Consider the following 72089-nt stretch of genomic DNA (forward strand, 5'->3'; position numbering starts at 1 on the left):
GTTGTTGTTCCCTGAGCCTGCGTGGTTTTGCAATTTTGCACACAGATGAGAACCCACAGACAGTGACCTGTCCTCTATTGGGCACTGTCCTTTTGATGATACTGCACCCCCATAGCCCCTCTACACCCACCTTTCGATCGCACTCTCTCCTTTGTCTTGGTTTACCACCCTCTGCCTTCTGGTGACTACGAACTGGTCCTCTAGCCTAAAAGTTTATTCTGTTTTACAGAGCTCACTGTTGTCTTTTATATGCCACATATGAGTGAAATCATGCGGGGTTTGTCTTTCTTGGTCTGACTCACTTCCCTGAGCGTCATCCCTGGCAGGCCATCCGTGTTGCTGCAAATGGCGGGATTTCATCCTTCTGTGGAGCTGATGGTGTTTTATTGTGTCAGTCCCGGCCTTTTTTTATTATTAATTAATTAATTAATTAATTTTATTTATACAAGCACTGGGTACAGTCAGAAGCTTGGGAGGGTGAGAGAATCCACCAGAGCCAGAGCGGGGAGCAGAGCAGGCAGAAGGACCGAAGTACACTGCTGAGGGGAGCAGCGGGCAGCAGGAGAGGTCTGCGCTCCATGTGGGACCCTCCTCAGGTGGCCGGGGAGCAGCCGGGGATCGAACTGGCGCTGCAGAGGCTGCGGGGAGCTTCGCAACCCAGCACTCAATCGCTGCGCCACCAGGGAGACCCACCGGCCTTTTAGATTGTTTTCTGTTCCTGGCGATTGTAAATACTGCTGCAATAGCTTGGGGGTACACAGACCCCTTCAAATTATTCTGTTTTAGGTAAATGCACAGGTGGGATAACTGGACCATACTGAATTTCTGTCTTAACTTTTGGAGGTATTTTCATGCTGCTTTCCGGAATGGCTCCCCCTTTCATGTTCCCACCAACAGTGTACAGGTTCCCTTCTGTCCACAGCCCTTGTCCTCTGCACTGACTGCTGCTTCTCTTTTGCAGAATGGCTATTCTCACAGGTGGGAGGTAATTGCATATAGTTTTGATTTGCATATGTCTAGTAATAAGAGATAATGACTATCTTTTCATGTACCTCTTGGCCATCTGTATATTTTCTGTGGGATGAATCTATTCAGATCTTTTTTTTTTCCATTTTTGAATTGAGTGGGTTTTTTTTTGTTGTTGAGTTTTATGAATTCTTTGTATATTTGGATAAGAACCTCTTTTCAAATATATGTTGTGTAAATATCTTCTCCCATTCAGCAGATGTCTTTCATTTTGATGGAAGTTTCTTTCACTGTGCAGAAGTTTTTAGTTTGATATAGGCCCATTTGTTTGTTTCCCTTGCTGTTGGAGTTGAATCTCCAAAACGATCTCTAAGATTGATGTCCAGGGGGGCGTGTTACTTATGCTTTCTTGTAAGTATTTTATAGTTTCGGATCTTACATCCAAGTCTTTAATCCATATTGAGTTGATTTTTGTGTGTGGTGTGAGATGATGAACTAGTTCACTCTCTGTATGTGGCTGTCCAGTTTTCCCAGCACCAGTTATCAAAGAGACTTTCCTTGCGCCACTGTAAGCTTTGGCTCCTTGGCTCAGATGTAGTTTTAAATTCCCTGATACCCACCCATGTTGATAGGTGATGTTAATTTTAATGATACATTAGATTTAATGCAATTTGTAAAAATATCAGCTCAACATGTAATCAATATAAAAACTATTAAGATATATTTCAGACATTTTCCAGGTCTTGGAAATTCAGTATATTTGTACTCACAGCGTATCTCCGATGTCCATATTGGATAGAACAGCTACCAGGCAAGAAATGGCATTCTCTGAATTCTCAAATGAGTTCCTGGGTCACTTAAGTGGGAATGAGAATTCTGATTTGACAGAAGTGGGTGGGAGCAGTACATATGCTCACCTCTTCCCCCGTAAATTTTTGTTTCCACCAAAAAAAGTCTCCTTACTTTGAGACAATGTGGCATCTCTGTTTACCTGGCAGACACTGCTCTCTGACCGGTGTCAGACAGTGTCATTTCAACCGCATGCCCATCAGCTCTAGGACCAGGTCTGAGCAGGCCAGCCCTACAGAAGAGAGACAGGGGTCCATTCTGGGACTGGTAGCTGACCAACACCCCAAAGGGCACATCATGGACAAAGCTATAAACTCAGGGGCTTGTTTTCCGAGCCCACCCCGGGAGACCACTGCTTGGACACACGGGCTATTTTTACGGGGTGGCTGAATTCTGTGTTCCCCTGCGCCAGCCGTCACCTTCCCCATTCCTGGGGACATGGTTTTAGCTCCCTCCGCAGGATTCTCCCCACGGGTGCTGGGGCCGCTGTCTCTTTTGGGTGATGTGACGACACAGTAGCCCCAGCGACAGGCACCCAGATGGATGTTCCTGAGGTGCAGAGCCCGGGGCATGGAAGGATAAGCCGGGTGAAGCTATTTAGCACATCAAGGGCCATTAGTCACCAAGGATCATTTGACATTTTGAAATGAACTCATGGTCTCTCATAAATAAGCTGAACACTCAGTCAGGCCTGCAGCAGGATGGCTGAGGTTGAGGGTGGGAGGGGGATCCTTACACTTGTGCCTCGGGCCTGGGGGTCCCCTGGTATGATGTCCAGCCGTGTGTCTAAATGTGCAGGAGGCACGGGGCTGGGTTCCTCGCAGCCCCCCCCCCCCCCCTTCGGAGCCTCAGCTCCTCCTCAGGCCCAGATCCAGCTCCTGTGGGTGGGGGCGTCAGTGACTGTGGCCCTCGGTGACCAGCCTTGCCTGGATCCTCTGCATGAACTTAGCCCTGAAGCCCGAGGCTGGGCCCTGCTTATCCCTTTTCAGGGCCCAGAGGTGCTCAGGGGAGAAAAGCCATCGCTCCCGCTGAGTCCGTTTCTGGTGCACACGTTCACCGCGAGGCCTCCCTGAGCCACTCCGCCTCCTTGAGAAAAAGCCTTTCATTTAGTTTGACTTTGTTTTTTTTCTGGAGTGTAATAGCTGAGACTTTCCTAAGACGTCCTGTGAGCTCGGCATTGTTTGCTGTCCTGTGGGAATGAGTTAATCCTCACCGCAGCCTGCGAGGAGGCGATTATCCTTTCCCTGCTGTACAGATTAGCTGCGGGAGGCATGTGGAGGTGACTGCCAAGTGACTTGGCCAAGGACACACAGCGAGGGAGCTGTGCTCACGCGGGCCAGGCGGCGGTGCCGTCCCTCCTCCTGAGACATCTGGAAACAGGGCTCCTTGCAGATGTAAGTGAGAGGACCCTGGCAAGGCCGGGGGGCGGTGGGGGGGGGGGTTCCCAGCAGAGGTTCTGGAAAAGCCCAGCAGCAGAGCTTTGCTTAAACAGCACATTTCAGTACATGCGTGGAGCAGCGTCCTGGCCAAACAGGGTTCTTGGTGACTTGGGTGAAGAAATGACTAACTTGTGCTAAAGCTTCTCTCCACCCTGGTGGTTGAGCCCTCATTTGTCTAGCAAATCCTTTCTTTGGTGGTCCTGTGGGATTACTGGAAGATGTGCACTAGTAAGGCCTAATGCTTTTGTGTTTACAAAGCACTTTCCTTGCAGGATTTTGCTTCTCTCTGTAACAGCAGTGGGTGTGGTAGACACTTCTGAATAGGAAGCAGCAGCCCACAGCCACCGAATCCTTGCTTGACAGCTCAGCCAGGACTAAATCACAAATTCCAAATTGGATTTTCCAATGAAAAAAACCAGGAGGGCTTCCTGGTGGTGGAGGGGTTAAGTTTTAGCACTATCATCCCTGCGGCCTGAGTTCATTCCCGGCGAGGGAGCTAACCCACATAGGGCACAGCAGACCTCTCCTGTCTCCCTGCTGCTCCCGTCAGCAGCATATTTCAGTAGATATGCCTGTTCTGCTCCCCACTCTGTCTCTGGTGAATCCTCTTATCCCCTGCACCTCTGGCCTGTACCCCAGTTCTTCTACACAATAAATAAATAAATAAATAAAAGTGGAAAAGGGAAAAAGAAATGCCAGGCTGGTGGGATTTTAGTACAGCACCTGTGTGTCTGAAGGATGTGAGCAGCTGGTTCTGGAGTAGGTTTTTGTCAAACCCAGTTCCTCTGTCCTGTCTGGTCAGGCACCTATTTCTTCCTGACCCGCCTCTTACTGATAAGGACACAAGATCCTTTCTAGTCAAGCACTTTGGGCACGGGTGGCCCTAGAGCTCGGCTTGGCAGCCTGGCAAGCCTAGGTCTGGACGAGTAGACTCAGGGTCCTGAGCTCATTCAAGGTAGACCCTGCCAGGCTGGATGATGATTTAGGACCAATTAAACTCGAATTTTCGTTGGAGGCTTTCACTCTATCACGGGCATTAAATTATAAAATACCTCTAATCAATAAACATTCATCACAGCAACAACATCAAGGAAACCCCGCCCCTCATGCTTCTGTCTAACCCACTTTGTCCTGATATTAATATAACTGCTCCAACTTTCTTTCAGTTTTTGATTGTTCAATCCTTTTCCATACTTCAGCGTCTTACCCTCTGGGTCTATTCCCGGCGGGCGCCCTGGAAGCAGCTGTAATTGGCTTTTGTTGTCACGGTCAGGTCATCTTCCCTTGGGGCACTTCGTCATTTTACACTGAACGTGACTCACTTGAGCGTCTATAGTATCACTTGCTCTCTCTCTCCCAATTCATTTGCTTCCTTTCTTGCCTTTATTTTTAAAAAATCATGTTTTCCTTTCCTAGCTTGACAGTTACACTTTCTCAAAAATATGTGCAGTGGTCGAACTCAGAGGGGGCCTTTTTGAGTTATCACATTCAAAAGGACCTGAGTACTTTGCCCTCTTCTTAGGAAAACCATAGTTCCCCAGAATTCCTTAGAAAGACCGTGGTCCCCCTCTTCGGACGTCTGTGCCCGGGGCCCAGCGGCCTGCGGCGCTCCCGGCTGCGATGCTCCTTCTCCCCCCGGCTCTCTGTGGAGCTCGCTGGGGCTCCCGAGCTTGGCGCGGGGCCTTCCCGACCTGAGCTCCTTCCTTCATGAGACCCTGGCGCAGTTCTGTTTCACTGTCATCTTAGCGCTCTGGTGCCTTCGTTTTTATATTCAGTCCAGCTTCTCTCGTTGTCCTTGGTGAAACACTTGGTCTGACTTACTCGTCTGTCATGGACGGCCCCGGAGGCCGGTACCACAGCCGGATGCTCCTCGGTGGAGACCCACTGAGCAGGGAGGGAGGCAGGTGCTGCTGCTTGTGGAGTGCTGCTCCCTTAGCTCCTCTGGCTCTGTGGTGTCTGGGCAGGGTGACTCACAGGCCCAGCATGTGATGTTGTCGAGGGCGGGTGTGTGTCAGCCAGCCTGGGGAGCTGCACGTATTGCTTAACTGTCTGAGGAAACATGATCCAAGAGGGCACCTGAGGTGGCCTGTGCTGTCCTGAGCAGATTTTGGACTGGTGCCCAGGGCCATTGGGCCTACCTAGCCTCACAGGTCACTATGAAAACAATCCCTTTGTTCTACCTTCACAACAATGGATACAAGCCTCGGGGCTGGTTCATCAGCCTGTGGTTCACAGGCAGGAGTCTGGACCCAGGGTTAGAATTGGTCCATCTTTGCCAGTGGCTGCAGAGAGGTGAGAGACAGGCCACTCCTGCAGCTCCTGCCTAAGCTATTCATGCGTCTGAAAAGTGTTGCCGTTGTCATCAGGCTCTGCAGAACCCTAACTAGCACCAACACGCAGGGCTAGAACTTCCACACCCCACAGAAAGCCATCTTCTTGGTGCTAAGGACTGAATTGTGCCCTACTGAATTTTTTTTAAAGATTTATTTATGCATAGAAGAACTGGGGTACAGGCCAGAGATGTGGGGTGTGAGAGGATTCACCAGAGACAGAGTGGGGAGTAGTACAGGCAGACTGACTGAAATACACTGCTGAGGGGAACAGTGGGCGAGACAGGAGAGGTCTGTTGCGCCATGGGGGTAGCTCCCTGGCTGGCGATCGAACTCATGCTGCAGTGGCTGCAGACAGCTTCATAGTGCTGTGCTTAACCCCTTGTGCCACCAGGGAGGCCCTGTCCCACTAACTTAATGTGATGAAGCCCTAATTCCTCTGAATGTGACTGTTCCTGGAGATCAGGCTTTTAAAGAGGTAGCTAAAGTGAAACGAATTCATGTGGATAGTTTCTTATCTAATTGGACTGGCGTCCTTATAATGGAGGGGCACCAGCAGAGCTCACACCCTCAGAGAAGAGGCCAGAGGGCACACAGGAGAGGCCAGCCCTGTGCAGGCCAAGGCAAGAGCTGCTTCTTTGTCTTGCACGTCTAATCTCTGGGACTGGGGAGAGGAAATTCCTGTTGTTTAAGCCCCAGCCCATGGTACTTGGTGTGGCAGCCCTAGCCAGTGACTACATTTGTGGGGGGAGGGGCTGGAGGAGAACTCCCAGGTGGCAGGGAGGTGATGGTGCAAACCTCTGTTCTCCCTGAAGCCCCCAGCCCACCTGGTCCAGAGGCAGCTGGTGCTGGTGCTTCGTTGGCAGTCTCTGTCTGGCCTGGGTTGCCAAGCTTATTTCGCCTTCTTTACCAAACAACCCCTTCCAAGCGAGAAGATCCTGCCAGGTTCCTGACTCTGAAGGCTGAGAGCCCAGATCTCTGGGGTTTCTGTCCTAAGGGGACCTGGCGCCCCAGTCCCCAGCTCTGCTAGCTGCACCAGGACTGCTGGTTGAATGTGCCCCTTGGCGGGGTCCCCTCTCGTGGGGCACAGGAACACTTGCTTTCTGGGCTTGTTCACCCACCCAAGTGAACTTTCCATTTCTGACTGTAAGTGTCTTGCACGGTGGCACTTCTTGTTCTGCTCCTGTGCTCCTGGGGGCTCCTGGGAAGCCTGGAAATGGCCCAAACCAAGCTGCGGTCCTTGTCCTCCTGGCTGCGACAACCCAGGCCCAATCCCAGCGATCCCCCAACCCACGGGGAAGGAGGCCCTTCAGCACGGAAGCTCCAGGTCCCCAGCGAGCAGGTGGCAGCAGATCCCACCCACCCCGGGGAGATGACCTCACTGGCGGCTCCCCAGGAGGCCGAGCCTGCAAACTCGACTTCATCTTGTTCATTAGGCGAGAGTTCCTACATGAAATTCACTTCTTACCTCCTGATGACAAAGTGCAGGAAACTAAGATTGTAGGCGCACGTCAGGATGCCGGCAACACGGTCCTGCTTCAACTCAGCTCCTAGTAAACATTCACATGGTTTGTCCCTCCCTCGTGCCTCCTCTCTTTTCTCGTCCTAAAATCTAAGAGACGGCTCCGTAAACCTTCATTCTCGATAATTCTGGATATCTGACTCAACACCAGTGATGTTTTTGGTTTGTTTTTTTTTTTTTAATCTGAGTCATGTACAAATCTTATAAACAAAGGAAATCAAAAGTCTTATGATCTCACGAGGTTGCCTTAACTTGCTTTGTTTATAACATTAAAAAAGCATGAACACACAATTATTTAAACTGTGTGTGTTTATTAGCTCTTACATAGGTTTAAAACCCAAACCAGAGTACAAATGAAATATAAAAGTCCCTACAACACTGTCAAAACTCACTTGCATAATTAAGTGCTTTTTAAAAATAATTTTGGTACAGTTGACATATAACAGTGCACAAGTTTGATTGTTAAATGGTGATTCCCCCCACCCCATCCTACCCCAGCCGGTGCATTTAGTATGTTTTTTTTTTGTGTTCTTGTTTTTGTTGTTTTTTAAAGGGATACAGTCTTTTTTTTTTTTAAGATTTATTTATTTATTCATACAAGCACTGGGTCCAGTCAGAAGCGCGGGAGGGTGAGAGAATTCACCAGAGCCAGAGCGGGGAGCAGAACAGGCAGAAAGACCAAAGTACACTGCTGAGGGGCGCAGCGGGCGGCAGGAGAGGTCTGTGCGCCATGCGGGACCCTCCTCCGGTGGTCGGGGAGCAGCCGGGGTTCGAACCGGCGCTGCAGAGGCTGCGGGCAACTTTGCAACCCAGCGCTCAACCGCTGCGCCACTGGGGAGGCCCCCTGTGCATTTAATATGATTGGTTATATTTTTCCGGATCCAAAGGTGGTGGTTGTCACGCTGGGGGACACCGCCCCATGTGGTGTCCTCTCCTCCACCGGAAAGTTGTCCCGTTTCACTTATGCTGGACCTTGGAATGAAATGCTCTGCTCCATTTTTTTTTTCTTTTTCTTTTTTAAATTCAAATGAATACCAGTTGGCCCTGAAATCTCTAGCAATACTTAGTTATGAGATGCTCTTTCATATAATGCAGAACTTGTGTTTACATTAATTAAAAAAAATCATCCTTGTTTATTTTTTCACAGTATAGGATTTCCCCCCTCAGGTGTGGTCACCCTAGTTTTCCCAACAACTTACATTAATTTTTTAAAGATTTTCATTCAAATGAATTGAAAATTCTCACAGAGGGGTCACCGGCCTCCAGGATGTATCTGATACTTCTCAGCTGTTCACAGATGACAGGTTTAAAATTCCTGGATTAGGGCCTCCCTGGTGGAGCAAGGGGTTAAGACACAACCTATGAGGCTGTCCACAACCGCTGCAGCACGAGTTCAATCCCAGGCTGGCCAGGGAGCAACCCACATGGCGCGGCAGACCTCTCCTGTCTTGCCCGCTGCTCCCCTCAGCAGTGTATTTCAGTGTATTCAGTTCTGCCTGTTCTGTTCCCCTCTCTGTCTCTGGTGAATTCTCTCACCCCCACATCTCTGGTCTGTACCCCAATTCTTGTATGCAAAATAAACAAATCTTACAAAATACAAAATTCCTGGATTGGAGGTTTAGGCTTTCTTTTTCATATGCAAAAAAAGCCCTCTGCCTCCCTCTGGCCAGAGTGTTTGCAGTCTCCCTGATGCCCCTGGGACTGAGGTACCCGGGAAGGTGTGTGGGTCTGGCTTGTTTTTGTTTTGATTTTCCTGGGTGGGGCCTGGCGCCCTTTACTTGTGCAGCTTAACCAAAACACCGAGAGCTGTTTAACAGCCGCCCAGGGAGTGCTCCTTGCACCCTGGGACGCCTGCTGTCTGTGGAGTGTCTCCCACGACTCCACTGTGGCCGCCGGGGGAGGGGCCTCTCCCACACAACCTCCTGGCTCGGGGACTGGCTGCTAACTACGCTGCCACCAGAGGAAAAAATAGCAGCTTGGTCCCTTGGAAAAAACTAGCTTCTCACACGACCGGAATAGCAACTGGAGACGTTTTAATAACAGAAACACCTGCCTCAGAATTGTGACAGGAAATGAGATTTCAGAAATGCCATAAGGAAGAGCCTGAAGCAGCAGCCCCTCCCTCATATTGCCCCTGCTTTTCAATGCCTGCACTGGCCGGTGGGGGGGAGGGGGGCTGTCTTTAGGAAAGCTGGGCCCCCAAGCCCGGGGCCCAGCTAGTGGCCAAGCTGGGTGCACGGCCCTGAGGTCGAGGCGTGCGGTCTGCCTGGTGCTGTCCAGCAGCAGGTCCTGTCAGCTGGTCTCAGCGAGACTCCACATGCCTGTGGGCGAGCCTCTTGGGTGGTAACAGAAAAGCAGGGGGATCTGGTCATGGAGGGCAGGGGCCCATGTGGCCCGGGATCCACCACGATGGAGCTCTCCTGTGGTGGACTGGACAGCTAGAGGCAGGGCCTCCTGGTTTGCCTGGATTTCTCCAGGTGCCCTGGGGAAAGAGGAGGAATGCTGTGCTCAGTCTGCGGCAGGGGATCCCCAACGTGGGTGATCAAGGAAAGATAATCACACTCCATTAATTAGACTAATGCTTGACTTGGAAAGTGAAAGAGAAAGCCAGGCGACATCAGTGTGGAAGCTGATGGACTCTAGCGGTGCTGTGGGCGGGGCCTGAGCGAGGGACGGGGTATGTCAAGGTGTTGTGACATACAGGTGCCTCCTGAAGGGAGCTAAGAGATTCAGTTAGCCATTTTTTTTTAAAGATTTATTTATTTATACATGCACTGGGTACAGTCAGAAGCGCGGGAGGGTGAGAGAATTCACCAGAGCCAGAGCGGGGAGCAGAGCAGGCAGAAGGACCGAAGTACACTGCTGAGGGGAGCAGCGGGCGGCAGGAGAGGTCTGCGCTCCATGCGGGACCCTCCTCCAGAGACCGGGGAGCAGCCGGGGATCGAACCGGCACTGCAGAGGTCACGGGCAGCTTCGCAACCCAGCGCTCAACCGCTGCTCCACGAGGGAGGCCCTCTGTTAGCCATTTTTAAGTAAACCAACGCTCACAAAAACAAGTGGCTTTTAGATGTTGTTGACAGGAACCTTGGGCTGAAGATAACACAGTAATGTGGAAATCCCGGTAAACAGCCCCAAAGGGCAGAGCTGACCTTTCTCCCAGCCCTCAGGTGAGCTCTTATCAGCCAAGTGTCAGCAGAAAACAACAGGGCTTTAAGCAGATCGGACAGAGTTGGTCAAAACTGAAATTATCCAGAAGACTCAGTGAACAATGAACGGCCACTCACATCACAACCTCCACGCTGAGTGTGGCTGGCGGTGTCTGTGGTGTCACCTTAACGAGGACATTTAAAAATAGCGATTCCGGTTGTTGACCGAGTGGTCTAAGGTGCTGGAGTAAAAATACTAAATCCATTTATTTCATCCTTTTAAATATTTTTTGGGATGCTTCACATTATACATCATGTGATAGTAGGACATAGATACTGACAAAATAAATCGTCAGAATTAGTGTGGACGCGAGAGTGGCTTTTTCTCTCCAGGTCAAGGATGCTGCTCTCGGGCAGGTTCTCAAGCCTAGGGGTGGAGGAGGCGGGTGTTGAAACCTGGTTCACGGGGCCCACCCCAGAGGCTCCATCCAGGCGGTCTGGGACGGGCTATGAGAATTGGTTGTCCTGATCTGGGCCGCAGATCTGTGGAAATGCCCGTGTGGAGGGAGAGCGAGCAGGAGGGGAGCACCACCCCCTCTGCGGACGAGAAGGCTCCCTCTGGAGAGAACTGCCTGCCCCTCTGCCGGAAAGTCACCCCAGGAGCACCCCTTAGCTTGAGGCCTGGCCTTGCCGCCGCCTTTAGAGAGTGAGGACTAGACACCGTGCTGAGGTCGGCTTGGGCTGTGTGGGGGTGGGCCGGGGCTGATGAGAGGGGGCTTTTGGCCAACCCACTGGCCTCCCCCAAGGGCACAGGACTCCGATGCCCAGGGTGGGTGTCCCAGGAAAGGATCGGGTTCCCTGTGCTGACACGTTAGCTTTTGACCTCCGACTTCGACAAGATGATGTACCTGCAACAGGAGGAAACATCCCGTTGCAGGGCAGGGAGAGGACCACCCCAGAACCCCCAAACCTGCCCGCTCTAAATAGGTTCTGCCACCCACCACATAAGACAAAACATCTTTAGTGCAGGAGATCTTTAATGGAAAGGGACTTTAATACATTTAGTGTGCAATACAGGAAAGAGGAAGAATCAAGTTTCCAAATCAAGCGGCTGAAGTGTCCCGTCCTGTCCCGTCCCGCCGTGGGCAAATGCCCAGCCTAACAGGGCTGGCCCAAAGCAGGGCCACTAAAGCTGGAAGACTCGCCACATGTCTAAGGCACCTCCTGGTGGGGACCCACAGGGAAGGGCAGAAGGGGCCGGGCAAGTCTGGAAGAGAAGGAGCAAAACCAAGATAAAGGCTGCCATTGTCCCCTCCCCACGGGTCTCTCAACACATCTGTGTCACCCAGTCCAGGACCAAGAAGCAGGTGCAGCTTCTTCACGTGTCTCTTGGCTCCATGCGCCTCCTCCAGGTCCCCTCCTGGCTCCATCCTGCTTCCTTCCTTCTCCAGTCTCCTCTCCAGCTTCTCCTCCCTGCTCAGCTCCACCCTCCCTTGGGTAGAGCAAGGAACCTGGAACCTCCCTTTTCACTGGGGACCCCCCTATTAAACAATCCTATCCTCATTCCTTTGCTGCCTTCTAGAAGGGTGGGCTTGGCAGTTGAAGGCTCCTGTCCGCAGGGCTCAGGGGAGAGCGAATAAGCAAGGAGGTGCCAACTGCCCTTCCAGGGGAGGCCTCTAGGGGAGGCCGCCGGAGCTGGGGGCTGGAGCTGCTTAGAGAGGGGTGCAGGGGATGATGTGGTCAGCCCTGGGGAGACTCCAGAAGGAAGGTGTGAGCCATGGGAGGGGGGCACATTGCTCTTCTGCCCCATTCTTATCATCAGCATCTATAGCAACCAGCACCCCACATTTGGTGGCAAAGGTCGGGGGAGTACAGTCATCACCCCATCTCCCTCTGCCTTGTGGTTTCTCCTACTCACTTACACCCTTTTCTTCACCATGTGCATCTTCACAGGGGACTCTCCTGAGTCAGAAGCAGTAACAATAAGGGGTGTGGCTGCAATGGCAGGGTTTGCACCCCCAGGCCGTGGAGGAGCTGGGCCTGGTCCTGTCCATGTGCACACAGGGCTGCTCTTCTGCTGTACAACAGTTTTCTGCACCTGCCTACGTTGGCTGCCAATGGAAAATACTGGAATCCCAGTATATAGCAAGTGTAGCCCCTGTCTAGCCCCCGCAGCCTGTGCCCACCCGCAGTGTAGACCTACTCTGCACTGTAGAAGTGGGGGCCCTGCACACCCTCCTTTCTCAGCACTCCTTTTCTTGGGGCCTGAGTTAGTGTTTAATTAAGAAGCCTCCTTTACCTGCATGACTTAGGGTCCATAAAGGGGTGGTGAGACCCGTGTGGAGACAGGCTGTGGGGTCCGTGAGACCTGGGTCCAAACTGCGTCACCGCCGAGCCTCCATTCCTTGCTCGGTGAAATGGGGTGATGAGGTGCTGAGTGCAGGTGGTCAGGAGGATGAGGTGAATGTGTGTGATGTGCCCATAGTGCCCCCTTGCCAGCTTAATACGTGCTGATCCTGATTCCCCAAGCCCCTTGGAGAATCTTATTCCTGGGCTATCTCAAGGTTACAAACATTAACTCAGTCAGCCATGCAACAAATAAATACTGAGTGCTGATCGCAAGTCACACAGTAAAGAAATAAATACATAAGAACAAATACAGAGGGACTCTGGGGTTGCTGGAGGCTGCCGTGCTGGGCGGGGTGAGGCCGAGGCAGCAGGCACAGCCGGGGCACCGAAGCCCGTTTCCACTCAGGAGAACCCCGCGAGCCAATATGAGGACGTGATGGCGGTGATGGAAGCTTACCACGGAACATCGCGGAGGGAAGCTGGACGAGGCCAAAAGCTAGAGTCGGGTAGAAGTGATGAACAGTTGCTGGCTCTGGAAAATCTGCAGGCACAGACCAGCGGTGGAGAGGGGGGAACTGTCGGTCATTACAAGGAAACACCAGTTCTTACAGATGAACCCGACCAGACTACAGCAGTGAGAAGATTCCACAAAGGAATGACCCCCTCCCCCCACCACCACCAAAAAAAAAACCACCTTCTAGGGACATCCCTTGCTCTGGCAAATGCAGATGCTGCTCTGAGACCGCTCGCCCGTGTCTAACGCTGCGGCTCTTTCCTAATAAACCTGCACTTTCAAATTGCAGCCTTCGCCTGTTTGTGTCTATGCACGTGTCTTTTTCCTTAGTGAATGGGCATGTGCCGCTGAACAGGAAACTGCAGAAACTTCTGTACAAACTGCAGAAACTAAGGACCCCACTAACTGAACCTCATTATCTGAGCCCCATCGGTAAGGTAACAGCAAGGGCAAATACCTACCATGCGACCTCAAGGCACCCATGGACAGCAGCACCCTCCTCAAATGACCTTTTGTGTTGTAAAGGCAGCAAAGCATCACAAAACTCCTCAAACCCAGCAGCAACCTGGAGTAATCTGATCTCTCAGCTTCTTGATGGGGAGGCACAGCTGGATGTGGGGGGTGGGGGGGAAGGCGCTGAATTCTGGTGCAGATGTGAGCTGAGGGGGAATAGCTGGCCGCCCTCAGCTGGCCAGAGGACACTGGCATTAGAAACGACTCTTGTGAGGTCTGAGTGGCCCCAGGGGGAGCCCCAGAGCCGGGGGTGCTCAGATGGCCCAGCAATAGCCGCCCCCCAAGATGGGGGTGGTGTGGAGACAGCAATGATGAGACAGCAGATGGCCCGATGGCAGTGACCTATCTGCCTCCCCCACCTCCCTGACTGGGGCACTCGGGGGGTCTCCTGCTTGGTTCCCCCCAATCCCTGCACGAGGATGGGGGGCGCTGCACCAGAGAAGCACTGATAGCAGAGCCTGGTCTTCTGCCTGGTTTCGTAAGGCCTGTGAGCAAGAATGGTTCTCGCACTTTTAAATGATGTGAAATCTTCTCAAAAGAAGAACAGAATGTTGTGACACAGGAAAATCACACAAAATTCAAAATCAGTGTCCATGATTGGTTTATTTGTGGTGGCGTCTCCGGCTGCTTTCGTGCCACAATGTGGAGAGCTGAGGAGTTGTGACAGAGGCGAATGGCCAGCAGACCTGAGGTGTGTGTTATCTGGCCCTTTGCAGGAAGAGCATGCAAACCCCTGGCTCAAGAGATACGTTCCCTCCAGGAGTATTTGCACTTTCATGCTCAGGCCTTCGAAGAGATTCCGAAGCTCAAATGGTGGAGTTTAGACATCCATTTATGACAGGTGGGCTGTCTCTGGCTGACCTTTCCCGGGAGGGTGTGAGAAAATTAGAGCTAGGTAACAAAGGGCCTGCAGGATGTAAAATAGACAAATTTCTAATTTCAGCTTCAACTACTAACAATTATGTGATTTTGAGCAAAAAAGGCTTTTCATGTCCTGGTGCTTTTCTCATCCAACCAAGATCTACTCCCTGGACCTCAAATAAGAAAACTGGTGTGAAGGGGCCTCCCTGGTGGCACAGGGGGTTAAGTCTCAGCACTATGAAGCTATCAGCAACCACTGCAGCACGAGTTCGATCTACGGCCAGGGAGCTACCCACAGGGCGCAGCAGACCTCTTGTCTCGCCCGCTGCTCCCCTCAGCAGTGTATTTCAGTCAGTCTGCCAGTTCTGCTCCCCACTTTGTCTCTGGTGAATCCTCTCAACTCTCTGTACCTCTGGCCTATACCCCAGCTGTTGTATGCATAAATAAATCTTAAAAAAAAAAATAGCTGGGAAAAGCTTTGAGACCACAAGTGTCACCCCAGTGCAAAGACTGGCCAGTTCTACAGCATCCTGAAAAGAAATGCACATTTCTTCCTTTCAAGGCAAGGGAAACAGAGCATCTATAGGTGCGGTGACCCTATTCTTATCCCAAATCAAGATCCTTGCTTTGACAACAAGACGAGTATAGGCCTGGACCTTTGTGCAATTGACATTTTAGTCATTCCCAAGTCTTGACCAACCTGTATGTCATTTTGCTGAGGCCCGGATCTGAGTTCCTGAGTTAGGCCCAGCACCCACATCCCAGGAAATTCACTGTTCTAGCAGACATACTCATCAAAAAAGTGATTTAAAATGTCCCTTGTAAATAAATGTTCTGTATTCAGGACACTGGCCTAGCAAAAGTCTTGGGAGGGATTGTCCACGAGTGATGTATTAAAGTATTTACTTGCTATCAGGAGACTCTGACCTCTGATGGCCATTTAAGAACAACTCCAGGAAGTGGCTTCCTTTTATGGCAATCTGTTTCCACTTCCTAGAAATTGTTGATATCAAGAGCACCCAATGTTCACAAGTCACCAGAGGAGGCCTGGGGCCAGGAATGGGTGACAACCACATCTTTTCTGGACACCAAAGCACACTGCAGTCTGAAGTGCAATGGACCTAGAGCAAGCAACAGAATTGGCGCTTGTGTGTTTACTCCCCGCCCCACCAATTGCACATGTGTGCTCTGAAAAATGCAAACCCACACCCTAGGCCATGCCAGAGACAGTTGCAACACATTGCATCACCTGGATTTTTGTTGTTGTTTATAACAGCTGGGCCCATGTTGGCAGTGCAAATTGGCCAGTTTTATGCTATTTTAAACCCTTCCTGCTCTTTTTCTCATCTGTGCCAAGGGCACACAAAGCTGCCCAGAGGAAGGAATTCAATCAGCAATAGAAGAATGCACTCAAGTCCTGTTTCCTAAAGCCCAGGGGAGATCTGAGTAGGAGGGGAGACCTTTCTTAAGTGTCTGTTTGCCCAGGCAGAATGCTGGGCTCTGCTGACAAGTGTCAGTGGGAGGGAACAGTAGAGGAAGGTGGCTGGGCAGCAAGGCTGGGTCTGGAAAGGGATGAGGGGACAGGAGGGGGTGGAAGCGCTTCCTGAGGATTGATCTTGGCCCAGAGGTTGCAGTTGCCAAACAGAGTTCCATCCCTCTGTCTAGCCAGGTCCAATTAGCCCTGGCAGAATGGGTTGCAGGCTGGATCGGCCACCACCTTGTCCCAGAAACTTCATCAAGCCAAGCTGCTCTCTTTACTGAGCCCTTCTGTCAGATACCTGGACTGCTGGACTGAAGGCCACTTTTCTTATTTCTGTGCCTCATCAATCCCTGGAAAAATATGTTTCCCACTCCTAGACTCTTCCTCTTTTCTGAAATAGGAAACAGACCCAACTCAACTCATGTAGGACTTGGCTGGCTGGGCGGGATGCCCTCAGGCTGACACTGCCAAGCAGCCAGCCCAGGGCCTGGGTTCATTTTGGAAGCCAAGGCCTCCGCCCACTGCCAGCCTGCTCCCAACTCTGAGTGCCACTCCTCATGCCCACTGGAGCATCGAGGGGGAATGCGGGTCCTCCTCTTCAGCCCCGCATCCCTCGTAAGGCCTCTAGGCTGTCACAGTACAGGGTGTCTGGTGGAGCTGGCGGGAGGGAAGGCACCTGTGTGGGATCATGCACCCTAAAAGCCCTGTGCTGCTTTGTATCTGCTAAGGGGGCCAGGCTGACCTTAGTTGGGTGTAACCACCCAAACTGTGCCTGCAGGTCAGGTGCTCAGTAATGTCAAATAACAGACACATGATGTCCAGGAGAGAGTGATTCCTGGGAACACTACACAGTAGACAGATTTTTTTTTTTTACAGGATTTATTTATTTATGCATACAAGAGCTGGGGTACAGGCCAGAGGTGCGGAGGTTGAGAGGACTCACCAGAGACAGAATGGGGAACAGTACAGGCAGACGGACTGAAATACACTGCTGAGGGGAGCAGGGGGCGAGTCAGGAGAGGTCTGCTGCACCATGTGGGTATCTCCCTGGCCGGGGATCGAACTCATGCTGCAGAGGCTGCAGACAACTTCATAGGTTGCGTCTTAACCCCTTGCGCCACCAGGGAGGCCCTAGACAGGTATTTTTTATGAATGAAGTATTTCACACAGAGGGGAGCTTACTTCACTTGACAGCAGCTGTGAATTCAGATCACATTAAACGCTGAAAAGCTTTTGAGTTAAAAGGTGGATTCCACCTTTTAAGGGGAGGTTGTTCCAACCAAGGGGCAGCGTGGGCTGCTTCCCCTACCCCTGTTCTGGCCTCAGAGCATCCTGGTTCCCAGATCTGGCCATAACACTCAGCCTCATTTGCCTCTCACCTATAAAACAGCGTAACTCCCATGTTTGTGGAATTGTCAGAAGACTAAAATCACCTATTGGAACTGGTTCTAGAATGAAGACATAAAAAGTAAAGCCCCCAAGTTTCAGGACTCAGAGGTAGGGATTCCGTCCTGGCATGGGCCTCATATTCCCTACTGTACTGTCAGCTCTCTCCGCCTTTTCTGGTCAAAATAGGCTGCTCAAGCAGAGTTGTTTGTTCCCCTCTTAGTTTAGAAGCCACTGCACTACGTAGCCTATGAAGCCCCCCTCCGTGAATCTGGCCATTCAGTTCCAGTGAGAGAGGAGGTCTCAGAAGCCCAAGGAAAATTGTCCACTGTTTGGAAAAAATGGGAAAATTTCCTCTCAAAACAGTTTCTAGACTGTGAGAATGAATGTTCTAAAAAGTAGGCCTCACCTGCCTCAGAGAGACGAACACCTGAGGAATGTGCTGTGTGGGAACATTCTCCATGCACCTTGATTTAACTATTGGAAGCGTGTATGAGGAGTTAAAGATATTTTAATATTAAATACGGATGTTCTGAAAATGCAAATTGTTTATTGATCAAAATTAAGCTCAAGGCTTTCAAGAAATGCTGGGCTCACAGCTTAATGCAGGAGTGCGCAAGGCTCGCTTGGGCGGTGGCAAGCACCCATCTCGCCACCACACGGTCTCCCCCACCCACCCACTGAGTCAGGATCTCAAGGCTGAGGACCAGCCTCAGTGTATCTAAAAATGCTCCCAGGTGGGGCCCAGTGGCACAGCGGGTTGAGCGCCGCGCTGTGAAGCTGTCCGCAGCCTCTGCAAGATGGGTTTGATTCCTGGCCGGCCAGGGAGATTCCCACATGGCGAGCAGACCTTTCCTGTCACGCCTGCTGCTCCCCTCAGCAGTGTATTTCGGTCCTTCTGCCTGTTCTGTTCCCTGCTCTGGCTCTGGTGAATCCTCTCACCCTCCTGCGCCTCCGGCCTGTACCCCAATGCTTAAATAAATAAATAAATCTTTAAAATTAATAAAAATGCTCCCAGGTGACTCTAATGTTCACATAGAACCAGGCAGCATGGAAACGTCTGCTGTGGACACTCAGGGTGGGAGACGGAAATGCTGGTGGGTACTCCCAGCGTTGGTTTCCAATCTCTTCGTATGTGAGCTAATGTTCTTCAGAGATCTGAGAGACAATGACAGATACACCGGGAGCTTTGTTGGATCAACCAGTGTTAATATCAAGCCCTAGAGGACAAGGAAGTCCATGGGGTTAGCGCTGAAGGCCCTGGCTGCCTCGGTGTGCTGGAAGACAGTGTGTTCTGCTCTCAAGGATGACCAAGACTGACACTTGAGTGCCTTTTTCCATTCTTGGATAATGGGGAGTAAACAAAGCAAGGATGTCTCAGGGCCCCGGAGAAGTAGGCCTCCCGAGGCGGAGAGGCGAGGCTTTTTAAGACCCCTGGTTTCTCCAAGAACCAGGGACAAAAGGGAAAAAGACAGAAAAATGAGACTTCCCAGAAAAGTAAAAGTCCTGCATTCTCAAATAAAAGCATTCAGAATGGGGCCTCCCTGGTGGCGCAGCGGTTGAGCCCTGGGTTGTGAAACTGCCCGCAGTCTCTGCAGTGCTGGTTCGATCCCTGGCTGCTCCCGGGCCACCGGAGGAGGGTCCCACATGGCGCGCAGACCTCTCCTGCCGCCCGCTGCTCCCCTCAGCAGTGTACTTCGGTCCTTCTGCCTGCTCTGCTCCCCGCTCTGGCTCTGGTGAATCCTCTCACCCTCCCGCACTTCTGACTGTACCCAGCGCTTGTAGAAATAAAAAAAAAAAAAAAAAAGCATTCAGAATAGGGATTTTTAGACAACTGTACAACATAGTGTCTTTCACCAAACAGATTCTGAGGCAAGGTGATGGAAGGGCCAGGCTTCTGGACATCTGTCCTGGGTGACAAGTACAGCAAAGGGAGCATCTGGTCAGCTGTAAAGTCAGCCCAGGGGTGGCAGCGATCTCCAGAGCACTAGCAAGTGCAGGAGAGCTTTGTAAAGGGGTCAGAGGCGTAGGAATGCTCACCGTGGCATCTTAATGAGAATGGAAGATGGGCCACTATCAGCTCATTGGATGGTCTCAAACATGAAATTTAAAAAAACGAAGTAAATATCCTGATTTGACAAATTTTGGCCAATTTTGACCATTCATTTGGCTGGCAGAGCTCTTCAGTGACTAATGAGCCCACAAATCAATTCTGAAACATGAATTGGTACCTTAATCTGGTCCAAAACCATCATGGGCATGATACAAATTAACCCTATTAAGAAGCGCTACAGAAATCTTTTGATTGGCAAGCCTAGGAATTAGAGAACCAAGTTTTGGGGTTGTTGGTAAAGTCATGATGCATTTTTTTCCTATGATTTTCGAAGAAAAAATGCATCATGACTTTTCCAGCAACCCAGTAAATGAAGAAAGCTCATATCCCAATTGTACGCTCCTATCCCAAATGTAGTGATACATTTTCTATGAAATCTTTCTGAAAACATGTTTAGATTTCTTTTTACCTTAAGCCCGTTATTTAAACTAAGATGCCTCTGTTTCTTTCTCTGCAACCTGGAGGTGACAGTCCCTACACTCCTGGGGCTGTGGTAAAGATAAGATTATGCACCTGAGCTCACTTTGTACTAACTGGGTCACCCGGCTAAAAGTAGTGAGTGTTCTAAAACTCAAAGGCTTTTTACTTTTATTTTACACTGCTCTACTTCAAAAGTTTTTTCAGGGTTATGCTAGGTTTTAAAGAGAACCGGAACAAGAGGTATAACTACTCAGGAAAGCAAATTATTTCACAGGATCTCATATTTAGGTTTTTCTTTCTTTTTTTTTTTTTTAAAGATTTTTTTTTTTTTTTTTTGCAGACAAGAACTGGGGTACAGACCAGAGGTGTGAGGTGGGGTAAGAGGATTCACCAGAGACAGAGTGGGGAGCAGAACAGGCGGATCTAATAAAATACACTGCTGAGGGGAGCAGTGGGCGAGACAGGAGAGGTCTGCTGTGCCATGTGGGTAGCTCCCTGGCCAGGATTGAACTCGTGCTGCAGTGGCTGCGGAAGCTTCATTGTGTTGCAATTTAACCCCTTGTGCCACCAGGGAGGCCCAGGTTTTATTTTCTTTTTGGAGTTTCATATAGCCCACAGTGGGGATTATTTCCATTTTATAGATAAGGGAAGTAAGACTCAAAGTACACAATCTACAAAATATGGTTATACTCTTTATTGAAGCCCCAAATTAAGGGATCTTGATAATGGTATGAAGGCTGGAACTGGACTTTTAGTGAACTTAATGCAGTATCCACGTTTTCAGTGGTGCACCTGTGACACTTGTTATAATGCAATGTTGCTTCAATTAAAAAAAAAAAAAGTGCAAAGCAGGAGAATAAGCTTGGTAGGACTCATCTAGGAGCCATTTCCTAGACTAAATGACCGGGAAAGCAAGGGAAATGACTGAAAAATCAGATGTACTACTCTCGCTGGTGGCAAACTCAATTCCCTTCAGTGCTCTGCTTGAACTGAAGGTCTCAGAGACAGACTTTGAGCCCAGTGGAGCCCCTCTTTTACCCAGAAGAGTTTAACTAAAGGTGTCCAACGGTGGTGGGGGCAGGAGAAAAGGAGGATGCTATTCCCACTGGGGGAAGAGCTGAAGGGAGGCTACTGAAAAGGCTGAGGAAATGAAACAGAACAGCAAGAAAGAGTTGTCGGCTAGTGAAGTCAGTCACAGAGGTAGGCCCACTCCCTTGACCACAAATATCATCTTTCACATGAAAATGTTCTTTTTTGAAAAAGCATTAGGATTCACTTGCTTGGAAGGCAGAACAAAACATGACGGGTCTCCAGAGTCCTCGCCCCACGCCTCTCGGCGTGAGGATATGACCTCATTGGTTTCCATGTGCATCAAGACACTGGAAACTGGACGGGAAGAGGAGACATTTTTGGAGTTTGCCTTCTCAACTTCATGCGAGAGGGTGGCTCTCAGATTAAGAGCTGGGAACCTTCAACCATGTAATGGAAAGGCAAACCTATGAAGCCTGGCCTCGAGATGACTGGAGCTTCGCCAATTAAAAATAAACATCCTCTCGCCTTTGGGTGACTTTATGTGCCCAAGAAGTACACATTTAGTAATGTACAGAATTGGAAAAGTTGTGATTTAATCTAATCACACAACCAAGAGCCCATTTTATAGTCCATTCTTGGTTTTTGCTAATAGCCAGATTTAAAGTCCTGAACTGAGGTCGCAGACGGGTTTAAGAGAGTTGCTTTCTTAAAAGTAGTTTTCAGAGACCCACACAATTATTTCCACACATATTTATGAAAAGTATTTAAGTCACGTGTAGACTCCACTCATGTGGAAGGGATGAACTAGTACATTTCTCCATTCTTCCCCTGTGGTTTTAAATGGTCTTACTATCAGAAAATTTTTTAGGGGCCTCCCTGGTGGCGCAAAGGGTTAAGTTGCAGCACTAAAGCTATCTACAGCCACTGCAGCACAAGTTCAATCCCCAGCCAGGGAGGTACTCACAAGGCACAGCAGACCTCTCCTGTCTCGCCCACTGCTCCTCTCAGCAGTGTTTCGGTAGATCTACCTGTTCTGCTCCCTGTTGTCTCTGGTGAATCCTCTCACTTCCCCACCTCCTCTGGCCTATACCCCAGTTCTTGTATGCATAAATAACTTTTTAAAAAGAGAAAGTTCTACTTTACTAAGTAATAATTTCTTAATGCTCAGTAAAAATTTAATAAGGCATGGCATTTTTTAAACTCTACATAATCATATTGTCCTCACCTAAAAACCTCAAAGACTACTCTCAATCCTTCGAATTTTCGTTATCCAACTCTAGATTTACCTTTAAAGTACAACGGCCTCTTTTCCATACTTCAGCACTTTCCATCTATGATTAAAGTAGACTTGAAACCACTACACCATTCATGTCTCTTGTTAGAATGCCTTGGTAGTTCCCCTAAAATTACTTGAATGGATCAAGTCAAAAGTGTCACTGTGGTGCCTCCCTGGTGGCGCAGAGGTTGAGCGCTGGGTTGCAGTTCGATCCCTGGCTGCCAGCGTGGGTCCCACATGGCGCGCAGACCTCTCCTGCTGCCCGCTGCTCCCCTCAGCAGTGTACTTCGTCAGTCTTTCTGCTCTGCTCTCCGCCCTGACTCTGGTGAATTCTCTCACCCCCCCCACCCCCCCACCGCCATGCTTCTGACTGTACCCAGTGCTTGCATAAATAAATAAATCTTAAAAAAAAAAAAAAAGTGCCACTGTGTTTGCTCTTCATTTTGGAAAATGTCATGGAATAGGCATGAACCTTGGTGCTTTAAAGTAGAAAAATATGACTTATTTTCCAGTTTATTTTTCCAGTTATTTATTTATGCATACAAAAACTGGGGTGTAGACTAGAGGGTGGAGGCTGAGAGGATTCACCAGAGACAAAGTGGGGAGCAGAACAGGCAAATCAACTGAAATACACTGCTGAGGGGAGCAGCAGGCAAGGCAGGAGAGGTCTGCTGCACCATGTGCATGAGCTCCCTGGCCAGGCATCGAACTCATGCCACAGTGGCTGTGGATAGCTTAATAGTGCTGAGATTTAATCCCTTGTGCCACCAGGGAGGTCCTATTTTCTTTCTTTTTTTTTTTTGTGGGACCCTCGCTGGGGAACAAACCGGCGCTGCAGAGGCTGTGGACAACCTTGCAGCCCATCACTCAACCGCTGCGCCCCAGGGGAGGCCCCCTATTTTCCATTTTTAACTATTCTAATAGTTACAGTATCACATTGAAAAAGAAACCCTTAAATTTTCAATTTGAATAGAGCCTAACTACTGTTGACCTGTCCAAGAACATTCTAATTTAACAGAACCATATTCTATGTCTGGGGGATAGGTCATCTCCAGTAATTTGAGGTTTTGCACAGCTTGTAAGGTGTTGAGATTGACTTTCACATCTTGCTGTTAATATTAATATATACAGTAAATTATGCATAGCACTGCTAGAGGCTCTGGGTAAACACTGAAATGCTGCTGGTAGGCTTGGAGCAAAGTACTATAATCTTGGCTCTCACTACTGCCTCTTAAACTAACTTGTTACTAAGTCAGTTCTTTTGTTTTTTTTTTTTTTTTTTTTTTTATAGAGGCATGCTTTATTTATTTGTTTGCTGGTTTGTTTGTTTGTTTTGTTTATACATGCACTGGGTACAGTCAGAAGCACGGGAGGGTGAGAGAATTCACCAGAGCCAGAGCGGGGAGCAGAGCAGGCAGAAGGACCGAGGTACACTGCTGAGGGGAGCAGCGGGCGGCAGGAGAGGTCTGCGCGCCATGTGGGACCCTCCTCTGGTGGCCGGGGAGCAGCCGGGGATCGAACCGGCGCCGCAGAGGCCGCGCGCAGTTTCGCAACCCAGCGCTCAACCGCTGCGCCACCGGGGAGGCCCTGTTTTTTTGTTTTGAGCTGAGTATCATATAGCTCCTTAAGATCTTCCTATTAAGAGGTATTTATGCACAAGATTTAAGATTAATAATTTTAAACCCTAAGGCAGCAGGAACTCATTTAGGCATCCTCATAAACAGCTCCATCTTCTAAAACCTCTAAGAAGCACCCCAAGGGCACTCAAGGTGCAGTTTCTCTTCAGCCGTTTTCCTTGCTTGCATTCCAATCCACACCTCTGATCCGTGAACTTTACTATTTAAAATACCTAACCATTTATTCTTCCTACACAAGTTCTCTTGCACCGGTGTACAAATGCTATCGTTAAAATGTAAAAGCAGATAAACATTGGTGTGGAGAGGTGGAAAAGCCCACACGGTAGCTAGGAAAATAGAATCTTTCACAATTTTTGATTATTTTAAGTGGTCACCTGAAGATACATTAACTGGAATACTCTGATACACCTATGTAGAAAGGTAATTTAAAAAGAACCACCTATTATTCTTAACCTTTATTAAATAGGATCACTTTTACGAGGTTTCTCAATGCCCTCCCCCACCCACAGTTAACAAGGACTAGGGAAATGGTGACATCATGGGATAGCCGTAAGACAGAAATGACTAAATTCTGTTGTGGAAGTAACTGACATGGAAAAGATGTTCACAATATAACATTGCTTACTCCCACCAATTATGAAAATTTTTGAAATGAGGAAAGTAGAAATATATGGGAAAGAGAGATATAGATAGTACATTGAGAACCAGTGCCAGTTTTCATGCTAACAGATCCACTGATAGGAACAATTTAATGTGTAATAACATGCCTATTACCTATTTTCTAAACCTAATTGTAACAGCCTTTTCACTACTAAAAACTACTTAGCAAGGGAATTTTCTGGATGAAACCTATCTAGAAATAAGTACTATCATCACAATGAAGCAGCTAGTCAAACCAATGGCTTCCATTTACCATATCCCTTGCAGGATTATGAGAAGGAAAAATGCTAAGCCCGCCTCAAAAGGTTTGCCTAATTCTTGATTCACATTGCAGATTATTCAACGCGGAGTGGTGATTCTTATTAACACTGGTCCACGTGGTTGGGTTCCTGAACCTCTCTATCCGACAGTTCTATAAATAAGAAAATTAACACAGGGGTGCAAGGAAAGGTAGACCCAGCTGTACAACTTGGATAACATTTGTTTCAGACAGTTTTGGCTTACTCTGGCAAGGAAAGCATACAAAGATTATTTTCAAGGTCCTCTGAAAGATCTTGACCTTATATTAGGTAAAAGTTGAGAAATTAATAGTCACAGGCCCTTCAGCCTACGCTGAAATCGAATAAAAACTGTCACACACACACAAAAATGAAGACAATCCTAAAACTAGCAATATAATTTTGGCAAAATAGCTCTAGGATAGTGACCTTGTTCATTATTAAATCTACATATTCTGGCCTTCTAGCAAATCCTAGGATTTTGTCCAAAATCTACAATGAAGAGACTTGCTATGACTTAGTAACATCTACAAATACTAAGAATGATTAACATTTTGATTTTGTAAAAACAATCTTAGAAACTCTTTGTTCTGCTTTTTAACAAATGGTAACAATTTACTCTACCCAGCATCAAATCAATTTCATTAATGGAGTAATATTTTCATTAATATTTAATTTCATTAAAAATTTTCAGAAGGTACTTACCAACTGAAAGTTAAAAACCTGTCCCTTTAGAGGGGGCAAGTAAGTTTTATAGATTTGGTGACATAGACAAAAACCCATTAACTAAGGACACAAACTGAGTAACCACTCAGTTGGATTCAAGATTTTAGTTAATGCTAATGTATAAAAAATTTTCTTTTTAAACAATTAGGTTAATGTGCTCAGCAATACATACAACTAAATCTGAAACTAGCTAAATATTTAATTTTACTATAATGTTATACTCAAAAGAAAAAGCTAAACTCACATAGAAGTGTAAGGGACAATCAATACTAAACACACACACATACACACACACACACGCATGCGCGGGAGCGCACGGTCACTGCAAGAGAACACAGGCAGCTATCTTTCCAAGTCAAAATGAATGATTCTATGGAAAACATCAAGGAGAATACGTTCAAGTTAATGGAAACAAGTCTTTATTAAGTAACTTTTAATATCAGAAAAATAAAACTCTTATAATTCTCTTTACAGCAAATATATAATATCAGTGCTTTGGCCATCTTAAGTTAAAGGCCCTTTATCATAAAATATATGGTTTTAAACTTTACTCAAATTGAATTTATAATCCCTATGACTTCCCTACATATACATAACAAAAGAGTGTAGTAAAATTAGCAAATACTAAACTATATTGATAATTTATCATTCTTAGTTGGTGGTTGTAAGAAACAGTACACGCACCTAATATATGTCGATTCCTTGGCTTATTAGTTGCAGTGTACAATGCAACAAAATACAAAATACATGCTTGGTGAACATTCGTTCGTATCTACAAGACGGCAGCTAAAGATTAGGTTTCAATACTGACATTTAAACTATCCTACAAGCAATTAGCATTACATCATAATATGCCATCAAGGCAAATTTTTTATACTGAAAAATCAAAATAAAAACCGTTATTTGTAAACTTTTATACGAAATGTAACTCTTCAAGTGGAAATAAAAATAAAATTTGTCTATTTACTATTCAATACACATAGGATTTCAACTTTTGTTATACTGAGAAAAAAAGCTCTTTTGTGTTGGGAAAATAACGTTTCAAAAATAATTAGTAGAAAAACCCACAAGTATAATGTTTTGTCCTTTCAATACCAGCATAAATTTGGGAACATACTGAGGATGAAATTAGACATCCACAGGTGAAATGTAAAAGTGTATTTTAAAGAAATCTTTCCTGTGATTGGAAATAGTTTTGAAATGAAGTAAACTGATTGGAGGTTGTCACAGCTGCTTTTATGAATGATGCTAAGGGCATTATTACCCTCTCTCTCCCTCCCCCCACCCCAAAATTACTAAAAATAAAAATATATTTATAATGTGCAAGACAAATATGGATTGAACATAAAATGTTTCACATTTTGATCTATAGTCTAGAAATTAATCAGTAACTTGATCAGACTAATGAATGGAATGTTCGCATCCTTAATTATTAGCCAATATAGGTGCACCCCAAAGCCCGTCCTGAAATGGAAAAAACCCAGGTGGCCATTTCCACATTCATGGAGGGACTCAATGGGTAGGAATCCACAGTGGACACAATTGCATTCCTGACCCACTGACCACACAAGCTGAGCACTCTGGGCGAGATGAAGGTCAATGTAGCAGTTTCTGCCCCAAATTGTAACCAGTGATCAAGTAAACTGCCATGGCCCTACTATTACCAATAAGTAATCACAATGCATTAAAAAGTTAACTTGCAATCCTGCAGAATTAGGCATAAGTTGTTGTAAAATAAAAAACAAACCTGTTTTGTCAAAACTGGCAGTGTAAAGAAGGCAGCACTGGAAGTGTCTGAATCATCTGTAATGCCACGTACCCTCCATAAACTCTTAATGGGGTTAGGCTTAGGGACCCACTGTTTTTAAAATCTTAGACATAAACACTTTCTCATAGGCATAGGCTCACGTGCGCTATGATTATCTTCACTCAGCCGAGTTGAATGTCAGCTCTAACAATTCTCTCACAAGCTATGTCTCTGGGTCTACAGGATAATATTAATCATTCAAACCAACTAATAGACAAGAGACCACTTAGGTTTAGTGTTACCATAGCAGCCTTTTATAAGTTTACTAACAACTTTAGCCTAATCCCAATAAAGCCTGATAACAGTCATAAGAATTCATTAGGAAGTTTACTGGGGGTACCATTATACCCATGCCTTTACGAGTCCATATAGATATAGTATTTATGTATATATATATAGTTAAGAGTGTATTTGGATTGCCTGAGTAACAGCTGTCTGGCAAACTGGACATGATGGCGTTCTCTTTTCACAGATCTTGTTGGCACATTCCATGCAGAAGAGGTTGTGGCCACATGGAACTAGGGCAGCAATAACTTCATTCTCAAAGCAAATCACACAGTCGTGCTTTCGTCTTGATTCTGGAGGTGAGCTAGAGGTGGAACCACCATTGGAAGAGGAGTAACTATTGGTACCATTAGAAAAAGCAGGGATGTATACTGGAAGGCCAACGTGGTTGCCTGTACTAGGTGGGTCGCTCCTAACCCTCCGAGCAAGTGGGTGGTCAATGCTCTCAGGAAATGTAGGAGACAGACGAGGAGTAGATGGCTGACTTCCTCTACGCTGAGTTTTCATGTTACCAGAAGGATCACTCCCAAAGCCAGAGAGTGGGTTAACTGGTTCAAACGGAGTCCAGATCGTTTGAGCGGATGTTGGTAGAGAGTCAAAGGCAGGAGAATCAACTGCAAGATCTTCTGAGCCTACAGATGGTAGTGTGTCTCCAAACCAAAAGTTTCCTGTGCTAAATGGGCTTGTTGGACTAAAGTCAGCCAGCCTGTTGCTTCCAAAGTAGGAATCTGTAGACCCACTTCCCAGAGAACTGGAACTATCATTTCGATAATTAGATATCATTCTTGCGCGGCTAGGAGGAACTGGATTGGAGGAGAGCCATGCAGAGCCTAGGGTGCCACCTTCAAAGCTTACATCAGTACCGTTGTAATGGAAATCATTCTCTTCGTTGAGCTCAATATAGTTTCCCGTACGCATGGCAATATGCATTTCTATTTCTTCTCTTGCTCTGTCAACATTTTCGGGCATCCCTGTCACTTCAAAGACAGGCTCTTTATCTCTGCTTGGAGTTACTATGTATGTGTGGGTCTGCTGCTGAATTCTTTTAATAGTTGCTCCTTTGGGTCCAACTACTAATCCTACCACACGATAGGGGACCCTAACTTGAACGGTGGTTTGACCAGGCAGATTAGGACTGCATGACAACCCTCCAAGGGCAGGGCCATTTTTGTTTCGAGATGCACGAATCATGGAGAAGTGCTCTGCAGCTGACAGGATTTCTCTTTTGGCCATGGCAACATCTTCTTTTCGTCCTGTGACAACAAAAATGGGCTCTTCACCGCGAACAGGTGTCTTGATGTATGTGTTTGTCTTGGCTCTCAGTGCTTTAATTTTACAACCTGTTAGAAAGAAAATATTCCATAAGAACCAGCATCAACAATATAAAGACAAATCTCAGCATTCCAATCACACTAAATGTCTGCTTATGAGTATTTTTTTGTTTGCTTGTTTTTAATTCTAAAACAAATCACTAGACATTGATAGCTTTCCTGAATGCTCCTAAATCCTCGTCTGGTGGTCTCTCATTTGGGAAGAGGTGGTGCCTCTACTGAGAGGCCTCAACTCAGAAGTCAGGCTTGTCATTTCCTTCCATTTGTTATTAGTCATTGCAAATGATGCATGAAGTACTCGAAGCAGGTGAGCTCTGCCATCAATGGGTGTGTCTTTCAGAACACTGGCATTTACTACCTTGCAGAGTGGTGGTGGCAAAGAAAAACTATTAATACTTTGTGAGACATTTAATATCTATTGTCTCATTTAATCTGCACAATAACCCTATTAACACTCCTTTCATTTGCTAAGGAAACTGTACAATCTGTCCAGGTTCACAGAGCTAGTAAGTGGCAGCATCAGAGTTAAACCTAGTTTGACTTCAAAATCTATGCTCTTTTTGTTAACCTAAGAACCTCAAATTTTGTATGACTACCACAAAATTTAACTGACTTCTACTTGTCCTATCACTTTAACTTAGTATTTTTCTTTCCTTTGATGACAACAAATAAATAGGGGTGAGACAAGTATAAAAGTCTGGGGTAAAAACATTAACAATGATTTTGCATTCATTAAAGTTCTTGCTACATTCAAAAGAAACACAGGACACTAAATGGAATATAGGTACTGGATGTGCCATTATTCAAGAAGGTCTACTGTGATGGGCAGATTCATTCTCAAAAGTTTTTAGCCCCAAATTCTAAGTATATTTAATTTAAAAAACTAAGTATCTAAGATATATGTGCATAACTGTTCCTAAATTTTTTACTTTAATCAACTTTTGGGGAATAGTTACCCATTACCAGTATCAACTGCAAGAACAGAGGTTTTCAACTGTAACTTAAAATGTCAATTATACAATTAAGGCATACAGCTCTAGGGTTATACTTTTCAAAGATCTTAACATGACGCTTGTGCCTGAATAAATCTGTTCTCATGATATAGCATGCTACTCTTTGTTCTTCAAAATAAAGACAGCGAGGTGTGATTGGAGATATACATGACAATTTAAGCAGGTCTTTTTCTTAATCTTTCCCCTTTTTTGGCATCCAATTCATAATGTGCAAAACTATACATATCATTTCTAACATGCATAACCGCAACAGCCATGCCCTACAGGTCTCCATGCCTCCCGTCTTGCCTCACTTCAATCCATTCTCCATATTCACTTTGGCCAGATGCTTTTTAAATAAAGCACAGATCAGATGATGACTTATTTGCATCAGTACAACACACAAAGCCCTTCTTTACCTAATCACCTTTCTCTAACTTATCTCTTAATCAGTCTCCTTTCCCCCCTCCTCACTTGCTAAACTTTGCAGTCTGTGCCCACCATATTAAACTCCTATCTGAGCTCCCGTGCCCTGCCTCTTTCCTCCTAGTTCTGCTTGCTTAGCTCCTACTAGTCCTTCAGATTTTACTTAAGTTGCCTCATCCTCTATGAGGATTCGTCTTCCTCTGGACTGCTTTAGGCACCCTTCTCTAAGTATTCTCAGAGCACTGGGTGACTGACCATCAGTATATACCATGGGTGGTCATGAGATAGTTGTTGAAACAAAGATGAGTCTTATTTTATAAAAACACTTGGCATCATTCCAATGCATATTGTTTGTCATCTAAGTTACTTTGTGCCTAGCTTTTAAAGAGTGTCATATTGCATATGGCCCTATACTGCAAATCACATATTCAATACAACCTTACTCAATCTACTACTGAACTTTTGGATCTCAACCACAAATGAAGATCCTGTTTCCCTTTCCAACATGCTGTAGAATTTATAAAGTGGTTGTGCTCTCACTGCTGAATCCTAGGACCAATCATGAAGACACATTTAGTGCTAGGTTTACTCTAACCTGAGGGTTACATTATTTGAGTAGACTGATGGAGGATGGGAGTGGTCCCTAAAAGAAAAACTCCAAGGAAAACACTTCAAGTGAAGAAACTGGATGAGGTATAAGAAGGGTCATAAGAACGTGGTTTGAAAGCCATCTAGAAATTATTTACAATGAGTAGAATTTATGCTATTATGAAACATGAAAAGTTGTTATTAAGAATGCTAATAGTTTACATCTACAATGAACTAGAAAAATATATTGACAGTGTAACTTGAGTACAGGAAATGCTATCTTTGCTTATGATAGAAAGTGAATTGGAAGACCAGAACAATAAAAGACCAACTTTTGAGCCCAGATTTCCTCCAAGACAGGGAAGTAAGAGGCCCATCCTGCCCCAAAGACAGAGTGCTTAGGTTTTTTGCAGATCAGCAGTAAGAAGGTAATGGTAATTATCCCCAAAGATGGGGATAATTTGAATGGTGGGGGTGGGGGGAGGGTTGGTGACAAACTAAAGGAGAAAACAAAGTTTCATTATTTTGCAGGTAGAGGATGTAAAATGCTTCCTGGGGAGTATTTCAGATTTTTATTTGAAAATTCAAAGACCTTAAAAAAAAAAAAAAGTTTATCTATCTATCTATCTATCTATCTATCTATCTATCTATCTAAGAACCCAAATATAGGCCAGATGCACAGGAGGGTGACAGGATTCACCAGAGACAGAACGGGGAACAGAACAGGCAGAATGATGAAATACATTGCTGAGGGGAGTAGCAGGCGCGGCAGGAGAGGTCTGCTGTGCCATGTGGGACCCTCACCGGCCAGCCGGAATTGAACCGGTGCTGCAGAGGCTGCGGACAGCTTCACAGTGCAGCACTCAACCGCCTGCTCCACCAGGGGAGGCCCTAAAGACATTTTTTTAAAGGCATGAAAGAATTTATAAACTGAATGATACAAAACTCAGAAGTCATAAAAGCAGTGATAAATTAGACTACTTTAAAAAAAACTGATGTATGACCAAAGTCACCTAAAACAAGACATGAAAATTGACATTTTCATGGGAATTACAAAAAACCTGAAAGCAGAATTAGTATGAGGAAAAGGACATCCATATTTCTTGTGTGCTGTATAATCCGCTCTCTCTGGAGGTCAAGTTTGTGACATCTATCAAAATGACAACTGCAAGTGTATGTGTAATTTTGTTCCTACAATCCCACTCATAGAAGAGATTCTGTAAAAATGCTTGCACAGGTGCAAAATGACCTCTGGATTATTGTGATTATTTATATGATAGTGAGGCTGGTACAGCTAACGTAATGAAGTACAATGCAGCCGTAAAACTGGTTGATTTAGGAGCACAGGACAGGAGGGAGACTTCATTTTCACTGTATACTCCCTTATTTTTCACTTTTGAGCTATACAAATGATCAGTTTTTCAAAGAAATATGATTAAATCAGAAAACTTAAAAAACATTTTATGAGATGTAGCTTATTAGCTGTTTTTTTGACTAGTACTGGAATTACTGTAAATTGTATGGAGAGCATGGTAATTTCATAAACTTAAAGCTGACAATTCCAAGGATTAACATTTACTTTCTTACAAATAAAAATCAACACGTTGGTAAGGTATGTTCAAGGTAGCCTACCGGCAGAAGCCTACACCAGACTGAAGGTTAAGAAGTAGGATATTAGCAATAATTTTCATAGTTCTAATTTTATTTTGATTTGGATGTAAATTGCCCCCCCCAAAAAAACCCCCTGCAATTTATTTCCTGGTAGCATGCCATTTCCTCTTTCTACACCAGTGTGGCTAGCATGTTTTGCTCTTTAGCTGCAGTCAGATTTCTGATCTTCTCACTCTGGCATAGCAGGGTTCTGTCTTGTTTCTCCAGTGTAAGGAGAGCCTCTTTCTTCCTCCAACTGCTTTAGTAATTAAGAGGGACAGGTCCTCTGTTACTGGAGAAGAGCTGAAAGTGATGGTATCTTCAATGTTTCTCAAATATGGATTGCACTATCAATTTAATGGGTTGCAATCTGCATTAAAAAAGGGGGCACTAATGTGTTCCAAATGTTTCAGTGCAAAGTACAACAGGTTGCAATGTAAAATGTTCTTTTGCTGGGGGGGGGGGGGGAGACGGAGTATCACAAAACCAGTAAATTAGATCATTTTTAAGGATACTTTCCAGTTGCATAAACATGTGGACTGATGTATTTAAAAACAAAAGAACCAGATGTAGCATTATGGTCTGCAATGTAGAGGTAATTACTATCTAAATCAGTTCATCATAAAATAGGAAGATTATCCAGATTATTTGGATGAAACTGACCTAATTACAAATCCTCTACAGCAGAGTTTTCTCCAGTTGTTCTCGATGCTCTGGCTAGTGAGGAAGAAGGTCAGTAATCCAGAGGTAAACTGTCTATGGAGCTCCCATGGCAAGAAACTGCAGATGGCTTCTAGGAACTGAGAGAGAGAGAAGGAAAATGGAGGCCTCTATCCTACAACTTACAAAAAAAAAAAAAAAAAAAAAAAAAAAAAAAAAAAAGCTTCCAATAACCAGGAAGCCTGTTTCAGGATCCGTGTCCCAGATGAGAAATGTAGTGTTGGCCAAGGCCTTGATTTTAGCCCAGTGAGACTCCAGAATGGAGAATGCAGTCACACCCCATGCCCTGTCTTCTGACCTAGAGAAATTCAGATAATACATTATTATTTTAAAACCACTAACCTAATGTGAATTTGTTATGCAACAACAGAAAACTATTCAAGTTCTTTGAGACCAAAAGGACACTGCAATCACTGCTCTAAGATAACAGCAGCCACAATGTTTGGCGCCTGTACTATATTCATATTCTGACAGTCTGGGCGCGCCATCAAAATGAAGCAGTTGCCTTCAGCATACAGCAGTATATTAAGGCATCACAGCAAATACGGAATTGCCATTAGTTCTTCATAAGTCCAGAATTCTTTTCCTGTTCTTAATTTTGTATATTATCTGCTTCAGTTTTGTACTGCTGCCATAACAAGGTCTCGCACATAGTGACAAGGACACACATTTTTATTTTGTATTTCTGTAGGTCAGAAGTCTAACATGGGCCTCAACAGGGTTTAAACCAAGGTGTGGACAGGGTAGCGTTCCTTTCTGAGGAGGATCTATTTCCTTGTTCACTCAGGTTATTAGCTGAATTTCACTGTCTAAGGTTATAGAACTAAGTGCCTATTGCCTTTGGCTGTCAGTTGAGGGCCATTCCCTGCTTCTTAGGCTTCCACATTTCTTGGCTTGTAGCCCCCCTTTCTCTATCTTCAGCCAGAGTGATAATAGTGGGCCCACCCAGATGATCTCAGATAACTTCGGTTCTTAAGGTCCCCCCTTCACGGTTGCAAAGCCTCTTGCCAAATTTAGCATATATTCACAATTTCCAGGTGATCAGGGTAGAAGACATCTTCAGAGAGGGGTTTATTCTGCTGACCACAGTACCATTTCCCTTCTCTAATTATTTCTCCCTTTCTTCCAAGTCTCTGGCTTTTGAACAGAGAAAAGTATCTGACTCATGAAAATTCAAAACCCAAACCCAGGATTGCTTAGAAACTCAATGCTCAGGTCAACGATGAGATAAAAGGGTCATGAAATGTGTGGAGATCACAGGCATTGGAATAGTGTGAGGGGATAGAGCTAAAGATAAAATAGATTAAAAAAAAAGAAAAGAAACACATAAGACAGGGTGTTTATGCTGAGAAGCAAGCAGCTGGGCAGGGGAAGCTCACGTAAAAGCCCTCCACCTGTCCTAGGGCTTTGCCCAACTATGCCCGGTTAAACCGCTCCTTTCCCACAACCAAGGACATTTTCCAATTGTGAAGGAAAGCATCACCCTCATGCGTGATCTCACCCATTCAAATACTTAAACTGCCTGTAAAGACACTGGTGCTAATTCCAGGCGACATGAAAGGAACTATCACAATTTCGGATCACAAGGATCTAAAACAATGTATAGTCAGTCGTATGAATGAAAACAGACATACAAAGGTGTGGAGCACAGAAAAGGAGAGGTCTTTGTAGTGCTTACACAGTAAATGAAAGAGGCATCTGAAACTAGTCTAGAGAAAAGTCTTTTTGCTGTGTGGGAAGGGGAGCAAGGGAACAGCAAATGCTAAAGCAGTGAATCAGGAGCACATGATGGCATTTAGGATACACACCTGGTTTTAAGCAACTCTCGGAGGGTAGAATGGTTGGGGAGATGGACATATTCAATGTCAAGTGAGGGAGTTTAAACTCCATCTTGCAGGTATAAATAATTTGCTTTTTAAAGAAATTAGTCCCAAATGTTATGTCTAGTGTTACTATTTTGACAAAGAATTTTGTTTTCCAGAAATTAAATTAATTCTATTTTCATTCACTCCATAAATTAGCTACACGCATGTTATATGGCGAGTTCAGAAGCATGACCATTTGGAAAAGATGAGATAGTATGTGTAAAAGGTTTTAACTATCATCACAAATATCACACATGAATTTTTCGAAGTCCAGTTTAAAAGAAGCAATGTAAACAGCAGGACTGGGCTCTAATCTATCACTAGTTAGTTGCAGTTTCAATGTCAGTCAAGTCACACTTATATTTCTTGACCAAGTCCCTCTTCTCCTAGGATATAGCCACCTCTTCTTTCTGGTCTAAAAAGCACTTGGGACAAGGAGACACTACCGTATGTCACATACATCTATCTTTGTATACATACAACCTATCTTTCCTCAAGGAAAGGTAGGTTGAGCAAATGGCTGGGAACACAAGACTTTGGATAGACCATCACCAATCAGCTACTTCAACTCTAACAGGTCCTTTATTTTTCCTTTATAGGGGAGGGGAAACTGATTAAAGATACTATTCTTATCTGGTTTTTGCAAGGACTAAATGAAATAATGTATTGAAAATGCTGATCACGATGCCTGTTACTCAGTAAGGTGCTCAGTAAAGGGTAGCTTTTGAGAACTATCTAAGTAAACCCATTCCCTTACTAAGTATTTCATGAGTGACTGAACTAATTATCTGGGTGACTGGGCTTAGCTTTGAATTTATAAAAAAAATTTAACACACTTTTCAGTTTCTCAGGCTCTCCTAGATATATTCTCACTTAATCATTGTAATAGCGTGTGAAAAGAAGGGCCAAAAAGAGCACAACTATATTTGCTCAATATCTTCCAGCTAGAAAGTCAGGTCTCAAACCCAAGTTGTCTTAATCTGACAGTCACTATACTGTTTTTCTCTAAAAGCAAATTTGTTTCATTATGTATTAGAATGGGGGGGGGTGTCATATTAGTAATGATTTCATGTAAAGGTTTTTTTTTTTTAAACTTGGAATAGTCTAGACAAGAATATTCAAAAGCTTTTAACTCTACAAGGACTCAGTTTCAGTATTATTCTTCAAAGACTGATAAATATCAACTAAATCCTCCCAAGAGGATTTCTCATGCATGCAATTCCGAAATTTAAATAAATCATTTAGACTAGCAATGAAGTATATTCTAAAAAGCATAATATAGAAATACTAGTTTTCCCTTTTCAGGCCCAAGTGTCTTGTTAACTCCCATAATTACATTTTCTAGATTTCTTTTGTTAAGCATACTGTCTCATTTTAGGTATCATTATGAGCACTTTAAATATCTGCATTTATATGATTTTAGTTTTGCTTATCAGTATTCACATAGATAGCAAATACCTCAAATTGAGTAGTGCCTACTACCACTTTAAAAAAAAAAAAAACAAACCTCAAAAATCAAGGTTGATTGGGGCTCCTTGTGTGGAGTTAGGAAAAAAGGAAAAGAGGGGAAAAAATCCCACTTACCAAAACAAAGAAACTAAAACAATAAATAATGGCAAGTTTTCAATCTAATAATTCAGTTTAATAAAAGAAACACTTTGCTTCAGGCATGTTAATGACATTAAAGATGCAAAGATAACTAAGATTCAATTCTGGCCTCACTGTCGTGTATCAACTTTAAGCACCAAAGGATTTGGTGTTTGCACTTACTGTACAGACAGTGAATTGTCATTTTCTTTTGTTGGTTGGTGGTGCTGTTCAAATCTTCTATATCTATGCGTAATTTTTTGGTTTTCGTGTTCCATCCCTTAAGGAGATAGGTGTGTTAAGTCTCCAACTGTGAGTTTGAGACCCTGGATAAGTTACTTACATAGTAACTCATAAAGATCTGTTTCCTTGTGTAGATCTGTTCTCTTACCTACATGTTAGAAATAAGGATCAAATATGAAATGACACTTAAATAATGTTTGTCATTATTAAAAGAAAAGAAAATTAAATAAATCAATTTTCCAAGCCAGTTAAAGGCAGTTAGAGAATTTATCTCCTAATGCTAAACTGCACATTTAGACTGTGAAAAGCATGTAAAGATCAACTTTACAAAACTAGGAGGATTTATGTTGAAGTCAATCTAACTGGCAATTTGAAACAAGGTTTATTTTTGCATGACTTTAGGGACTCTTTTTGAACAAAGATCTGAAATAAGAGCTACAAGAGATGATCCAATTCAATCTCATTTTATACATGAAGAAAACTGAAGGCTAGATTTGCCCTAAGAGTAATCACTCCCAGACACACTATTCTCTCAATCTGTATTATTTCCCTCATAAGAAAGAGTTCAGAAGAATTCCCTCTACATATAAAATATTTTAAAAGTTCAAGTAAATATAACTCTCCCTTTTTATTTCACTTTATTTAGGCAAGAGGATAAACAATTTAATAAATAAGCTTATATCTGGCATTTCGCTAAAACCCAAAGAGTGTAAATTAGAGATGAAAGGCTGAACAATTTTCCTAAATGGGAATTTTTAAATCAGGTTCCTACCTTTAGAGGATGCTAATAGAAACTTTGGAATATACACTGGACTCAGATTCATTTGTGAATGATTCTTTTCCAGACTATTTAGCTCTTCACCAGGAAATACATTTCAAAAGCTCTGATTTTAAATAAATTTTAAAACAAATAAATTTTAAGACATACTGTAAACATGAAAATTTGTAATTTATATCATTTAGTTAGCAGTATACCCTAGGAAAAATGTACTAAAATACAACTACTTGGTTTCAACTAGCATTTTAGATTGTACTGGAGCACAATCCAAGCTTTACCGTAACTTCATATATAATTTATTATCTCTATACTTTCAGTTGTACAATGAATTTGTACTAATGACAGCCTCTCAATCTTGATCCGCACAACAATTGGGAGGGGCTGAGAAGAACAAATAGATGAAACAGGTTTTTATTCCCTCCCTAAGAGACCCAATGAGGATAAATACTTTGTCCAAGGTTCTAGGCAATAAATGGTGAAATGAGGTTTTTAACACAAGCTTTCTGATTCCAAGTTCAACTTCCTTTTCTACAGTACACTGCAGTGGAAAGGTAGAAGCAAAGCCAAAGGGGAAAGGAGAATTGGGGCAGTAATAAAAAGGTCAGCTCAAAATGCAAAGTATTTTTACACCGATAACCTTTTTTTGATAAGATTTTCTAGTTATCTGGAACGAAGCCCTCCAACTAACTACTTTATGCCTATGTTCAATTACATCTGTACTTTTCATTAAGGAATTCTGTACTATTTTAATTATTTGCATATTGCTAATAATTGCATATTATTTTAATAGTATTTCATGATGAAACAGTGGTCAAACCAAGCTTTCCTACATACAATGAATTGTAGTTTTTTGTTTACTGGACAGAGGCAACAAAGCATATCCACATGAATTGTCTTTAAATTCCAAACACTGGCACGAAAAAGGTTGTATTCAACCAAAAGGGTTGTATACACAGGGTAACTTATTCTCAAAACCAGTCATGGAATAAAGATTCAAAATATTCAAATGGCATTAGGACATGCATACATTCAGTTTTGTATAATTGAGCTTGGCAATTCTAATATTAGAGAATTATTTTAAAGCCCTGAATATCAGATTTAATCTTTATGCATTACTATATGGTACCCAGTGGTAGCATGGGAAAAGAGCTAAAAGGAAACCCACAAATTATGGTCTCTAAGTAATTTGTGAAGCATTAAGGCACAGTTTAATAAAAAATATCGCTTTAGAATCACCTGAAGGTCAATGGGAGTTTAAACTAGACTATCCAATAATTGAATTGGAGCTTCCTAAAGGAGTTTTAGACTGCAGACACTTATTTAGTATCTTATGAGCATTATTTTTTTTCGTTTTGAGTTCAACTTTAAATTACAAAACCTATATGGTATAAATTACATTTAAAAAAATCATGCAAACAATCCCATATATCACAGAATATGTGGTCGTCACCATGGCTGTTCACTGATACTCGATTCTCTCCTTGTGGACTGGTTGTAACGCACTTTCTTACCAGATGTGTGGCCAGAAACTTGCTCTGATTAATGAGATATGAACAGATGTGATCATTATTACTACCGGTAAAACATTTAAAGATTGGCACGTGCAATGCCACCATCACTCATTTCTCCAGCATAGGGGAAGACCAGTCGACACTTGAGATGGTGGTTGCTCCATCTGCCCCTATCCCTGAATGACTAAATGGAGCAGAGCCCCCTTGAATTTTTAAACAGAGTAGCTGAAATTAATTTCAGAGTTAACTTACCAAAAGTAACATGTTTATCTATTATAGTTTCATGTATGTCCATTTTCCCTGTCATTCAGAATCTCTAAAAATACTGTATATATTATACCAGCTGCAGAAAAAGAATCTGAAGTCTATGGAGTTTAAGTGACTTGTTCAAGAGTTACTGGCAGAGTAACCAGAATTCAGGGATTTCAATTTATGATGGTTGGCTCTTTCCAATATATTATAGTTGAGCTGAGATAGTTAAAGACAATTTGGGGTAGTTTACAATAAGCATTATTATATTAAAATAAACATTCTAAAACATTTTTGTATTCAACTTAAGGCAAAAATTATTCAATTTGTACAAATATCAAATATATTAAAAATGGAAGCAATATAGAAAGCACATCTCATAATTAAATGCTACCTTTCCGTGAAAATGTAGATGTAAAAAGAATTTCATAGAATTCTAACCCATAAACATGCTTGGAAATTTTTCTAAATAGAAATCCTAACAGAGTAATTAACAGTTCTCAAATACTTGCCTCCCAGGATCCTTTTTAGGTTGTTGGTAACCAGGAGGTAGAAAATACACCCTTTTCCTCCCTAGTGAATCAGAATAGTTCATTATCTGAATAAGGCAGGAAGAAAAGGCAGGAGAGTCTCCACCCATTTACAAACAATTATAATAATTGAACCTTTCTCACTGGTCCCAGAGTTAATACAAACTAATATCAGCTAAATTTAAAAGTTAAAGCCTAGAAAAATTACAGTATGTAGTTTTTAAAGTTTTAAAGTTATAATACACAAATTAACTTTCTGAGCTATGTATGACAAAGTTTTAGACACATTAAAACTGCAATATCAGATTAATCTGCTTTCTGTGTATTAGACCTCCAATTTTTATTAATTCAGACAGTAAAGATATTTTAAGTTATGCTTACTAGAAATCCAACATCCCAAAACCCAGATGCTTAGGGCAGAAATTACCCAAAACATTATTAACCTTCCTGAGTAGGATGCTTCAACAACGAAGCAGTAATGTACAACGCAAAGAACTTTGTCTTACAAACTGGTGTAAATCCAAGTTCTACTAGGTGACTTGATCACCTAATAAAACCTCAGTTTTTACATCTATAACATGTGGATAACTACCTAACAGGGTTAAAGCAAGTGACATAGTACCCAGCAAAGAGAAGAGCAATGATTTTCCCACCTCCAACACCATAAAAGGAAAAAACACTGCACTTCAGCATTATTCTGAAAGTTTTTCTTCTCATGAAATGCGTTTTTTTCTTGAATAGAGAAATTATGTACAGCGTAAATTTCACTTTACACCCAGACAAACATGCTTATTTCAGTTCTGTTAGACCTTCAAGAGTGGTCTCACCATAAGAAACTGGGAAAAATTACTACATGGACACATTGAGGATAAATGGAAATAATGTGACATGTTTTAAAAGTGACAATATGTGGGCCTCCCCGGTGGCGCAGTGGTTGAGCGCTGGGTTGTGAAGCTGCCAGCGACCTCTGCGGCGCCGGTTCGATCCCTGGCTGCTCCCCGGCCACCTGAGGAGGGTCCCACATGGCGCGCAGACCTCTCCTGCCGCCCGCTGCTCCCCTCAGCAGTGTGCTTCGGTCTTTCTGCCTGCTCTGCTCCCCGCTCTGGCTCTGGTGAATTCTCTCACCCTCCCGCGCTTCTGACTGTACCCAGTGCATGTATAAAAACAAACAAATAAATAAATAAAACATGCCTCTTAAAAAAAAAAAAAAAGTGACAATATGTGAAACTACTGAGGATGAGAGGAGACAAAGTAGCTCAATAAGAAAGAAGAACATTTCCAGAAGGGTCTGGTTCAATAAAAGACAAAAAGGGAATGCAAGAAAATCCACTGGAGTAAAATATTAAAAAAAAAAAAATTCCAGTTTCCATTTTTCACATTCCTAAAAACATCAGTTTTAAAAAATATATCAGCACATATATTATTCATACATAAACACTCAGATATTGGGAGTACAAATACAATTAAAAGCTGGAGGTTTTCTAGAATATGAAGATAGGAAAACACACATTAATCTTAGTGATATAAATAATGGGCTATGAGTCTTTAAAAACAAGGGAATTTATAACAGTAGATAACCTAGTTAATTAAGATGGGCATAGTTGTTTATTTCACTTTTTAGTCTAACTAGATACAATGACTGTACAAATTGGAACAAAGTTTGTTGAGTCATTAAAGCGCCTGTTAACCACTGTGACTGTGCCTTGGTCTTTTAAAAGATCTGTTCAGATTTACTTTCAATGTTTTACTTAAAAACTTTAAAAACTTTTAAAATGGTCAATAATCCTCTTTAGTTTGAGTTTTACAGTATTGGTTTCAAAATAGGATGCAAAATTGAAAAAAATAAGGCCAATCAAACATTTGCAAATGACCATATGCTACTGGGGAGTATGAGTATGAGGTCAACATTTTGCCAACTTTCATCACTATCAAAATCAGTGGTTTGTTGTTTTGAAAGGCACTGGAACCAGAGGCAATCTACATGAGTTGTCAGTCTATATGACTCAGAATTCCATTTGCCCTACTCTGCTTTCAGAACCCAAGTCATAAATATCTCCATCTGTGACATAATTATTCCTAAAACCAATTAGGAGATGTCGAACAGAAAATTATGACTTCAGGTAATGAATAAAATGGCAGGAATGGATAATTTGTAAGGATGAAAATATAGCTCATCTGAAGCAAACAAATTAAATGATTCTGTCCTGTTTTACTCACTCAGGGAGTAAGGTACTCCTCCCCCATGGGGAAATTTCACACTGTGAACACAAACATTAGAAGTTGCCTAAATCTCTGCAGGAGCGGGGAAACACGGGTTTTATGACTGTGGCTAAGGGGTCAACGATCCACTAATTGAATGGTTCAGAAAAGGAAAAGGGCAAGACTTTGTGCCAGTATGACAAAATAGAGGATGATGGCGTATTTTTAACAGTGCCATCAACTATAGGAAAATCTTCAGGGGAAAAGGAATAGTCAGCAATTTGTCTCAATGCCCTAAGACATAAAGTCACATTTCCTTATTCACTAGTAAGCACAGCCCTAAAAAGAAAAATTATGACTTTATCTCATTAGCTACAATTTAATAGATGATACAAAATTAAAACTTGGAATGAAGTCAGTTTACTTGTAAATAATGAATTTGTAGAAAGATAAAAGTATGAAATTAAGGATCATTTTATAGTCTTTGAAGGGTAAAATATGGAGAATAAAAGTTTATTAACCAAATATGCAAAATGTCAGTCTTGCCCCTCAAACTAGCAAATAATGCTGTTTTCCTAAATTGTCACTAAAGTCACAAAGAAGCAACTTGCGCAGAGATGGTGACAGCCTGCCTAGTATCTTGCCTAGGGTTTTGTTTCCACACTCTAGTCAGAACCCACACCCTTTCTCACCACTCCCCTTTACAGATCCTGAGTATCAAAAAACCTCAAAACTTTCCAATCATACCTAGAGATTATTCCTCCACACCTTTCCTCACATTGTTCCTCAGTCTTCCATCTACATTTGTTAAAACCTTATCCATTCTACAAGGCCCTTTAGGGCTGATGTTCTCACAAGTACTCTTGTTTGTCACACACTATTGTTAGTGCTATTCCACTGTTGACTAGACACAGAGCTTCTTCAGGGCAGCAAGTAAATTAATTTCACGTCCCCAAGTGCCACAAATTCAATGCCTGACAAAAGCTTGACACACCTAGTAATTCCTCGATGTTCTTAAATGAGTGATCAACTATTCTGGATTTATAAATTGGGATGTCATAATTTTATCCTGTGTAGATGAAACAGCTGTCTCTTGGATTATTGTTCCTGCTATTGCAAAAGGCAAGGAAGGCACGTGAAACTTATTTACCAAACAAACTATAGGAATAGATCCTCAAATGAAGGGCACCAGCTTTGAATGCCGCTTTTATGTACCAGGCATCAGGCAGTCTGGAATAAGCTCTCTCCTCTACCCAGATTTCGATGAATTTTTCTTATTAAAATCCTAGAGGTAAGAAACGAGCCAACTCTGATATCTGAAACCACCACATCCACAGACCTCTTCTGTATGTGTACTCCAGACCAACGGGGAAAGATGAGATCATGTAGCAAGCGGGAGCGCCATCATTTCTCTTTATCTGACCCCAACAAAGCTCTCCCCAACAGTGCGGAGAACACCCCGACCAGCCTAACCGCCCCGAAGCCAGGCCGCCGCGGGCACCGCCGCCGCCTTAACAAAGGGGGGACGCGCCTCCTAGACGACAGGACCTTCCCTAAAGATGTCGGATGCGGAGGTGCTCGCGGCACCCCCTTCCCCCACCTCCACGGATCCACTCCTGGAATCCGAGACCCAGGTCCTTTGTCTGAGCCTGTGGGAGGAGTCTGTCTGCAGCGCCGGCGGTGCGGGCGAGCGCGGAGGAGCATTTGCCGAAAACTGTGTGAACGCAAAGTTCCTTCACTCAATGACCCGATGCCCAATCTTCCTCCCTCAGCTACGCCCGAGTGTGCTCGCGGCGGGCAGCGCGCCGCCCGGGAGTGGACCCCGGAGGCGCGGCGAGGGCCACGGCGCGGCCGGGCCGCTCCCCCCGGAGCCAAGTTTCCGACGCGGGAGGGCGGCGCGGCCAGGCCCGCCGGGCTCGCCCCTCGCCGGGGAGAGGAGCTCCCCCCGGGGCGCCGCTGCTGCCCGCTCCCCCGCAGGACACCCCGCGTCCGGGGCGCCTCCCCGCGCCAGGCGGCGCCGCCGACTCGCGCCTCGCCGCCCGGGCGCACACCTGGCGCGGCGGGTCCCGGGACACTCGGCGCCTTCCCCGCGCGCGGCGCGCGGCCGCCGGGCAGCCCCGCAAGGTGACCCCCCTCGCCCTCGCCGGCCCCGGCCCCGGCCCCCGCCCCGGGCGCCCCGGGCCCGCGCTCACCCTGGCGACCGACGATCTCGGCGACGTGCTCGGAGCTGGGCACCGGGACGCACTCGGTGGTGTTGACGCTCTTCCTCCGCAGCAGCGCCGCCTGCTCCCCGTTGAGGGCCGCCGCCCCGCAGCCGCCGGCGCCGTAGGCGTGGGACAGCATCGCCGCCATCATGCCCGGGGCATCGTCCGCGCCGTACAGCGCCCCCGCCGCGGCCGCCGCGTCCCGGGCCTCGAAGCCGCCGGCGGCCGGCAGCAGCACGGCGCCCAGGGGCCCGCCCGCGAGCGGCTGCGGCTGGGGGGCGGCGGCCGCGGGCGGCGACAGCAGCAGCAGCGCCGGCCGGTCCTCCTCCCCCGCCTCGCCCGGCTCCTCCTCCTCCGGCGGGTCTCCGTCCAGCTCCGCGCCCGCCGCCGCCGCCCCGTCCGCGCCCGGCTCCGGCGCGGCCGCCTCCGGGGCCCCGGGCCGGCCGGGCGGCGCGCGCTCCTCGGGGGGCCGCCCCGCCGCCCGCCGGGCCGGGCCCGGCGCCGCCGCGGCCCGCAGCGCCGGGGCGCCGGGCTCCGCCGCGCGGGGGTCGTCGAGGCCTAGCGCGGCCAGGCGCTCCCGCAGCGGCCGCCCGTCCCCCTCGAGGCCCGGCGCGCCCGCGGGCGGCGGCAGCGGCGGGGGCGGGGGCGGCGGCGGCAGGGGGGCCGGCGCCGCCGCCAGGGCCAGGGCCGCGGAGCTGCCGCTCGGCATCGCGGCGGCGGCGCGCGGTCGACGGCGGCGGCGGCCGGGTCAGGCGCGGCGGGCGGCGGGGCCCATGGCGGCCGCGGCCCCGGCCCGCTCAGCGCGCAGACACCTCTCCTCGCGGGAGCGGCGGGGCCGGCGGCCGGGCCCGGGGCGCGCCAGGGCCGCCCGCAGCCGGGAGGGCGGGGGCCGGCCGGGCCGGCGGCCGAGCAGGTAACTAGGTGGGTGGGTGGGGACGCGCGGGGCGGGCGGCTGGAGGCGGCCGGGCTCCCCTCTCAGGCTTTCTTTTGTTCCATGGCCTCAGCCAGCCCCCGGCGCGCGCGGCGGCGGCGACGCCCCACGCCGCTCTCCGAATGAAGCCGGTGCGCTCTGATTGGCCGCTTTTAATCGCCGGGAGCCCGCCCTCGCCTGCCCGCAGCCTGCTAGCGCCGGGCCCCGGCCCCACCCCCCGGCCGCTTCCACGGCCCCGCCCCGCCGCTCCCCAGAGCTTTCTGATTGGGTGAGCGGGACGAGCCCGCCCCTGAAGCCCTCGCCGGCCGTCCTCTCCCCTCCCCCCGCCCTCCCCTTTCCCTACAGGCTCACGAGGAGAGGGGCTCTGATTGTTCGCTTTACACGTCAATCTTTGTGACATGCCAGGTGGGGGCGGGCGAGGGGGCGGGACGAAGGCGGTAACTGAAGCCGCAAGCAGACGAGGAGGGGCTTCTGCGCAGGCGCGTGCTGTTCGAACGCACACCTGAGCGTCTGCCCGGCCGCGCCGCCCTCTTGCCCACCTAGGGCAGGGCTTTTAGGGCGCGGGGTGCGCGGCCGCGGGGTGGGCCGCAGCCCTGCGCCCGGAGGGCGTTGTTTCTCTAGGTTGAGGAAGAGATTTCCCTCTTGCGGGGTAAGGGCCTAAGGAGCCCTCGAAGGAGGGGCCAGGGAAGTTTCCTCCTCTCCGGCCGCGGGGGTGGTTTCCTGAACCGCGTGGCTGCCGGGCCTTCCCTGCGCTGCCCGGGGGTGCTCCGCCCTCTGGGCAGGGACCTCCCACGCCCCGGAGCGAGGCCGGTTGGTTACGTCGGGATCCCTGAAATCCATCCCGAGTACCTTCGGTTCTTTCGGGGCTCCCAAGGAGATGAAATCATCGTTACCACCGTCTCAGCGTCGGTCGCACACCAGGTGGTCCCACACCGCGGCTGTCTTTTCTAGGGGTTTATTTTCGATGGCTCGTTGAAGACAAAGCCTATCCCTTTTGTTCATTTTCAGCCTGCACCTCCCTCCTGTCCCCACCCTTGAGTACCGTGCAGTCTCCCAGGTTTTAACCACCAGTCGATGTCCTATGCAGCTATAATGCCAGCAACATAATGTGATTTTAGGATTTCTATGACCCCCACTAAAGTCGTTTTAACAAATAGGCTAAGTTAAGTATACTACTCAATATTTCAACACACAGTCAATATAAAATTATTAATGAGTTTCTTCACGACTTTTTGAATGTAGTGTGACAGTATATCACTTAAATTTATCTCAATGCACATAGAACATCTCAATTCAATGTACTGCGCTGTAGCCATTTCTCAAGTACAAACTACTAAGAAGCCTTCCGACTCTTTTTGACTTGGGATCCTTTCCACATTGGGTGTAGTTATTGTACCCTGCCTGTCCCAGACTCGTATCTTATGAGTGAACTTTAATCGTGCTCCTAGTTTTCTAAAATTGTCTGGGATTTTACAGACACTAGTCCGAGAGAAAGCTGAAGGATATCTTGTTTTCTCTATTTTGTGTCCTTATGGCCCTGTGCACAATCTCACTCACATTTATTCCACTCCATTCAAGGGCCTAGAAAATCTTAGCTAACCCTGAACCTTCGCTGTTACTCTAAGTGTCTCTAATTTTCATCTAACCCTGTATGTTGTGTCTCTTGAGAACTCATTTGTAGCTGTAGGCTCTGGGGTAAGATTTCATCAAAGTCAAGACAAGCTTTCAAAAAAAAGACACAGAACATGGATGAGGCAAAATTTGGATATTTAGATTTAGCAGATCCAGAGGTGGGACTTGGACATATTTTTAAAATGTCACGCAAGTTGTTCTGAAGCTTAGTCAGGGTTTAGAACACTGATGCGCGGTGTGAGTTTGGAGTTTATAGAAGGAATTTTGCCATGAACTGTTCTAAAAAGTGATTTTTTTTCTTTCCTACCTCCCCAATTTGTATAGTTTTCACTGATTTAGTATATCTCTACCTTTTTTCTGATCTGCCCCAAAGGACATAATATTTCATGATTTCTTAATAAAGGCACTGGATCCTTTTTAATGTACTGATGAATAGCTTGTATAATCAGACATTTACTTATGCTTGCTAGCTGTGATTTTGGTTTCAGCAATAACCATTATTTGATGGGTAGATCTTTCAGCAAAGCAAATCTCATCAAGGAAGAAAGTCAAATAAAGTGTGCAATGGCCACTCCCAGGCTCTATCAGTCATTGGGAGAAAATACATAGAATTACTAATGAAAATCTTAGAGGTTCCTTTTCCCACCTCTTTGCATGACTGTCACTTAATGCTCACCACTTTGTCTTACTTGCTTCTCCCCAGGGCCCAATGCAAAAGCAGGAGTTCATACATTTTTCATTTGAGAGTGGGATAAAAGAGGTTGTGGGAGATAAGACCCATTCGGTCAATATATGGGGGCATATCACATTCAACTAAGATTTTTAAAAATGCTAAATAGTTTAATATGGGTGTTCATAATACGAAAATTGCTTTCTACTTTATTCTCCCATAATAAATGAGGTCTCATACATTTCCATACACAAATTATACTTTCATGCATTAATTTATACTTGATCAATAATGTGATTTATGGACTAAGCAGGAGATATTGAAGCTCAGGGACCTTCCCATATGGGTCTAAATTTATTATCTTGTAGTAAATCTTGTTTATGAAGCAAATTTAAGATTTGATTTTGCTTTCAAGAATGACTGGGATTCTTTCATTTAAATCCCTTAAACAATCCAATTCCTTCTTCTCTCCCCACAACCACACTAATTTGCATCTGAATGTTTCTCTTTCAATCCTCTGGCTGCCTTTTGTGACATAGGTTAATATAATAAGCTGGTACAGAAGAGTTGCTTTAAGAATGTTAGGACAAACAAGAAAACTACAGAATCTGCTACATTTTATCAACTAGCAGACTGACTGCTGAATTAGCCTTTTTTAAAAAAGAGTTATTTTTATTTATTTAAGCATAGAAGAACTGGGGTATAGGCCAGAGGTGTGGGGGTTGGGGTGGGGTGAGAGCATGCACCAGAGACAGAGTGAGGAGCAGAACAGGCAGCTCTATTGAAATACACTGCTGAGGGAAGCAGCTGTGCCATGTGGATTATCTCCCTGGCTGGGAATCCAACTCGTGTTGCAGTGGCTGCTGATAGCTGAAACTTAACTCCTTGTGCCAACAGGGGGGCCCTGAACTAGCCTTTTAAACCTAATTGTAATGATGTTAAGGTAGGCACAATTGCAAATTAAACAAAACTTCAAGAAATTTCTAGTAAGAAAATGGAGAAAGGTTAGACAATTTAAAAGTAATGTCGTAAAGAAGGACTCCACCTAGAAAACCCAAAGGAAACATTTTGCTTCATTTTTAAGGCAGGATGAGTTGCTTTAAAGTAGGATGTCCTCTAGGAGCAGCAGGACCTGAACAGAACATGTCATTGTCCTGCTTGAAACGGCTCCCGATTTTCTGGGAACAAGGTCTCCCACCTGGAATTCCAGGCTTTCCACACTCTGGTGTCATCCTTCCAGGTGCTCAAGTGTTCCATAAACTTGCTCAAATCTCTCCTCTGTTAATAAACAGGAACTCTTCCTTCCACCTCCAATTACCACCCTCTCTTCTCTTCTCCAGACCCGCTTCTCCAAGCCGATTGCTTGCCTCCTTGAACGCATGCTGCAATGTGCCCATGGCTCTTCATGCTTTGAATTAATTCTCATTACTGAATCCAATGAGTGCTTTTTGCCCTTATTCAGTTGAACCTTCCCATGGCAGGACCATCAACTGCTCCTTAGAGCACTTTCTTTCTTTGCCTCCTTCTGCTTTCCTGCCTACTGCCACACGCATGCCTCAGTCTTTGCATGCTCAGCATCCCTGTGAGTGTTCATCAAAGAACTGTCTTAGGCCTACTTTCTGCTTACTCCGTACTCGCCACCTAAAAACCTAAAAATCATTTCCAGTTCCAAGATTAGTTACCTTGTTGGCAATCTCTAGACCTATGTGGTCATCCCTGTCCTCTCCATTGAGTTCCAAGTCCATAAATCCCACTGTTTTATGGATGCCTCCAGGCGGCAATTTCAATTCCGCTTCAATGTAAGTTCGATTCCCAAACTGAAATCTCAGCTAAAATCCACTCTTCAGCTTAGTATTAAATACCTCTAGCTACTCAGTTCCTCTGACCAGAGCCTGGTTGGCATTCTTGACGTCTTTAACTTGCGGTCAGTGTAGACCAAGTCCCACGAGTCCTATCTCCCAATCTCAAGTTCATCTATCCCTTGGCATCTTTACCGTCATTACCCACAGTTCAGTCATTTTAGATCATGAACTATTTCAATTGCGCCTCAAACTGTATTCCTACATTCAGTCTTGCTCCCTTTCGATTTGTTTTCCATGCTGTAGCTAGATGATTTTAATTCAAGTTTACTTCCACTTCCCCGCTTACATCCCTTTTTGTTGTCCTTAGGATAACATGCAAATTTCTTCACATCACTTCTAGGTCTTCTGCATCTGGGCACTGTCTACCTCTTTATTTTTTTAAAGATTTATTTATGCATACAAGAGCTGGGGTACAGGCCAGAGATGCAGGGCGTGAGAGGATTCACGAAAAACAGTGGGGAGCAGAACAGGCAGATCGACTGAAATACACTGCTGAGGGGAACAGTGGGCAAGGAAGGAGTGGTCTGCTGCGCCATGTGGGCTGCTCCCTGGCCGGCCGGATGGAACTTGTATTGCAGAGACTGTGATTGCCTCATAGTGCGGTGCTTAACCCCTTGCGCCACCAGGGAGGCCCTCTCCTCTCGTGTTCTTGGCCTCAGTCAATAGAGGCCATCTAGCAGCTCTTCCTGTACTGTACATACACTTACTATGCCTGCAGGCCTGGGTTATGTATCTCATCTGCCCACTCTTAGTTTAGCTAACTCCCACTTTCCCTTCTGGGAAAGTTTGTACATCTCTTCTCTAGGATGTCTTCCCCAGTCTAGGAAAGGTCAGGGGCCAGTGTAGGAGGCTCCCCTTGCGCTGTATATATGTTAAGTACCGCTTCACACCTTGTTGTTTAATTTTCCCTCTTTTTTTTATCCTTATAGAGCCAATGTCTGCTATTTTCCCTGGCACAGACAAGGGCACGGCAGACAAAATGGATACCCTTCGAAATAAACTTAAGTGTTACCCTGGGCATTTGGCCATTTTCCAAACATTGAATTCACCTATCTTTGTGCCTTTGCTGTGTTATTTCTCTCCTTATATACTTGCCTTCTATCCTTACCCTTCCCACCTCTACTTAATCCTCAACTTAAATTTGACTTCTAACATACATCCATAATTAATATCATCCCCCTCCTCAGGAAGATGCACACAAAGGCAACTTTGTTTTCTGAGTGCTTTCACTACCCTCTGAAGTCTGTCCATGCATGGATCTCTTTTGGCTCCATAGACCTGTGATACCAAGTGATTAGATGTTCATTAAACCCATTTCCTTTTCTTCCTGAGACCATAGGCTATATTTCCTGCATGCAACTAGTTAACCAATCTCAACTGATTAAAAACCTCTGGTTTTTAAGATGCCATAACTTTGCTTCAGGAAAATGGCATTTTATCACATCCTGTGAGAGTACCATTTATGGAGCAAGAGCAGCTGCCTGGCCCCATTGAAAGAACACAGGGATAGAATAGGATTGTTCTGAGTTATAATCCCATCTCCTCTACGAGCTGCCTGTGAGACTAAGGATGGCGTCTCTGAACCCCAGATAACTCCACATATAAGGTACCAATAACCCTTCCTCATGAGGTTGGTAAAAGAATAAAATGAATCAAACCAACTGCTGAGGCTGCGGATTGCTTCTGTGTGGTGCTTAACAACACCTAATTCGATCCCTGGCCAGCCAGAGAGCAGCCCACCTGGCATGCAGACCTCTCCTGACTCGCCTGCTGCTCCCCTCAGCAGTGTATTTCAGTCGATCTGCCTGTTCTGCTCCCCACTCTGTCTCCGGTGAGTCCTCTCATTCTCCTCCCACCCTGCCCCACCCCCCTGTGCCTCTGGCCTACACCCCAGCTCTTGTATGCATAAATAAATAAATCTTAACATCAAAAATAAAGAGGTAGACAGTGCCCAGATGCAGACGACCTATAAGTAATGTGAAGAAATTTGCATGTTATCCTAAGGACAACAAAAAGGGATGTAAGCGGGGAAGTGGAAGTAAACTTGAATGAAAATCATCTAGCTACAGCATGGAAAACTGAATGTAGGAATACAGTTTGAGGCGCAATTGAAATAGTTCATGATCTAAAATGACTGAACTGTGGGTAATGACGGTAAAGATGCCAAGGGATAGATGAACTTGAGATTGGGAGATAGGACTCGTGGGACTTGGTCTACACTGACCGCAAGTTAAAGACGTCAAGAATGCCAACCAGGCTCTGGTCAGAGGAACTGAGTAGCTAGAGGTATTTAATACTAAGCTGAAGAGTGGATTTTAGCTGAGATTTCAGTTTGGGAATCGAACTTACATTGAAGCGGAATTGAAATTGCCGCCTGGAGGCATCCATAAAACAGTGGGATTTATGGACTTGGAACTCAATGGAGAGGACAGGGATGACCACATAGGTCTAGAGATTGCCAACAAGGTAACTAATCTTGGAACTGGAAATGATTTTTAGGTTTTTAGGTGGCGAGTACGGAGTAAGCAGAAAGTAGGCCTAAGACAGTTCTTTGATGAACACTCACAGGGATGCTGAGCATGCAAAGACTGAGGCATGCGTGTGGCAGTAGGCAGGAAAGCAGAAGGAGGCAAAGAAAGAAAGTGCTCTAAGGAGCAGTTGATGGTCCTGCCATGGGAAGGTTCAACTGAATAAGGGCAAAAAGCACTCATTGGATTCAGTAATGAGAATTAATTCAAAGCATGAAGAGCCATGGGCACATTGCAGCATGCGTTCAAGGAGGCAAGCAATCGGCTTGGAGAAGCGGGTCTGGAGAAGAGAAGAGAGGGTGGTAATTGGAGGTGGAAGGAAGAGTTCCTGTTTATTAACAGAGGAGAGATTTGAGCAGGTTTATGGAACACTTGAGCACCTGGAAGGATGACACCAGAGTGTGGAAGGCCTGGAATTCCAGGTGGGAGACCTTGTTCCCAGAAAATCGGGAGCCGTTTCAAGCAGGACAATGACATGTTCTGTTCAGGTCCTGCTGCTCCTAGAGGACATCCTACTTTAAAGCAACTCATCCTGCCTTAAAAATGAAGCAAATGTTTCCTTTGGGTTTTCTAGGTGGAGTCCTTCTTTACGACATTACTTTTAAATTGTCTAACCTTTCTCCATTTTCTTACTAGAAATTTCTTCAAGTTTTGTTTAATTTGCAATTGTGCCTACCTTAACATCATTACAATTAAGTTTAAAAGGCTAGTTCAGGGCCCCCCTGGTGGCGCAAGGGGTTAAGCACCACACTATGAAGCAATCCACAGCCTCTGCAGCATGAATTCTATCCCCGGCTGGCCAAGCACAGCAGACCTCTCCTAGCTTGCCTGCTGCTCCCCTCAGCAGTGTATTTCAGTCAGTATGCTTGTTCTGTTCCCCACTCTGTCTCTGGTGAGTCCTCTCACTCCCTCACCCCTGCATCTCTGGCCTGTACCCCAGCTCTTGTATGCATAAATAAATACATCCTAAAAAAATAAAATAGAGCGCTGGGTTGCGAAGCTGTCCGCAGCCTCTGCAGCGCCAGTTGGATCCCCGGCTGCCAGGCGAGGGTCCCACATGGCGCAGACCTCTCCTGCCACCCGCTGCTCCCCTCAGCAGTGTACTTCGATCCTTCTGCCTGTTCTGCTCCCTGCTCTGGCTCTGGTGAATTCTCTCACCCTCCCGTGCTTCTGACTGTACCCAGTGCTTGTATAAATAAATAAATCTTAAAAAAAAAATAAAATGAATCAAACCACAGAAAACTGCAACACACTGCAGTATGTAGTATTGAACAGATTCTTAATATATGTTTTATTTCCCACTCAGTAATATAATTGGGAGTTGCCAGGGGCTAAGGGCAAGGGAAAGATAAATAGAAGAAAACAGAAGGTTTGTAAGGCAGTAAAATTATTTCATATAAAAGTATAAAGGTAGATATGTGTCATTATACATTTTTCAAGATCCCCAATATTTACAGTACTAAGAGTGAACCCCAATGTAAACTGTTGACTTTGTGTGACAATGATATGAGAGTATAGGTTCATTAGTTCTAACAAAGGTTGATCGTGGGTAAGGCTGTTTGTGTGTGTGTAGGTGTGTGTGTGTGTGTGTGGTCAAGGCATGGGAACTCTGCATTGTTTAAAAAATAAAGCCCTTTTTTTTTAAAAAACAAAATCCTCTTTTTTCACATGATAATATTCAGTTTGAATACTCCTGCTTTGATCACAAACTGGAACTATCTCAGTTGGTAGCACAGAGTTTGATTGTATCTGTTTACCTGAGTATTAATCTCCCAAGATTATACAGTAATCCTAAATGGGTGTGCACCAAATAAGAGTTTCAAACTATATGGGGGAAAAAAGCCCAAAATAACAAAAATGTCTGATAAAGTTGAAAGGAGAACTAGACAAAAATTCACAATTATAATTGGAACTTCAGTACCCCTTTCTCAGTTATTGATAGTACTCATAGAAAATCAGCAAAAGCGTAAAACAGATTAATACCATCTCGACAGGCTCTGTAGACTACTCCAGGAGCAGAATACACATTCTTTTCAAGTACCCATATAGCATTCACATACATATATCATAATCTGGACTATAAAACTAATCTCAAAACATTTAGAAGAATTGAGATCATGTAGAGTATGCTCTCTGACTATAATAGAATCAAAGTAGAAATCAATAACTGAAAGAAAACAAAAAACCCTCAAAATATAGAGATATTATACAATGCACTTCTAAATAATCTATAGGTCAATGAGTTAGTCTTAATGGAAATTAAACAATACAACTGATTAGAAATAAAAATGAAAATAGAGGGCCTCCCCTGGTGGCGCAGCGGTTGAGCACTGGGCTACGAAGCTGCCCACAGCCTCTGCAGCACTGGTTCCATCCCCGGCTGCTAGCAAGGATCCCACATGGCGTGCAGACCTCTCCTGCTGTGCCCGCTGCTCCCCTCAGTAGTGTACTTCATCAGTCTGCCTGTTCTGTTACCCGGTCTGGCTCTGGTGAATTCTCTCACCCTCCCTCACTTCTGACTGTTCCCAGTGCTTGTATAAATAAATAAATGTTTTTTAAAAAAAGAATTAAAAAAAATGAAAATAGAACATAACAAAATCTGTGGGACACAGAGAAAGCAGAGAGTAATTTTGTGCCACTTACTATTTATATTAGAAAAGAGAAAAGAGGGGCCTCCCTGGTGGTGCAAGGGGTTAAGAAGCAACCTACCAAGCTGTCCAAAGCCACTGCAGCACAAGTTCAATCCCTGGCCAAGGAGCTACCCACATGGCGCAGCAGACCTCTCCTGACTCACCTGCTGCTCCCCTCAGCAGTATATTTCAGTCAATCTGCCTGTTCTGTTTTCTGGTGAATCCTCTCACCCCTGCACCTCTGGCCTGTACCCCAGTTCTTGTATGCATAAATAAAAAAATCTAAAAGAAAAAAAAGAAAAGAGGAAAGGCCTCAAATCATTTATCTAAATTCCTATCTCAGGGGAAAGATAAAAAAAGGAAGAATACAATGGACCTGAACAAACAGAAAGAAGAATTAACAAAGATATCAGCAGAAATCAATGATACTGAAAACAGTAGAGAAAATCAAGGTAAGAAACGGATAAACCTTTAGTAAGACAAAGACAAGACACAAATCACCAGTATCAACGAAGGAATAGGCTGTCACTACAGCTTCTGTAACTGCTACAAACAGTTATGTTTATATATTTGATACCAATTCCTTAAAAACTACAAAGAAACAAAATTAACCAAGATGAAAGAAACAATCTGAGTAGTCCTACAGTGATTAAGGAAATTGTACTCATAATTAAAAAGTTCCTGAAAAAGAAATCTTTACGACCAGATGTATTCACTGGAGAATTCTACCAAATACTTAAAGAGGAATTAAGACTAATTTTATATAATTTCTTCCTGAAAACAGAAGAAGAGATGCTCACAAACATAAATGCAAGTTTTAGAAAACAGGGAAAGATACTCCAGTGTAAATACAAAAATGAGACAAAGACAATACAAGAAAGCAAAATAAAACTATAGACCAAAATCTCTTGAGACCAAAAATCTCAACAAAATATTAATAAATCAAATCTAACAAGTTATGAAAAGAAGCATACATCACTACTAAGTGGAATTTATTTAATGTACTTAAGCCTTGTTCAATATTTAAATATCCATCAATGGAAAATATATGTTCACATAAAATTTGCACAGGAATGCTCATTGCAGCATTATTCATCATCAGAAAGTGGAGACAACACAAATACTATCAGCTGATAAGATATGGTATATATACGTATCCACAAGATGGAATATTTTCAACCATGGAAAAGAATGTATTGATATATACTACAATAAGATTTCAAGTTTCAAGATAAAACTTGAAAATATTGGGCCTCCCTGGTGGCTCAAGGGGTTAAGCACTGCACTATGAAGCAATCCGCAGCCTCTGCAGCATGAGTTCAATCCCCAGCGAGCCAGGGAACAACCTACACGGCGCAGCAGACCTCTCCTGATTCGCCCGCTTTTCCCCTCAGCAGTGTATTTCAGTCAGTCTGCCTGTTCTGCTCCCCACTCTGTCTCTGGTGGATCTTCTCACCCCTGCACCTCAGGTCTCCACCCCCATTCTTGTATGCATAAATAAATAAATCTTTAGTAATTTTTTTTCTTAAAATCCTTTAAGAAAAATTTCATATAAGAAAATTGTAAACACACAAGCACATTATCAGTAATTTCTGCCCTTATTTTGGACGACAGCTACATGATTTTTATTCTTCGCTAACCTGTGTCCTATTCCACATCTAATTATCTACCAGTCTTTAAAATTTAATAATTGTGAAATGTTGACTTTCCTAACTTCTGAGGTTTATTCTTTTCAAAGTCAGTTCTCTACAACTGAGTTCTAACCCACAGAGTATGTTTTCCGGGGGTAGAATGGAACACATTCCAAATGAAGGGAGTTTGCTCATTTTCAGTTTGACAAATCACTTATCTTTCCTGCACCTCAGTTTCTTCAAGATAAAATTTGGTTTCTCTCTCTCTCTCTCTCTCTCTCTCTCTCTCTCTCTCTCTGGACTGTTCTATATATTAGGGATATATGGTGAATAAAAGAAAGCTTTTTGTGCAACTTATACATTCTATAAGGGGGACTCAAAAAATAAAGAATAAATGTAATAAGTAAATTATAGTTTGTTAGAAGGTGATAATGCTATTTGAAAAGAAACATGGATGAAATGACTCAGACATCTGCAGCACAGTTTAGTTTGAAATAAGATAGAGCAGATGAACTTAGAAGGAGATGTTTGAGCAAAGACTTGGAGGTTATGGAGTCAGCCTAGTGGAAATTGGGGAAGAACATTCTAGGAAGAACATCGCATTTAGAGCTAAGGTCTAAGCTGGAAGCAGATCACACAAAGCTTTGCAGACCAGCTGGGGCACTTTCTCTATAGTCTGTTGAAATGAGAGCCATTTCTGGGTTTGAACAAAGAAGTGATGTATTCAAAGGTGTTGAGAATTTGAGACATGATAGCAACAGTATCATAAGAAGCATCAAGAAAAGAAACATTTTTGATGATGCCACAAAAGGAGGAGAGCTGCAAGCAGAGCATCTGGGACAAACATTTCTAGAATTTTATGTTGTTTGGTGGCCTCTGTTATGACTTGAATCCAAAGGCAGCTTCTCTGACTTGATGTTCCTCACCAGCCCCTATGGCCAGTCCTCTTCCATGTCCTAGCTTTAGAGCAGGTGGAACATTCTCATGTGGGCATCTGGTTCCTCTTACTTAGCACTTATTTTTTTTTTTTTTTGTGGGAACCTTGCAGGTGGCCAGGGATTGAATTGGTGCTGCTGAGGCTGTGGGGCAGCCTTGCAACCCAGCGCTCGACAGCTGCGCCACCAGGGGAGGCCCACTTAGCACTTAATTTTAAGTCTCTCTACTGATTACTTTCCCTCAATCCACCAGTCCTTGAGGAAATGCCCGTAGTTGGATAAAACCCCTAACTCTCCTAATATTTTCCATTCTTTTCCTCAAAAATTTCCCCATAAGAACTTTTATTGAAAGATATATTTTATAATATTTTAATATTTAGAAGCAAATTTGGTGCTTATTTTGCAATACTAAAGGGTAAATTTCTCTAGGTAAGAAGGATATGGAGATAATTCTTCCTATTTTTATGAGAATGTTTTCACCTTGACCAGGTAAAACTCTTTAAGATGAGCTTGAAATACACTTTTCACATCAAGCCAATCTCTGATTTCTTTATTTTGGGTCATGTGTTGAAGTTGTTGAGTTTACAGTGGGCAATAGGTAGAAGGGGTTTTAAAATAAGCCCACCATCCATACACCTGCCTTGAAACTATTATTTTTTCAGGTCCCTGCATAATTGTGATAGAGGCATTGGTCTCTGAGGTCAGGTTTGCACTAAAGTCATTGCACAGCAAAAACTTCCCCAAGGCTACATCTTTATGTTTCATTTTCAGACTGTTGGTGCCACAGGAGCAATTAAAATTCCTGAATATTGTCTGTTTCCCTCTTGATAAATAATGTGGATGGTCTGCAGTCTGTTCATATTCATGGCAAGGGATTTAACAGGCTATTGTGTTAGTAACAATGTGGATGCAAATTTAAACATTTATCATCTCCAAAGTTTCATGCAATTTTCAAAGCAATATCAATTGAAGCCAATGCTCTAACCCTCCCCCCATAAAATATGTAGATGGTTCCTCTACATTCTCAAACATTTTGTCTCCCAGTTAACTTCTATTTATTATATCAAATAGCATTGCAAAATCTACTTACAAGTGAATAGTAATGGATACAAAGTTTAATGTAATGTCCTCTAAAGTTGATTTAAATTATTGTGAAAGCATATCAATAACACCTTCCATATGCTGCCTAGTAAGGTTCTGCATATTCATTAGGAGGTGAATTACATAAATACTAGTGAGAATTTCCCACTAGTATGTGTGTGTGTACAACTCAGAATTTTATAATTGATATTGTCCTCACTCATGAAGATCACTGATTCTATTAGGCAAGTGCAAAGACCAGAAGGTCTTAAAATCAAATCAATTTTTGCCAAGAAGGGAAAACCCTTTAAGAATTATTATGTCTCCTAAGATAGCAGGTTAGAGGAGACAGACATGGATCAACATATATGGACTAATTTCTTCTAATCAATCCTTGGACTAATAAGCACGGTGGTGGTGGGGGGATACAAAGAAATATAAATCATGGACTTGACCTCCAGAGGCTCACAATCTATTTGGTAGGATGGTCAAAAGTTTAAAAGTACAGAAACATAAAGGACAATTTAATAAATAATTTGATACCAGAGAAGCTTATTTTAGGCATTTGGAAAGAAGTGTCATTTCCATGAGATAATCAGGACTTTTTGGAAGGAGTGAAATTAGGCAGAGATGCAGGTGAACTCTAAATGAGTAAAAGGAGGGAGAGGGCAGGTTGATATTTCTGTAACACCCCAAGAAAAGAATCAAAGGCACAAGAGAAGCTGTCAGGGTTGGGAGTAGTGTTGCTTCTGGTGGGAGGCAAGTAGACAGATTTGGTTAAAGTGACGAGTAGATAAACAGCAGTGAGAAGAAGCAGAACATGGAACCCTGAAAAAAGCAAAGGCACTTATTTTAATTTTTTAATTTCCAAATTTATTCTCATGTCTTAGATTTGGCCAGGCTAGGGCATTTAGACTTCCCCTTTGGGAGGCTGGGTTCTTGTGTCAGAATTCTCTGAGAATAGAGGTAAAGTCCCAATTCCACCTCAGCATAGGAACAATACATTACTTAAGGATTTAACTTCCTTGAGCCTCACTTCCCCTTTGTCCAGTGGAAATTATTTGCACCAAGCAGAGTGGCAACATTTTGAGTGTCACATTAGCTGTCATGTCTCCTCTAGTAAATGGGTGGGACAAGTGATGGTCTTGTGAAGAGACAGAATGACATTGTTAAAGGAAATATTAATTTTGTTCTGGTGTGCAGGATAAAGTGTGCAGGATATGTGTTAGAGGTGAGGGGAATCAGGAAAATGAGCTCATTAGACCACGCACAATACCTGGCTTTGGCTGAGCCAGTAGAAGTGGGGAAGTAAATTAGAAAGGAGGTTTGAAGAGATTTGGTGAAGCCAGACAAATGTAAAACTGAAATCTAGAAGAAAAATGTATTGATATCAGGATAAAGACAGAAGCATCAAACTAGAGGAAAGGACTAAGGAAAAATCTCTACCAGCTATTTTTGTTTGGTTGGTTGTTTTGTTCCACTTTGACTGCCCAGGGCCCTTCCGTTGCTTTCCTTGCTCTCTTCTCTCACGGAGGGGGAAACTCTCATGGCAAACTGCAGCCTTTCTTTTCTTGCCACTATGATCGGTCTGCAGGTGAGTGCATCCCAGGCTAGAGTGCTTCCCTATTATTTTCTACTTGAATTAGCCCTCTTGACTTCTCCGTGTGTAGAAGCTAGAAGAACAGCAAGCTGGAGGAAGGTGTTGATAGGAATATATGAGGCCAAATGGACACTGCAGGAGACGAGGAAAGATTTAAAGGTGTGGTGAAGAGAGATTCCTTTCATTCCCTAAAATCTATAACAGACATGCTCTGATTTCTGTAGGATCTTTTACTAAATTTTTGTGAGCAAATGAAAATATTATAAACAAATTCAAGTCAAATGTGGCCGCATTGTGAGAAAAAAGAATATTCTTATTGCATGGAGAGAGTTTATACATCACTTAGAAAATATTAACATTTCCAATAGGTAAAATGAGCAGAGGCCATGACCAGTCATTTGCAGGAAGAAACTCAAGAAGTCAAAAAACAATACGAGTCTGCCTTAAGAACAAAGAAATAGAAACCAAAACAATAAGATATAGTATCTAATTAATCAAATTACAAAGGTGGAAATATGGTAATAATGCTTGGATGAAAGGCAAGTGTGTGGTTATTTCACCTTTCTCGAGGACTTTTTTCTGTATGTATCAAGCCCTGGAGTGTCTGAGGTGGGAAGTTGGCTGGAGCTGTTCACAGTGGTTGAGCAAAGAGAGGTAAGTAGGGGACACATTCACCCTGGGGGAGAGGGTGTGCTGTTTCCCAAAAGAGTTGATGGGGTGGCAGTCTCTGCTGCAAGTTCCCGAGCTACAGAAAAGACTGAGCTCAGCACAGAGGGAAGCACTGACTTGATCTTTTTTTTTTTTTTTTTAAAGATTTATTTATTTATTTATACAAGCACTGGGTACAGTCAGAAGCGTGGGAGGGTGAGAGAATTCACCAGAGCCAGAGCGGGGAGCAGAGCAGGCAGAAGGACCGAAGGACACTGCTGAGGGGAGCAGCGGGCGGCAGGAGAGCCCTGCGCACCATGTGGGACCCTCCTCCAGTGGCCGGAGGGCGGCCGGGGATCGAACTGGCGCCGCAGAGGCCGCGGGCAGCCTCGCAACCCAGCGCTCAACCGCTGCACCACCGGGGAGGCCCTGACTTGATCTTGATGGAACTGGACTTCTTCGTTCCTGCACATGATGGTTCTACTATCTGAAAGTGTCAGGAAAGCTCTGGGCTCTGCCTGGATCATGGCTAAGGGTGAAAAATGGAGAACTGATTGAAGGAAGCCTGACAGCCATAGTGGAGAAGAAAATCTGGCTGCTTCACCTTTGTATTCCATCTAGTCCACCCTGTTTAATAATCACTCCTAAGTACAAGGATCAGGGAACAAATACATCACAATGTTAGCGGAAATCATCTCTGAGTGGTGATACTATAGCTGCTTCTTAATGTCTTAGTTTTTCCTGTATTTTTTGAAATTTCCAAAGTGAAACATGTATCCTTTCATAATGGAGAAGAAAGTAGAGAGGAAATGAGAGAGAGAGAGAGAGAGAGAGAGAGAGAGAGAGAGAGAGAGAGAGAGAGAAGCAAGATCAAGATTTTAAAAGGGAAATAGACCACCTCCTTCTTAGTCAAATGAGTTGCACATTATGCGTGTATTTCAGGTGAAATGCTTCTTGTATCCTGCCATTCACTTTCTTGCCACCACACCAGGACGGACCTTCCCACCTCCCCCGCAGATTACAGTGACCTCATAATTGAAGTGTTTTCCTCCTATCCACCACCCCACCATGAAAAGGACCATCTTCCCCAAATGAAATAGTCTTTCACTGCTTCCAGAACAACCTCCAGCTTCAATCAGACCAGCTTTTTTCACCTCTTATCAGGATTAAGCTTCACCCCACTTGGGCTCTTGCTATTTCCAATATCCAAAGTGACCTTTCAATCTATTCAAATGCAAGCCAGTTCCTGGAGCTCACACTGGCTGCCCCCTTTCCTCTCATTTCAAATGATAGCAAGAGGCACTTGGCTTGGGAGATGGTTACATATTAATCAGAGTTCTCTACCTTTTCACACATGTAAACTGAATTTACTGAAAGCCATACTAATCCTGCAAGTGAGGGAACCATGCAAAGTACTTTCTATGTCTTTCCACAGGTCACATACTGTATTGTTTAGTAAGATTGTTTAGTACCTCATAGTCTTGGGAAATATTGGTCAAATCTAAGTAGTTATGAAACTAATTTTACCAAAGCTACTAGAATTCCATCACTTAAGATCGTCTACTGATTCCAAAATCTAGTCCATTCTCTAAATCTTCTTTCTCCCTTTGTCACTTTTGCTTCATAGTCATCTGGTTCATGGTCATGTGAAAGGAATTTGGCATAATATAAAAAAGGGAGTAGACTTAGTGAAGAGAAAAACCACCCTTATTTAAATCTATTCATACTTACAATGAAAAGAAACATTTTCATATTATTGTGATTTAAAACATATTTTTTTTTTTGAGCCTCCAGATGAACTCACCTCTCCCCTCCTCTACTACCTGGGGAAACATTTTGTTTTAACCTTTCTGAAAAAACCTAAGGAAATAGTATCGAGGCTCTTGTTTTTTTCATTCTTAAATTTGATTTGTAGGTAAATTTATCATAACCCCATACAAAACAAGTAGTAATTAAAGTGCAAATATGAGAGGTTGAAGTAGAGTAAGTCAAGAGTTCGCCCAAGCCTAAAAGGCCATGTCCAGTGGGACTGAGGACTATTTCTGTGAGCTCTGTGTTCATTTTCCCCTATTAAATTTGATTGGTTCTCATTAACAAACAGTACTGAACACAACATCGTTCTAGCTTCAGATTTTACAAGTTTTCTTTTAACTCCTTATTTGACCTCACGCAGAAACCCACCAATCCTTCATCCCTAACCCTTCTTCCACTAGAACCCCAACTCAAATACTCTGCAGAAACAACACTGTCTCGTAACTGCTAGGAGGCAGCTCTAACCCCTGGGAAGCCTCCTTCGGGTATAGGGTACAGGTAGGGCACCTCCCAGAGCCACACCCTTCCTTCTCCCTGTCTCTTTCTAGAATATAAATGCCCTAGGCTTCAGGCGCTTCCCTACCATTGGGTGGGCAGGCTGTGGAAGGTGAAACCCGGGCTGTTTCTGCTGATGGCAGAGCAGAGGTGTCCTCAACCTGGAACTCAGAACTCACTTCCCACAGAAACCATAGAAACCAAGGGACACTGTTAGGTAGGTTCTAGAGTACATTTAAAACTCTGGATGAGGTGAATGAGTCAAAGGACTCCAAAGAAATTTTGGGCACTGCCCTACCTGCTCCTTTTAAGGATATTTCCTTAGAAATATGACTCTGAGTTATCAACAATTGACCTTAAACTGTCTTGGTGTAGAGGGATCCTCAGGGGCATAGGCCTGGATCATTGGTCTCCTTCGAATTCAGACAAGTGGGCCCCTTTGAGGGGCTCAGGTTGCTCTATGCCCACCCACCCCCATGATTTCCAAGCTGTTTGAAAACTGAGATTTCCTTTGAGATGAGCACCCAAAAGGGAGACAATACATTTGAATGGGAATGCATGCCAGCCCCATGACTGGGGCAGGACGGGTGGGGGCTCAGGGAAAGTAAAGGCAAAGGTTTCCAAAGGCCCAGTTCCCAGAGTCTCCAGCAGTGTCACACTGGCGAGGTAGTTTCTATAGATTTGTGCCAGAGTTGTTGATAGGAGGATTGTAATAAAAAGCAAGTAGAGCAAAAACTACATCTTTAGACTTTTTTTTAGTGTTCCCTATGATGTGGAGGCCAGTGGTGATGCTTTCTTATGGCCTAGTAATATAGTACCTCACAATTGTGTGTGTGTGAGGGAGAGAGAGAGAGAGAAAGAAAGAGAGAGAGAGAGCTCCTGCTGTACAACTGGAAGAAAATACATTTGTAACTATAACCAATGTCACACCAACTGGATGATGACAAGGTGCAACAGAAACGGCAGGGATAGCAGGAAACCTGGTGACATGCTAAAAGAACTGGGAGCCACCATATAGTAGAAGAAAGACTGATTGTGGCTATTTATGAAACTGTGTGGGGGCTCCACGGGATAGAAAGGAAGAGGTTCCAGGGAACCGAGATCCAGAGATTGAGATAAAGAGGTCTGATCTAGATTTAGCAAATGCTTACTGTTCTTCTCTCGCTTTTGACTGTGCCCTAGGAAACACTGGGCTGCTTTCGTCTAGCCCTGGGTCTTTAACATAGCATCATGCATAAACTAGACCTCGTAAGTGTTACTGACAGTCTAAACACATAAAACTAAAAATACAATTAATACACAATAAAAATAAATAAATTTATTGAGGTTCCGACAAAAGGCAAAAAATACCAGGGGATGCAATACTGAAGACATAGTGTGTAGGTCTGAAAGGTGATTTTAATCTTCATTGTTAATCATTATAACTGTGCCCATCCAGTTTTTGTCTTCAGAGAAACTCAATAGAATTAGGAAGAGAAACCAATCTTTACTGTGATAAGGTTTATTTTATGGTCCTTAAAAGTCATCTGCAGGTCATGAGTCTCCTAAGTAAGGATGTGATAGGCAATAATGTGGAGGAAGAGTTGATGGCAAAATTTCAAAAAAGTCATGATCACAGTGGTGGTGGTGATGGCGGGAGGAAAAATACCTCTTTCTTTTAATTTTTAAAATACCTCTTTCTTTTCTTTTCTTTTTTAAAATTCCTATGGAAGCTTTCTATTGCAATTTCCCAAAGTGGCAGTGGAGTTGAATTTAATTTTTAAATTAAAGAATTCCAGAACTTGGACTTCCCTGGTGGTGCAGGTGTTAAAAACAGCGCTATCAAGCTATTGCCAACCACTGCAGCACGAGTTCCATTCCCCGCTGGCCAGGGAGAAACCCATATGGCAGCAGACCTCTCCTGCTTCGCCCGCTGCTCCCCTCAGCAGTGTATTTCAGTCGATCTGCCTGTTCTGCTCCCCACTCTCTGGTGAATACTCTCATCCCCTGTACCTCTAGCCTGCACCCCAGTTCTTGTATGCATAAATAAATAAATCTTAAAAAAAAGGTGGCAGAGGGAGAGCAATGAGAGAGAGAGAGAGACTGATGGTGAGATAGAGAGAATCTAGATAATTTTAGAATTTAGCCATACAGTCTTTTCTACCCCTGGCCTCTCATCTTCTGGTTTTATAAACCTATAAAATCACCTAATTGACCTCAGTTTCTATGATTTGCACTCTCACAGTTCTGGTTTATGTAAAGCTCAACAGTGAACACATCATCTTCCTCTCCTAAACCTTCCCCTCTTCCTAAATCCTGGTTAAAAACCCTGCTCCCCACTTAGTCCCCTCATCTCAGACATCTGGCAGTCATAATAGAATCCTTCCTTCCCATAACCCTTGACTGTCGATAATCACCAAGTCCTAATGATGTTGCTTCTAAATGTCCCTTAAATTCATCTCCTTTCCCCATTTTTATCATCATTACCTTGACACAGGCCCTAATAAATGCCTGCCTGGGGCTTTGCAATACCCTTCTATGGGTCTCTGCCAGTCTCATCCTACTTAAATTGATCCTTCACATAGCAACTACAGTAAGGGATCTGAAAATAAACCTAGCTTTATCAATACAATGCCCAAATTTCCCACGAACAAGTCCTATTCTCTCCAATTCCTCACTTTTCATTTTACACTGCACTGACTAACAAAACCCTGCTTAGTTCATGCAGGAATCATTCCTAGGGTCTTGTGTCAGTGGCTGTAAGGGCTTCAATCCCTCTTGACTTAACCTTGAACACAGTCTTCAGTACTTCATTTTGTCCAAGATGAGGTCAAAATTTTGCAGGCTGTCAATAAATGCCCTCCCTATCTTACCTCCTCTCCCTGCACCTAAAACTCTATTAAGAGTCATTGCTTTAGCCAGACTGATCTATCAATATAATACAGTTACCTACAAACATTTTCCCTTCTGACTGTTTATTTACATAGATCTTTCTGCCTGCCAAGTTGTCACTTCGCTTTCCTTTCACTTCAAGGCATTTCAGTACCCATTCATTCCCTGTTCTTCAAGTCTCCAAGTTCTTAGGGCACAGCTCTTGTTATCAATTATGATATATTACTTTATATTGATGTTCGTTCTTCTATCTCTCTCTCTTTCTCATACCTCTCCCACAAATTGCCAAGCTCCGTGAGAGCAAGGACCAAGCCTCAAGCCCCTGAGCTTGTATAAGGTGGGCACTCTGAGATGTTTGTGGATTTTCTCCTACTGAATCCATTCTCTTCCTGAATCACAGAAGTCCCACATTTTGGTGAGTTTTTAATAAATGAGTTTAGAGAAGACAAAGCCTACAAATTTTAACTTTAAATGTGAGTTATTTAAGGTCAAATTCCTTGATTCCCACAAAGGGGATAAATACTTTTGTGAGGTGCCTAGCAACAGTCTTAAGTTGCAAGTCCCAGGAGTCTGTAACTTTTGGGGCAATGAGATTTATAATTACTGCGTACAATTACAATGCTGTGGAAATCAGGAATGTTATAATTTATGCATCTGTAAAATTGCCATTTCAGTGCTCATGAAAGATATAAGTTCAAGACAAAGGAGGTCAAGAAAACCTTAGAACCAGATTTCTGGCTATAAGGAAGAAGTTCTCCAAGACAGTCTGCGATTCTAATTTTTAATTCTCTTTACATATATTCTGATTTATTTCTGAGCGTTTCATCATAAGTTAGAGTTCATGAACATAGAGCTTCTGGTCTTTCTATTTCATTTTTTTGGTTGTCAAGATCCTCCATATTCATGGTTTTATTATGATATAAAATGGTTTTAAGTCAACACTCAGATCACCTTGATATATGACTTTTTTTCTTCTAAAGATTTTAGACATAGGTTATATTTCATTTATCCTCCTATAGAATTGACTATTCTTTCCATTCAGGTGTGGCTGGAGTAAAAGAGAAAACAATACCCTAAATATTTGATTTGTTACCATCTTTCTCTTCTGCCATGTGTTGCCTTTAGTCCTAGACTTTAGGTAGTAGCAAGATAGTAGCCATTGCTTCAGGCCAATGTCTCCTCAAGTTCAAGACAGCAGGGAAGAGTGATAGTTTTATTGTGAGATGTCATAGCCAATGAAATCCAGTGGTTATGTGCCTGCCCCTAAACAAATTGCCATGGCCATGACTCACTTAAACCTGGAGGGAGATTTTCCAGGCACCCTTTGACCTCAAGGGTATAAACTCTTTCACCAGTTTCATAAACAGGTAGTGTGGGTGAAATGGTATTGATGTTTCAGAAACCTGCTTACTGAAAACTCTCAGGAGCAATCAACCATGTTGACCATGTCCTCCTTCACTAATATATTGCCTTAGATTTTGCGATGCCTCAGATTCCTCTTTTATCTGATGATTATCTCCTTTCTCTGCTCATTAAATGTTCCAGGTCTCCCAAGAGTGGTTCCTAGACCTCTTCTAATTGGTTTCAATTCTAGATGATTTCTATCATACATAAGGCTTTAATGATCAGGTGAAGACTAAGGATTTGAAATTTCTTTGCAACCCAGAGAAAACTCTTCAGATGATCTATCACTAAGTCCTATACATTTTATTTCTGTGATTTCTCTCAGGTCCTCCCACTTCTCTCTATACAATCACCTCCTTAGTCCAAACCATTATCTTCAATTACCTAATTACGGTTCAATTCTCAACTCATTTTCAATGTGTTTCTTCCTCCTTTAAATCTATTTTTAGTTAGAATGAAATTTTCAAGATGCAAGTTCAATGACTTTCAATTGGTCTTATGATAATGAACAAAATCCCTATTTTGGTCTATAAAACTTTGCTGATACGGCTCTTAGTTCACCATCACCATAACTCTCCACAGTCCCCTCTCGTTTTCTGCGTTCTACCTTAAGACACACCATCACAGAAAGAAGTAATAGCCCACCAATGTCTGCATTTTAATCACCAAAACCTTTGATTGTTATCTTATATTGCAAAAGAGATTTCGCAGATTAAGTTAGGGATCTTGAGGTGAGAAGATTATCCTCGATTATTCAGATTGTCCCAATATAATAATAATAATAATAATAATAATAATAATAATAATAATATATCCTTACAAGAGAAAAGTCAGTGAATCAAAGGCAGAGAAGGAAATGTGCTGCTAGAACTAGAGGTCAGAGTGACTTGAGGGGGGACTGTGAGTCAAGGAATGGCAATGGCCTGTAGTACCTATAAAAACAAGGAAATGGATCCTTCTCTATAGCTCCCAGAGGGAATGTAGCCCTCTTAACCCCCTAGAACTGTAAGATACAATTTTTTTTGTTTGTTTTAAGCCACTAGATTTTTTTTTTAAAGATTTATTTATTTATTTATTTGTCTGTTTATTTATTTATTTATTTATACAAGCACTGGGTACAGTCAGAAGCACGGGAGGGTAAGAGAACTCACCAGAGCCAGAGCGGGGAGCAGAGCAGGCAGACTGACGAAGTACACTGCTGAGGGGAGCAGCGGGCGGCAGGAGAGGTCTGCGCGCCATGTGGGACCCTCCTCCGGTGGCCGGGGAGCAGCCGGGGATTGAACCGGCGCTGCAGAGGCTGCGGGCAGCTTCGCAACCCAGCGCTCAACCGCTGCGCCACCGGGGAGGCCCAAGTCACTAGATTTTTGATAATTTGTTACAGCACTAATAGCAAGCTAATACACACACCATTGAGCTGATTATCTCCAGTCTGTCCTTCCAGACATAGTCTCCATGTTTCCTTTTGCTGCTTTATGTCCCCAGGTTGATGGGAGCATCAATGAGCTCTCTTACCTTTGGGTCCTGGTTGGGCTTGACCAATGGAAGGTACACATAGGAGATTGGAAGACAGAAGAAAAAGTGAAGTTGGGCTGTTGATTTTCCCTCCTACCACCTTGCTGGACCACCGTAGGCTGCTTGCATCCTCTCTACTGAAGATAACGGCTCTTGTCAGATAGTCCTACTTACCCGTTATAAACTCCAGTAACTGCTTGATTCAACTGAGATAGTGGGGGCGTTTAATAGTTCACTGCTGGTACTAGCCTAAGTTATTGCACTTTTTTTTTTTAAGATTTATTTATTTATACAAGCACTGGGTACAGTCAGAAGTGCAGGGAGGGTGAGAGAATTCACCAGAGCCAGAGCGGGGAGCAGAGCAGGCAGAAGGACTGAAGTACACTGCTGAGGGGAGCAGCAGGCGGCAGGAGAGGTCTGCGCACCATGTGGGACCCTCCTCCCATGGCCGGGGAGCAGCCGGGGATCGAATTGGCGCTGCAGAGGCTGCGGGCAGCTTCGCAACCCAGCGCTCAATCGCTGCGCCACTGGGGAGGCCCTTATTGCACTTTTCTGTATGATTTCCCTTATAATCTGGCCTCATCTATTAAACACTCCTAAAATACCAGTTTAAAGGACCATCTGCTTGACTAATACAGAGGTCACTGTTTTCCTTTCTGCCTCAGGGTCTTTGTATGTGCTGCTGCCTTAGCCAAGAAGGCCCTTCTTACAGTCTGTGCTGTCTTCCTGTATTAATCTTCAGATTCTGAAGTAGTATTTCCTCAAGTAGATCTTTCCTTTTCCCAGACAAAGCAGTTATTATACTACCTCACAACACTGTTTCTTTTTAAAAAAATTTTTTTTAATAGAGGCATGTTTTATTTATTTGTTTGTTTGTTTGTTTTGTTTATACAAGCACTGGGTACAGTCAGAAGCCCGGGAGGGTGAGAGAATTCACCAGAGCCAGAGCAGGGAGCAGAGCAGGCAGAAGGACCGAAGTACACTCTGAGGGGAGCAGCGGGCGTCAGGAGAGGTCTACGCGCCATGTGGGACCCTCCTCCTGTGGCCGGGGAGCAACCGGGGATCGAACCGGCACTGCAGAGGCCGCGGGGATCGAACTGGCGCCGCAGAGGCCGCGGGCAGCTTCGCAACCCAGCGCTCAACCACTGCGCCACCGGGGAGGCCCCTCACAGCACTGTTTCTATGCTCCACATCGCTTATCACAATTATGGCTTTATAGTTCATACGTTCTTTTGATTATTGTCTGTCTTTCCTTCTAGAGCTACTTAACCCTATCTTGCCAGCACTAGTCATCTTTGGCATTTGAACACTTGGAATGTGGCTAACTTAACTAAAAGAATTTAAAATTTTATTTGATTCTAATTAACTTAAGTGTAAGAACTAATGTAGTGATCAGAAAACTTAAGGATGTGAGGAACAACAAAGGGATGGGGTATACTTTATTAGCTATCAAATTTATGAAATCTAAATACAGAGAAAATATTTCTGATGAAAATTTAGTGTCTGAAAAGAGATGGACTGTAACTATAAAAATCATACGGGCTTTCAAAAACCCAGTACCAAGATAAAGGTAAAATATATCATTAATAGTTTAAAAATATTGATTACCTGTTGACAGGATAATGCCTTGGATCTATTGATTTAAATGAAATTTATTATTAGAATTAATTTCACCTGTTTCTTTTTCCCTTTTGTAAGCATGGCCGCTAGAAAATTGAGAAGAAGCGGCGTAACTCATGTTGTTGTTTCTCTTGGAGAGTGTTTCTCCAGATGGAGCACAGGTTCAAGAGGGCAATTTCTTACCCTTGCATCCCTCGCACACTGCCTGATGCTTAGTAGATGCTCTACAAATATTTAATACATGAGTGAGTGAATGGAGAAGCGTGTGTACCCCAGAAGTTCAGGGTCGCTTCAGGGAACATCATGCCTTGAGTACCCACAGATGTCCACCAGCACCACTCTGTATTGAAGGATGCACATTTGAGGGGTAATGACACTTGTAAGCTTAACAAGTCCCTGCATGTTTCTGTCTCCTGGAAGGTGAGGTGCTTACAGCCTGGGAAGTGTAGTGGCCCCTGGTTAAGTACCCCCAAACTAGACTTTATCTGGTGATGGGGGAGGGTGTGTGCTGGTTTTGGTGGACTAGACTTTCCTGAACTTGGCAGAAAGCAGGTTTCTAGGAAGCCTTGAGAGAAGGTGAGGGTCAGCTGTGCCCCAAATGTCCTGAAATTCATATATAAGTCAGGGTCACTCCCTGCCAGTGAGGCTCCCTTCCTTACAGTGCCCACATTGTCATTTTGGTGACACTTCCCTCCTTTTCTCCAATAAGATTGTCCTTCTCCTGTAACCCTTCACCTACAGGGTGTATCCGACTGGGGATGTTTATTTTGTGGACAGTAGGTTTCTGCTTCCCTGAACTCATCAAAGGGATATGGGGCCAATTGGTGGGTGTAACAAATAGATCATTTGATGAACAGCGTTCTTAAGATTCCTGCACTTCTGATCACATTTTTCCATCTTTTCAAACATGTTTCAACTTGTAAAACAGCCTCCTATTGGCCTGTTTTGACCCTGCTCTCTTGGAGAAGGAATACAAGTAGAGACAAGTGACTTCAAGTCTTCATGTTCACGCTGCCAGTCTGACCAGCAGTGCTGTGAGGGCAGCATCCTGGGAAGGCTCACTGGGAGGCTGCCTCTGCGGGCCCAGCCCTGCCACTCTGCCACCTCTCTGCATTTTCCACAGATCTTGCAGCCGCTGAATCCAGCAGCTTATTTTCATTCATTCCATCTTTACACTTCCTTTAGAGCAATGACCTACTTAAGTTAAAGGGAAATACAAACCCCCAAGGAAATTTGCTGACAGCTGTTTCCTGGGTAGAATTAGGTTGGGCATGTGTCTGAGAGAAGCTTATGAGCTCTAAGAATTCCTTTGGCTGGGGATGGAAGTGGAATAGAAGGTTAAAAAAAGTGTCCGATGACAAGTGTCCATGGGGAAGTGACTCAGAACTGTAGATGTCTGGGAGAGTTGGGCAAGAGAGTTTCTCCAGGGCAAGTCTAAATGGGAAGCTCCATGTTCTGTTTAGTCCCCTCCTCCTCTTACCTGCTCAGAAGCTCTACTCCTAGGAGCATAGGTCTAGAGAATACCTCAGTCCAGATAGAGCGGATAAAGTCAAACCATTAATAGAAATAAAACCCACCTTTGGTTGACAGGTAATTACAGCACAGTTTGGAAGATAATTTAAGGATGAAAAATGACAGAGGGAAACCTCCAGACCAAGAGCTGGATATTGAATTGTATGTTGGATTAGCTGGGGACTGACTGTGCACTTTAAGCAGGTCTTTTTGACCCCTCTGAGCCTTACTTTTCTGCAAAATGTGTGGTTTAG

General features: G+C 44.3%; 1 protein-coding gene across 1 annotated transcript; it reads right to left on the reverse strand.

The window, feature by feature from the left end:
• Positions 1-27685: 27685 nt before the first annotated feature.
• MEX3C (mex-3 RNA binding family member C) lies at positions 27686-45171 on the reverse strand (the record flags this gene model as incomplete). The annotated part of the gene is made up of 2 exons (XM_084252154.1): positions 27686-28929; positions 44451-45171. 2 exons carry the CDS (start codon positions 45169-45171, stop codon positions 27704-27706), a joined length of 1947 nt encoding a protein of 648 aa, XP_084108280.1. The 3' UTR covers positions 27686-27703.
• Between the last annotated feature and the right edge of the window lie 26918 nt (positions 45172-72089).

Source organism: Talpa europaea, assembly GCF_964194135.1.
Source record: "Talpa europaea genome assembly, chromosome: 13".
Taxonomy (NCBI): Eukaryota; Metazoa; Chordata; class Mammalia; order Eulipotyphla; family Talpidae; genus Talpa; species Talpa europaea.